The sequence below is a fragment of the Lampetra planeri genome, chromosome 6, assembly GCF_965212315.1.
Source record: "Lampetra planeri chromosome 6, kcLamPlan1.2.h2, whole genome shotgun sequence".
Taxonomy (NCBI): Eukaryota; Metazoa; Chordata; class Hyperoartia; order Petromyzontiformes; family Petromyzontidae; genus Lampetra; species Lampetra planeri.
This window is the reverse complement of record NC_136112.1, coordinates 11389778-11461866: the sequence shown is the minus strand read 5'-3', so window position 1 is coordinate 11461866 and position 72089 is coordinate 11389778.

Genomic DNA, 72089 nt, shown 5'->3' with positions numbered 1-72089 from the left:
GACTGTGGAGATATATTTTTGCCAGCTAGAACACAGGCTTAATTTCTCAGATGGATCAATTACCTAAAGATGAGTAAACCAAGGAATATTCCTATCATTTATTGTCTGTTTGTATGGGTGCATGTATATGAACAATTACAGGTGTAAGGATGCATGCATTTATCGACTGGAATAGATTTTTATACTCACAACACATGCATCAAATCATGTGTGTAAGAATCAATAGTTTTTCCTTATATGTAATGGGGTCATGTAACCCCTGTTGCCACAAGAGGTCACTACATTCACCACAATAAACAAGGAATCGTTTCTTTAATAAATCGCGACATCAAATCGTGATAATTCATCGAATCACTGAGAGGGGTGAATCACTGCAGGCCAATTAATAACGCTTACTAATGAGCTATTACAAAGAGACCAGACAAGATCCATATCTAGACTCTCTCAAACCTTTGGCCAAATTGTGCTTTCAATAAACTTTACTTGATCATACTTTCAAGGACATTGTTATGAGGGAGGTTAAAGGCATTTGGAGGATATAATGAAAGCCACCATGTAACGATTATTCACGTTGTTTCATAAAATACCCACGTATGATATTTTAAGTGGACAGGAAATAAGTAGTGTGTCAAATTATATTAGGAAGTTTATTCACATTTAGGCAGGTTGGTTTGGCTATCAGTTGGGTTCGTGGTAACATAGGTATTTGGCAATGGAACCCGTTTTTTATGTCCAATGAAATATGTTGTTTAACCTACAAAAATGGTTAACTTTCACTTAGATACTGTGAAATAAAAAAAATATAAACGCATGAATATCTTCAGTCAATGTTTGACTTTTTTTAATACCCGATGCACAATTGCAAAAATAAATGCTAGTTGTGCAATGATTGCAATACCTAAAATGAAATAAAATACTAACCGTAAAAAAAAATCTGTGCATATCTGCCCAGTGAATTGTAAGTGAAATGGCTAACCATGCTGATGTAATATTCTTGAGAGTTGCTGATGCGTTCATCCGCACTGTACATAGCTGATGCAGCTGCTGGGCTGGACTTTTTAAACTCTCCACAACACATGCAAGCAACTTTGGATGAAGCAATCCGTGACTTGGGGGCAATCACTCGCACATGCAAGCATCTAAAAATTATGCCTGTCATCACCAGACATGCTAAACGTTGTGTATGCTTATCAGTGTTAAACATTCCATCATGCAGCATGCGCTTTTTCTCTTCCCCCCCCCCCCCCAATACATCTGCAGTCATGTGTTTTCTTGGAAATACACTTTGAATACAGTGCTCAACTTACATTCTGGAGGTTGTGTTTTCAAATCCTATTGGAGATTAACTCAGCACATCATCCTTACAGAGATAAATAAAGTGAGTAGCACGTAATTTATGAATGCGTAATTTTTATCCAAAGGATGGACGAGCACGTACCATGGGAATGTCAAATTTCTGCCAATGACTCATAGCCAAAATTATAGTAAACACCACTCCAGTGGTAAGTTGAAGAGACACTTTGATTTGATGTTATCCAAAGAGATAGACTTCTTTGCACACAAAAATAACGTAACTATTATTTTTTATAGGAAGCTGGTTTTATAGATAACCACTTAACACACAATATGTGTGTAATTTTCCCAACCTCCTCTCAGCCCTATAGACCAAATCTGAGAAATCACAGCATCCCTATGAAAAGGTTCCATTTTATAAACCAAATAAATAATGGAAGCAAGTAATCAGTGGTGACGCCAGCCTATTTGGGGTTCTAAGCAGACATTATTTTTGCACCCTGACTGCACATTAATCTATAAAATCCTCGTCAGATGAGAACAGAGATATAGACCAGAGATAGTGATGTAGTGTGATAAGAGCAATGTGGACAACGATAATAGAGATGTAGTGGGGTGAGAGACGATAGATGCAGGTAAGATAGAGATAAGATTAAATATATATATACTTTAGGATTATTTAGTTTATTAGGAATTGAGCTTGAGCTGATATTTGATGTGCTTGTGTTGTTTTATGAAGCTTATGCCCCTAAAGCTACATGGGGCCCGCTGCTTGTGCTTGTTTTGCTTCTGTCTCGCACCCCGATCAGCAGTAATGATTGTGAATACATTTACAAAAAGAACAATATGATAGAGTTTTTTTTGGGTTAGATCGCGTTAATATATCAATGGGTCGTTACAACCCGCCACCACCCGACACAGCCAGAGTATGCCATTATAGAGGTTTTTTTGGGTTAGATCGCACCTGATGAAGCTAGTTGTAATTACTGGCGACACGTCGTAATGGTGTGGCTTGGCTCTACAGCACCGGTGCGCTGTAATAGTGACGAATTGGGATTATATTGGTCGCGAAAGCCTACGTGTTAAACAGAACAATATGATGTTTAAACTTAAAATGGTCTATCGGGTGCACAAGTCTTGGAGTTGGCCATATCTGCTATGCATTCCGTGCACATACTGAATATAATTACGCTTATTTCTAACACATACATCTTAACACTCGGAAAAGATTCATTATGATGGTAAGAATGCTAATGTGATTTTCTAAAATAGTGTTCCAAATTATAGAGTGCAATAAATAGTCCAGTTGTGAGCAACCCATACAAGAAATCCAATTATACCAAAGGCGAGCAGAACACACTAATGCATTACATAGCATCGTCATGAAGGGCCATCTACAAATAAATTTGGATAAATAATAAAACATAATAACGTTTGCCACAAAATATATATCGACACGAGAAAAAAATATATCTTCCCTTTGCAAGAGAACGTACAGAGGTTTCTGGGAAGGAGGTACTGAAAGCAATGCAAATGCAGCAAATGAAACACAATTCGCATTCTCCCCACCAAACTGATGAATTATAATAAAGGCGACGTATAAGCCCTATTTCCCAAGCCATGCCCACTAGATGAACACAATGTAATTCACTGACTAGGTTATAGTTGACATCCAAACATTTTGAGAATAGGAGACTGTTTTTTTTATGAATTGCATTATTGAATAATGTATTATAGTGCATTCACATCAGAGGTTATCACATAGAAAATAATGTTATGTTGGCAAATATCTGCATATCCTGCTTTCCCTGCTTTTTTCAATGCTGTTTCCACCTCTCAGATGTACATAACGATACGCATATAAGACCCAATTGTAATACTTAATTATTTGTTCTTCATTTTCATATTTTGACTTATTTAAAGCTCAAATGCTTACTTACCGACTTGTATTGCATCTACAAATAATCCAACCAAACAATCTGCAGCCCTTTTTCAATCCCCTGCTGGAAAAAAAGCCATTCCGTACGATGTTGGTCATGGGGCTTTTTGACCATACTTTACTGATCTGGTGAGTCTTCTTCTTATTCATACGGCTGATGTTGATGTCGAGCAACAATTATAATTTTAAATTGAGGTAGTTGAGCAGGATAATTACATCAGGAGTAGCGGATTGGTGTTTCACTGTGATGATGCCTCCTTCATATTTGAGAATCAGGCATTGAGTCGTTATATGTTCCATGGTCTGTTGTGGGTGACCACAGTTGCACAATGGAGATGTTTTTAATACTCCATTTGTGCTTCAAGTGTCTGCATGGTTTGTGCGGATGTAGTTTAGGGTTGTACCCATAAGCTTCGTGGAAGATCGACGCCAAGGATCTTCTGCTTATTGTGGCGTTTGTTTGTGATTTCTTGTGAACTTCTATTCGACTTTCCAGTGCAGGTTAGTGATGGAAATGGGAGGTATGGTGGCAGAACCTTTTCAAATATCACTTACCACTGATGAAGTCAGGTCACCGGGGGTTCGTGGTGGAGCACACTAGCTACTGCATCATTGCTCTCTCATCTGCCTCTTTAGCAAAGCAACATTCTGTAGCAAACTGGATGCACTTGTGCATCTTTAATCAATTATGAATTTACAGGACATCTCATTGTAACTGATACCACATATGCCTGACAATCTTGATTTGAAGTTTTGTTGCTTGAGCTCGATATTCCCAGCCCCGCCCATTCCCCCCCCCCCCAACATTTTGTCTGCTCGTCCTGCAAACGTTTTCGCAGCAAATTTAGAGTCACGTGTGCATGATTGATATGTGATCCACCAACCCCATCATCAACCCACTGGATTGCAGGGCATGTGTCACCATGTCCTGTAAATTTTAATTAGAAAAATATCCGTTGTTTTAGTTGCACACTTTGATTTACTTTCACACTGTAAGCCCACAGCTTGGGGTTTTCATTTATTCCCTTAAATAACGTAAGATTGTATTCATAAATCAAGCCATGCCACCTGACGCGGTTGTGTTTGACATGTACATGCAGCACACGTGCTATAAGCATCCACCTGTCAAACGTCTTTGTGGGTTCGTCCATACGTGTCATTATTTTCTAAAGCTGTGTCGATAAACTATAATATATAGCTACTGATGTACAGAACCCAGCACCTCATGTCTGTTAATTAATTTTATTGCATTACTCCCAGGGTCTGAAAGGTTAGCACACTGGACTTGCAATCCAGAGGTTGCCGGTTCAATCACCGAGCGTGGATGTTGAAAGGTTCTTAAATTCTCCTCCGCCTGTGTCCACCCAGCAGTATAAATGGGCACACCACAGTGAGTTTATCGGTAGGTCATGTGTGCTGGTAAAGTCTGGGTACTCCCAACTCTTCCAAGATGTATTATTCCAGTGTGGAAGAGTAGACCCAAAGACTGTTTTAGATAGGCTCTCTAAAGCTTCTTTGACGGAAGGGTATTCTGCCAGAAATGGCTTGAGCAATAGAATAGCAGGGCCGCACCTTTATCTTTTACTCACAGGTCTCCCTTGCAAGGAGGACGTTCTGTTTGTGGAGCGCTGTAAGTCGTTTTAAAGCCCTTTCTGCCAATGCCGCTTGTCTACAGCATCTTCAATATACAGTTGCATTTTAACGCTAAATGCATTTAAATGATTCCTCTTTAAGTGTTAGTGTATAGTAATAATGTGTAAATAAATGCTAGCATTCATTTGTACAAACAGGGTTCAATATTAGCTCACCATCACTGAATGCAACCTCAACACAAATTCTGGGATCACATACCTTAAACCTGTTAACAATTCCTCATGCATAATAAATATACACATGCATACATGCAGTGGGAAAGTTATATTTGTTGAAAGGATATAAAAAAAAAACCTGTTATTATCTTAGATATACACTTAAGCAAACTAACACAAAAATCAAACATAGAAAATATGCATTAGCATATTTACAATCATGAAAATAGTTTTCTTTACCTATTATATGCAAATACATTGGGTCATAAATCAGGATATGAAAAGGGTCATGGCATTTTTTACCATGACCCTTCTCATGCCCTGACTGGTCCAATGCTGCGATTCAGCTTTGATGAGAATGTCGTTGAGACAACTGCATGGATATACACCCTCTCTTCTCTTTGCAACGCCACCAGCATGGACAAATTCTTTGCAAAGACCCTAGGGACCGAAGCCAATCCAAACGTAAGGGACGTGTACTGATAGTGCCTTCCCAGCACCATGAATCTCAGGAACTTCTGGTGCTGCTTAGAAATTAGAAGTATTCATCCTGTAGGTTTCATGGATGGTCACCTGGCTACAGGGTGCTCTTAAAATATCACAGAAACTGCATTTTTAATTCCTTGATCCCTGAGAATCTGTTCAGCTTCTGTAGGTCCATGACCGATTTGACACCACTGGCACCATCACGTGTGTTGTTTAAATTACCCTTTCCCTGCTCTATTAGTGGAACGTTCAAATAGCTTGAAGGTCGCCGCAGGCACCACAACTCCTTGCGGAGAGTCTCAAATGAGCCCAAGTTTGGTCAACGTTGGGCAGCAAGGGCGCATATTGGTGAAGTCCAACAATGTACCCTTACAGTAAACACACATATTTTCATATAGCTGGAAACAGACGGCGATTAGTCTATTAGCTGTAATGCCTTCCGCTGGCGAACCAGGGTATGGCACCTCGACACCCGATTATCACGGTTGGCTATGTATGGTGCAAAATAAGTTTAGCATTCATACATATGAATACAAAAACAGAGTATCACAACATATGTATAATCCACCAACCCTGGCCTTCACAGTGCTGGATTACAGGCGTGCATAGCCAGCACCACCCGGTAAGTGACCTCCACCACCACTGCATGGGCCTTCTTAAACTCCTCACCAATTACCTCGCCAAACTAGGCCAGTAATGATTGTAAATGACAACTGCAGAGCTGAATTTCTGAGTAACATCTTTTAAACTCAAACCACATCCACCCACGGGAATATGGCAACGAGCTTGGCACCCGACTCATGAAGCACATGACTTCTCCATTGGGGACTTCGCTGGTTGCAACTGTTTATCGTGCACTTGCAACTTCTTCTTTTAATCTGTTTCCAGTTTGTCCCTCACAGTCAAGTAAATTTTATGTTTTCTTCAACCTGCCACTCATAGTGCCATTAGATTAATGTTCATGAATATTAAAACGTCAATATAAAAATGAAATATAGTTGTGGTTGTAAGACCTCACCATTACTCTCTTTTTCTCAGACAGGGACAGCCTTTTTTGCAGTATATTTCCGGGTGAATTCATATCCTCCTGAGGAAACTCACATTTCTTTGAAGCAGCCTCCTAAGAATACATAGCTGTGTCTCAATATTCTGTCCCAAGATTGAAATTCAAATTTGCTTAATTCTACATTGGTGCTGCGGCCTTGTGCCTATGCCACTGGGTTGTCAGCTCTGTGCACAAATCTTGTTGCACCTCCTGACTGATGAGGGACCACAAATGCCCCTCCTCTGTCTGTCATCATTATGGTGTGAGCTATCCCCTATCTTCTATTGCATATTATCATCCGAGTCCTCATCTGGTCTCCCAACAGCCATTTTAAATAAGCGTTGAGGCCCAGCTAGTGCTGTATTTTCACCTGACCTGACACCTGGAGTGGCAGTGTCCTTCGCCTTCAGTAGATGGGGGGCAGGCGTTGAGTGGAAAGTCAGGCTCTGGACCCCACTAAAGCTCACTTTTGCTGCTTGGATAGCCTCACTGGCTGGGCTGACTCCACTATCACTGGCAACAGGGGCCTTCATTATGCCGACCCACAATATAACATTTTGAATTTGCACCCTATCAGCGCCAACCCATCATGCGTGAGCACCAATGACATAGGCCGGGGTCACGGCATCACGCAATCCACAAGCGGGTCCCATGTCTCAAGATTGGCTGAGAGTGGATGACAAGGGTCATGATATCCATGTGGATTCCACTTCCGGTTATCAATTGGCGTAAAAAAAACTCCTCTGATGCCATTACCTCATGGGTATTTGTGGCAGACAGTGATGTAGTGTGAGGCGTCCATCTAATGGGCGACGTTGGCTTTGGTTTCCGTAGCTTTTGTCGGGCTCCTGGACTGAGCATCCATGGCAACAGTGGTAACATCGCAGGGTGGCAGGGCATTTGTCGGTGGTTGCAGAGGTTATGTGGCACATTAGGAATGGATCACTCTTTTAATTATATCCTTGTGCAGCAAGGGAGTAAAGTGTGGTTCTGTGAAAGTCCTGATGTGCTGTGTAGTGCATCAATGCATGTGTGTACAGCAGCATGTGATGACTGAGTTGGGCCTGTAGGTGGCTGGCAGGGTTAATGAGTAACCGCACGTGTAAACCAGCCACATGGTTAATGGCGACTCGGAAGAATTTCTGCGTGTGACACGTGCTGTTGCATTTTACAGGTAAAGGACCCAAAGGTTGTTTTTTATCGTTATATAAATGTTCTAGACTTCTTCTAGACTTGTTCTAGACGTTAAGCTTGGCTTTGAATTGTTCGTTTGTGATATATGCAATTAAAGGGGTTTTAGCACGGTGCATGGTAAAGGGATGACGCACTGTAATTACCTACTGTCATTGTAATTCTCTAACCCTAATACTGTTTAGTCTATAACAATGCCCATGTACCCAGAGTATGACTACTTGCAATGCTATTGAGAATAGAACACATGTAAAGTAGTAAGCTGTACAATGGTGACATACAGTACATATACTGTACACATACAGTACATATAATGGGTGTAAGATACCGATATAAGTGGATGGTATAGATAGACATACAGCTTAGGATTAAAGGAATATTCGAATAGTGATGTGCAAATGTGATTGTCAAAGACAAAGATGGTTTATCAGTAGTAGAATTGGGTTTAAGAGAAAACTGTTAATGAATGACCGGACGTGTAAACCAGCCAGATGGTTAATGGCAACTCGGAAGAATTGCTGTGTGTGACACGTGCTGTTGCATTTTACAGAGTGAAGGTGCTATTCTTCACAATATTAATATTAACCACAATAAATGTGCTTGCCCCCGATTTGGAGCACCTGCCCACGTCCTTCATTTCGAGTGTGCAACAGTTACTCTGGTTAACACTGCAGGGGTATTAAACAAAAACGTGCACCATACGCTTCACAGTGTATGTTGCATATTTCATGACATGTATCAAAGAATAGGCCATGTGTATCGGTGTCGTGGTCCAAACTTTCGAAATGAGAAAATTACTTGCAATTTACCTAAATGGTTATAACCACAAAATAATATCACTCCCAACCTTTGAAGCTGATGCAGACTGTAATTGTTTGAAGCATATCACATTCATGAAAGCCATGTGCTCTATGGATGGTGGGTATACCAAATGTACTCGTGGTTTGATGAGGTGAGCTCCCCGGGCTTGCACGGCACTGATTGGCAATTATATGCGGCGGGCCCTTTTGTCCACTGTAATTTGAGAGTTGCTACCTCCTGCACTAGCCATCTGTATATGCTGGAGAGTTTAGTGCATGTCTAGCAGGCTGGAGTAATATCCGCTGCCCCACAGGCACACAGGACACCAGGTTTGTTCTTTGCGAGTTCCACGCTGCAGTTAGTATTCTGAGGCGTAAATCAAGGTGACATTCCATACGTAACGTGCTAATTTAATAACACTGTCAAGCCTTATGGTGGGGGAAAGCAAACAAACCAATACAACTTTTGGCTCTGCCTATATATGAAACGACTGGTCCGATTAATAATGTGACCATATTTACACTATTTTACTCCAGTTCATCTTCTGAACCCAACAGTATCCCATGCAGATCAGCTGCAAATAAATAAAGTCGGGTGGAAGGGACAGGGGGGGGAAGTACACTAAGTACTCTCTCTCTCCAGGAGAGGACTTAGAGTACTTAGAAGACTTTGCTGTTTTTTCCTGGATTTTTTCTGTTTGCGCGTAGTCACTTTAAGATGTTTCTTGTTCATGTTTTTGTTTGTTGCGTTTGCACCCGATTCAAGAGCCGAATGGCTCACAGGGCTATACCAAATAAAAGAAACTGAAATTAAATGAAAACTGAAGGAGCTCAGGAAAACTGCTTACAGTGGAGGAATGTAAGGCTGTGTAGGCACCCACATTTACAGGGGAAAAAAAACATTTCGCAGTAAAATAATTTTGTATACAGCTTTAGCAAATGCAACCCTACAAAGTTATGCAATATAAGTTAGATGTTTTCCCATATCATCTACTATTAAATATTTTCCTAACACCCTCGGGCATGTTAAGTAGATTTAAAAACAACAATTCTGCATTTGTTTTTACATTACCCTCTCCATAAAAACAAACGATATATGCGTGCCATTTAAATGCTCAGTTTAGAATACTGATTGCTTTACGAAGCCAACTCTAAATAGTAATTTCAAGGATATAAACAATACAAATTGCACTTACACTTCCAAATTACATTTAATCTATTTGTCTATCATCTCTATTAAATGTCAAAATACGAAAACCAATTTTTGGTTGGTTTCATATTTGTGTGAACAGTCTATAATGGAGGTACATTTGCTGCTGAAGTACTTCTTTCAGTCAAGCTAATTTGACAGGTAAGCTCCAGATTTAATCAACCAAGAGAGATATCAAATATCACTTATTCACAAAATGCATTTGGTAACATCACACGAGTTGGATAATGTACATGTGTAACCTGCAAGTATCCTAGTATCCTTAAAGTTAGGATTAGTTGCAATTGAAACTGGTTTCATTACAAATTCACACTTTACAGTATGTGGGAACAGCTTTATTACTAATTTTATTATTTGTTTTTATGCAGATAATTTTATGTCATGACCATGTGTGTTAGAGTTAGCGATAATATAGTGAAGTGACGATAACGAGTTCATTCATTCATATGTACACATAATTAGCATGCATGTTCCTGCGCACATAAATAGATGCTAATTTGTTTAATAAGGACCAAGTACACCCTTGGAGCGAACCGCCATCACTCTGATAGAACGAGTTAAAGGCTGCTTTAGCAGTCTGTTAAAATGGAAGAACCAGCACTGAATTAAACAAACCAGCCATACTCATTGGGTGAAACATCAGAAGAGGACATATCTTAATCAAGAGGGAAAGTTTAATTTAGAAGAGATGGACAGCATAGGTGAATGGGGTTTTCTTTAAGCTAAAACGGGGAGGTTGGAATTGTGTAGGCGTGACCTCTGGGCAGACGTTCGAGCAAGCCGCGGTGACAGTCTCTGCTAAGGTCTGTGCCAAGGATAGAGATCCAGGCTCTGAGGACGTGGAGTGGTGGCTGTTGTCACAAGCTGTGCTGTCAAGTTGGGTAAGACTACTGGAACATGGGGGTGGACAAATCTCGACAGAGAATGATGAAAGCCATGGCAAGGGATTCTTCCCATCACAAAGTTGTACAACACAATGTTAATAAAAAAAATCTCCACGGCTACGTTTTCTCCATTATTGTTATTTTGTAAGCTTTGATGAGGCTTCAATTATTACACAAATAACGAAATGACCTCAGAAGTTTACGTAACACTGCAATCCCAGAAACCTGGGTTCAATAGCCGGTCATGCCTACTGCAGAATGAAAGACATTGGAATTATAAACTGGCATGGGTCTTTCAAAGGTGAGCTTGAACTAAAGCGAATACCCAGTGCTTAATGTCAATATCAGCACTGGGGAGATGTGGGTGACTAATCATGATGCGGCTAATACAATTCCCTCTTGTGCCATGGCTCTCAAAATAGGTTCATTCTATGTGCATTGACCCCAGCAGTATGTTAAATAACAACGTATGTTACATATTCGTTAAATCGTATTTGTTTTGTGTTGTGTTGGTATATATTAAATAAAAAAATTAATATATAATGAATGGACAATAATTTTATTTTGCCATGTCATTTTTGTTTTGTCGATCAGCAAATGTTTGGACCAATATTTATCAGAAACCTTTGTTTGAGAAGGCAAACTATAGACCAATTTTGACCCAATGCTGGCACAATGCAGAACTTATTAACATATTTTTTAAAGCCAACATATAGTAATGGCATAATTGTTCAGAAGCAGAATTGATGGCACAGTGGTGAGTATATTTTACTGTGAACCTCGTGGCCTTTGTTTGATAGCTAGCCATGTCTAACATTAATGTCGAGTGAAATCTGAACTCATCCTGGACACTGGCTTCACCAGCCCAGATCGACAAAAAATAGGTGAAGTATGGTTAAATAACCCCCATGACCGACGGAATTTTGCAAGGTATTCGTCCAGCAGTGGAGTTACAAAACACTATAAAATGCAAATAACTGGTTTGTTTGAAATGGCAATGAATAGAACATATCAGATTCGGTCAGTGAGTGCGAATAGTTAACCTTTTTAATAAAAATGTATTTAAAAAAGAAATTGGAATGCATCTGATGTGATGTATACAGAGGATATAGAGCCACGAAACAGTTACAATGCAGGTATGCTTGGTTGATTATTACCCCGCAGGATTATGCAAAGGTGGACAGGCCTTAATCCAGCAGTGGATTGACCTTGGCAGATGATGATTATCAAAATGTTGGCCACTTCCCTTAAGTATATCGGAACCCATGCAAGTACACACATCGCATATATATACAGTGAGGGAAAAAAGTATTTGATCCCCTGCTGATTTTGTACGTTTGCCCACTGACAAAGAAATGATCAGTCTATAATTGTAATGGTAGGTTTATTAGAACAGTGAGAGACAGAATAACAACAACAACAACATCCAGAAAAAACGCATGTCAAAAATGTTATAAATTGATTTGCATTTTATTGAGGGAAATAAGTATTTGACCCCCTCTCAATCAGAAAGATTTCTGGCTCCCAGGTGTCTTTTATACAGGTAACGAGCTGAGATTAGGAGCACACTCTTAAAGGGAGTGCTCTTAATCTCAGCTTGTTACCTGTATAAAAGACACCTGTTCACAGAAGAAATCAATCAATCAGATTTCAAACTCTTCACCATGGCCAAGACCAAAGAGCTCTCCAAGGATGTCAGGGACAAGATTGTAGACCTACACAAGGCTGGAATGGGCTACAAGACCATCGCCAAGCAGCTTGGTGAGAAGGTGACAACAATTGGTGTGATTATTCGCAAATGGAAGAAACACAAAAGAACTGTCAATCTCCCTCGGCCTGGGGCTCCATGCAAGATCTCACCTCGTGGAGTTGCAATAATCATGAGAATGGTGAGGAATCAGCTTAGAACTACACGGGAGGATCTTGTCAATGATCTCAAGGCAGCTGGGACCATAGTCACCAAGAAAACAGTTGGTAACACACTATGCCGTGAAGGACTGAAATCCTGCAGTGTCCGCAAGGTCCCCCTGCTCAAGAAAGCACCTATACATGCCCGTCTGAAGTTTTCCAATGAACATCTGAATGATTCAGAGGACAACTGGTGAAAGTGTTGTGGTCAGATGAGACCAAAATGGAGCTTTTTGGCATCAACTCAAATCGCCGTGTTTGGAGGAGGAGGAATGCTGCCTATGACCCCAAGAACACCTTCCCCACCGTCAAACATGGAGGTGGAAACATTATGCTTTGGGGGTGTTTTTCTGCTAAGGGGGCAGGACAACTTCACCGCATCAAAGGGACGATGGACGTGGCCATGTACCGTCAAATCTTGGGTGAGAACCTCCTTCCCTCAGCCAGGGCATTGAAAATGGGTTGTGGATGGGTATTCCAGCATGACAATGACCCAAAACACAAGGCCAAGGCAACAAAGGAGTGGCTCAAGAAGAAGCACATTAAGGTCCTGGAGTGGCCTGGCCAGTCTCCAGACCTTAATCCCATAGAAAATCTGTGGAGGGAGCTGAAGGTTCGAGTTGCCAAACGTCAGCCTCGAAACCTTAATGACTTGGAGAAGATCTGCAAAGAGGAGTGGGACAAAATCCCTCCTGAGATGTGTGCAAACCTGGTGGCCAACTACAAGAAACGTCTGACTCTGTGATTGCCAACAAGGGTTTTGCCACCAAGTACTAAGTCATGTTTTGCAGAGGGGTCAAATACTTATTTCCCTGATTAAAATGCAAATACATTTATCACATTTTTGACATGCGTTTTTCTGGATTTTGTTGTTGTTATTCTATCTCTCACTGTTCAAATAAACCTACCATTAAAATTATAGACTGATGATTTCTTTGTCAGTGGGCAAACATACAAAATCATCAGGGGATCAAATACTTTTTTCCCTCACTGTATACTTACAGACATGTCTCTGCACTTTAGATATATTGTTAAGAACCATGCATAACATTCTTGAAAACAGTTTGAGGAGCAGGGATAAATATAAAGGTACTGATATGACAGCAAGGTTGATGGATGTAAACTAAGTACCTCTTGCAAGGGCCTGTATTTACCATTCTAAGTCTCATCATAGGCGAACGACTAAATAACAAATCTCAATGCCATTTCATAAATTGGCTATTAAAATATAATTGAATTCCTTGGAAACAAATTCCATTATATTGTACGCTTAGAATATCTATCATGTGAATATCGTTGAAATGAATTGCAGTACTGTGTATGTAGTTTTAAAAATTAAGGTTAAAGCCACCTCTATATAATTAGGTCATATTTACATGAGCGAAGCCATATTTTTATTTATGATTTTGAATGTAACTAATTTCTCTTTGGCGATGCACTTTATTGATTGGATTATATAAATACAATTGTTTATTTTAACCACGCGAAAATTGATAGCGTATTTAATGCATCAAGTAGTGGCATTTCCGCATCCATCTCTACAATACCAACACATTTAATTTAAACATATTACCACCCCATGCATGTTTTGCTAAAACAAGCAGCATACATAGGTATTAGACAGTGTTATTAAATGTACTCTTAATGTACTACAAATATTAGCGACTGATCACATTAACCAGGTACTGCTACTTTTGTTGGTATTTCATAATTCATAGATGGTCGTGTGTTTAAGCCTCTATTCTAAAGAAGAGCAGATAATTATTACGGGAATGCGAGTGTGTGCATATATATAATGTTCAAAAGATATTACGAGAGCACACCACATTTCATATCGAGTGTGAATCAATTGCAAATATTTCAATATGGGTTTTAAACGATGTCAATCAATTCCATGTATTTTTGCAAATACGTAATTAATGAGTATTGGTTTCATTATACATTCATACATTTTAAATAATCTGGTTTTACATTATTTATTTTTTAAATGGAAATCATATGGAATGTATTGTAACAGAAAATAGTTGCTAAGAAAATAAATTAGGTAATTCAAAAGATAGACAAAGAAAACATGTTGCCCCTATTACATTGTCCTTCCCCCGCACCTCCGATTAGCATGGTTGGCTACGCACGGTACGAAAGAAGTTCAACATTGTGATGAAGACATTGTAACAGTTGGTTTAAATAAATTGCAGAAAATGAAAGAGAAAATATTCAACGGTGACTTCCAATTTATGATTGAAGCATAATTTGAATACCTATGGCAATTATTTAAGGAAGACCTTTATTAAATGCATTAAATAGAGAGATGAGCAAGAGCAGGATGGGGCACTTTCCTGACAAGGACCTTGATAATGAATAGAAGACACTCATCTACCTGAGGAAGAGTTTTTTTAATTAATGAGTACTGCAGCACTCGACTATAAGATACAGTTAGTAAATCTGAAACATTTTTAATTAGTGTATATTACCTGCTGTGAAATAGGGATCAGAAATTCTAGATTTGAAGTTTTCGTGACTGCAAGGATTCATACTTTTAGTTTTTTTCGGTAAAGTCACGTAGAAAAAAAGACAACTAGTTGTTTTTTCATTTATTTTATAAAAAAAAGTAGTTGTATTTCTTTTATTTTATTTTGTTTTTCATTTATTTTATTTTAAATAAAATAAAAAAAAGTTGTTTTCATTCATTAAATATTTTTTACCTACGTGACTTTACCGAAAAAAAAGTAGTGATCAGAAACATTGATAAAGCAAATGGGACCAATGCAGACGAGTATGCAAAGAAGCACGACGAGGTGTATGCTTGGAATTACACTGGGAAACAGAGAGCAGCAAATATCAGCATATGGAATAGAGAACAAATGTAACTCATGGACATCATATTTACTTTGATATAAGTGAGATTTGGCAGGATACGTATGCATGTATAATGAACGTATTTCTCATTGTACGTAGCCAACCGTATGGAAGGGATGACAAGTCGATGGACAAGATTCATGAGAAAATGGCAGTGAAAGGAGAGAATTAACTTTAGGGGATGGCCACTGTAGAGACATAGCAGTGAGATCATCATCAGGGCATGTACAGGAATGAGATGTAGTGCAGTCATGTAGCCGGTATGGAGAAGTCTGCATCCAGCAAAGAATGGGAAATGTTTGATGGTGTTGGTGATGCTCAACAGTGAACAGAGCTGTACACATTTAGACAAATGAGAGGTACGTGGTCGAGTTCCAGATGTATTCCATGAAGCAAACTGCTGCTCGAAATGGCTTGCTTTAGTAATTAAGCTTTGCCAAAGGATCACTTACGATGATACCAAGCAAGACAGCTATACAGAATTGGCTATACGGTATTCAGTGCCATTTCTCAACACAGACATTGATATAGAATTCCAGAATGTTTTGTATAGTGCACATTGTGTGCGTGAAATTCGAGCAATAACACCCTGAAAAGAGTGTACGCTATATTTATACTCGAACAACAGCAGCGAGTCAATGACATATATGGCAATATGAAGCAATACTCGCGATATTTGATATAAAACACTTGAGCTTGCGGTTTAAAGAGTTTGGTTATACATTCAGTTTTAGTAAATACATACTTTTCTTGGGTATGCAATATTTAGCATTTCAATTGTTATATTAGGGGAAGAGTACAATTGTACAGTAATGATAAAAGTGGCTTTATATTAACTTCAACATATTTTGTGCTGCTGTTTCATGCGTTTGATAGTAATGTGTATCTCATACAATTCTGGACTGAGATTGACTTTAAAAAGGCATTGCTATTTTTACAACTTTGCACAGAAATACCCTCTAGCCTATGGGGCAATTACAGTGATAGTTAATCATTCCCTACTGCAAAAGCAACATTATATCTCCAACATGTGCTTATTAAACATTCCTGGACATATAATTTGTTTGATATCAGTACTGTATAAACAATGGACATGCTGCAGATACATATCGCCATTCCATACGCAGAAGGCAAAGAGATGATGTCTCGCCATAGAGCACTATTTACGAACGTATATATGTAGAATGACCTAGCACTAGTTACTGTATATATATATGTTTAACTTATTTCGCACCTTACGTAGCCAACTGTGCCAATCGGAGCACAATATGGAACTCCAGTCGAGTAAAAGTTGGTGTCCAAGTGTGGGGAAGTCACGATATGCGATATTATTTAAGACCTGACTGCCGCAAATGTAAATTCCAAAACAATTGTGTCCATTCGTTTTTTTATATTGTCGAAGTCAGCAGTGTAGAATTGAATATCACAAAATAAAAACAAGTAATGTTCCCCGTAACTAAAGAGAGTATGTATTGATCAAATCACCGTGTCATTTAACGTAGCTGTATTTAACAAGCCTGACTTCAGACGAGACTGAAGGTCAAACGCTGTCCAAATTGTATTTGCTTGAACTGATACTGCTTTAAAATATTGGTCTAGAAAACCAATAGACTAATGGGAATAAAACATCGTTTTATTTATATGCGGAGAAACATGATGGAGTTATGCTTATACGTCATTATATCCATGTTACCCACAGCAATACAACATGAGTTTGTATACATATAATTTAATCTAGAATGGTATGCAAATGGTGTTAGGTTTTTTTGTGCATAGTCTATACATTTAGGAACATGAAACCTTGAGTGCGATTTCTGGTGTTGTATTAGTCAAAAATGGGTCCGGTAGTGGTGAGATGTTATCTCCCTAACCTGGTACGCAGTAGGTCATGGGTTTGATCCTGACCCTGACTATCTCTGTATATTTGAAGGTTGCGTGTTCTCTCTCCCCGTGGTAACACGGCTTTTTCTCCGAGTACTCTAGTTTTGCCCTTCACGTTTAGACTCATTTAGATGATATGGCTGCGAATATATATTCCCACATGTAACGATATAAGCCGCTTCGATGAGCAATATTATGTGCCCAGGTCGGCTCTGAAAAAGAGCTAATAACTCAGTGAGCTTTATTTAGTAAAATTAAAGAGTTGGTTGAATAGGGGTCTCAAACACTGGCAGTACAGCAAACATGGTTATTAAAGAGAGGTGCAATCCACACTTAAACTGACAATGTTTGAACCAACATTGCTCATCCTATCATCTGTAAATGTACGCAATTAATGTTTTGTTTCCAGCACGAACCCGCTTGTTTTCACGCTATGACTCCATCATAATCATTGTCTCCGTCTTTGTGCGCTGTGATTTTCTGTGCGCCATTTATTCTAGGACTATTATTATCTTAATTTGCTTAGTGTTGTTTTTTTTTGGCGAAATGTTGTTTTACTTGGTCATGTGTCAACTCACCTGGATCCCCTACCTGTATCTGTAAACGAATGCATTATCAAAATTCGGGGTCAAAATTTCATTCACCAATCCAGTTGTTTACCTCCTGTTTTACCGTGTTGTTTTGTATTGTTTGTTGTTTTATAATTGCATTTGCTCCATGAGTGGAATTGTTAACATTGCGATGTAATTTTCTCTTAATTTTCATACAATAATAGTCCACTGATATACTGGCATGATGCAATTGTTAACACTCTGTAATTGCATTCCAGAGGTCACCAGTTCGACCTTCTGGTACTGCAGTTGAAACAATCATCAAGTTTATTTAATCCCACAGCAGTTAGTAATTCGGCATATTGCATGCGGTGGGGTACAGTTTGGCTACTCCCACCTCTTCAAAGATGCCTCGCAAGGATGGAAGAGTAGATGACATACTCTCTAGAGAGGCTCCCTAAGGCTCCCTCGCGTGGAGGTCCTTCAATCAGCAATGGCGTGAGCAAGCAAATGCAGGGCTGGCCATTCATTCACCTTCGTACACACATATCGTGAACACAACAATCGATTGTATTTGATGACTCATTACATGCCTATTGTTTACATTTATTTTACTTAAGTCTACTACAGTTTTTATGCACTCATTAACAACAACAAAATAATATAATCGCAATTGATTTTAAATCAGAATTTTGTTGGAATGTTTGCTCAATAGTGAATTATAAAATGAGCATAAGCTGTCTTTATGGATATACTCAGTAAAAATAAGATTGACAAATAAGGGGGCTAGCAGTCGCGTGTTGAGAGAAGAAAGTGTGTGAGTCTTTAGCTTCGCAGTCACATTTGAATGGTCTTCAGTGTTGTAATTACAGTATTCATGAAGACAATCCTTCCAGGCTGCCCTGCAGCTGGGGTTTGGAGGGACGATTGTGGAGAGAATGCTGTTCTCTGGATTTTTAAGACGATAGTGAAATTAAGTAGGCGTGCCCCAAACTTGTGCATGGTATAAAGGAAGTTGTATAAAGCTGGTCTCGCACACATAATGCCTACAGGAGTATACAATGCACGCCAAACTTTTGCTTTAAACTTCGGAGGAAGAAAGGCAACTTATAATAAGGATCTTAATGCAATTAAGGAAGTACGGAATATAAATTGGCCCCTGTATGCAAAACTCCTTAGTTGGGGAAGGGGTTGGGGGGAAGCTGCACATTTGTCTGCTATGCTCGCAATCCAACTACGTGGTAGAACACCCACCTCGATTGTAATCTCTGTTTGGGTCAACTCAGCAATCAATCCACCAGGGTTATAACAACGTATACTGCTTTGTTTAGATATTCAATGACAGCATGCATTGAATAGTCCTATCGATATGATTATTGTGACAGGTTGTATTGAATAGTCACACTGAATTGTTGAATTGAAAATGTAGCCATTGCTACTTTACTCAAATGTATAAATTTTTACATTTTGATACTCATTATCTGTCGCAAATAATTTCACTAAAGTTCCTTTTTCCGAATGTGTTGTTAAAATTACTGGAATTGTTCGTATAATAAAACATTGTTTACCGAAAGAAAATGCACACTGACACTTATCTGAATACAGAGTCACACCATCACCGTGCGCAGAAATCCCCTATCATCAAAACGCTCATACATCGGGCTAAGAAAGTGTCAGATGATGATAGTCTTGAGAATTGAAGTTAAACATGTTAAAGCAGTGCTGCAATTGAATGGTTACAATTGTAGTGAGTTCTCAGGGAGACAGACGACGTCGTTGAGGCACACTCGTTTATTTAACCAAAGGCGGTAACAACACTTGAAGGGGTAACGGCCCCTTCACCCGTACTCAATGGGAAACACCCCTAGCACTATTCCCTGACTGTCCTATTCCCAGTCCTCCACCACGAGTGCTAGGGGAGGCTATCTGATCCGGCCCTGGTCAAGCACGGATCCCGACACCCAGCTAACCAGACCGTGCTCTTACAAGAGCAGCGGTCCTAGAGCTCTTGGGGCCGCGCCACTGGCTTGCCCTGCTCGGCCCTGACAAGGACAGCGAGCCAGGGGAGTCCCAGGGCCTATTCTGCCGGTCTTCCGTCTTCACTGGTAAAGCTTCAAGCACTGGCCTCGAGCCCTCTGGCTCCCCGCCTTTTATAGGAATCCTCTCCGAGGGGTGGGGCTATGGGGGATCACAGGGCCACCCATGGCCCCCCAGGGTTAACCGATGTGGACGTGGGTGTAGACACCCGTGTGTGGGTGCAGACACCCTTGTGTTTCTGTCCGCCTTTCTCCCTGTAACAACCCCTACACAATGATGCACAAATCAACAGGGCACTGAATGCCAAAACAAAAAAACTAGAGTTGAAACTGACCAAGTAATTTAAACTATTAAAATAGCATACATTGCGGGAGTAACTGATAAACCGAGCCAGATTTTTGGAAAAACAAAACATCTGAGTCAGATTTGGCACGGTACATGAAATACAGAAACTAATATCTGGTACTAAAGATGTATAACCGAAACGATCAACAGAAGGTGTGTATCGGATTAATTGCATTTGTGGAAAATGCGATGTTGGGGCGACAGGGCGAATGATCAGCACGGGACTAAAAGAACACCAAATAAATATTAAATACTCCCAAATAAAACTGTCGGTAGTGGCAGAACACGTGTGCCAACAAGGACACTCAATTGATTTTGATAATGTTGAAGTTCTGTGCAAAACTAGTTCCTACTGGCTAAGAGTAATTAGATAACCTCTCTAAATTGAGAGAAAAAAAATGTTATTGTAACCGTTCAGATAGCTACAGACTTAGTGCTGCTTGGACGCGAATAATTCATCAAAGAAATACAGATCACCGTACATAATTGGGAAGTACCTGTAAGCAGACAAGAACAGGTACTGCTATTTTATTGTACTTGTAACAAATTGGCAGGTGACAAACCTTACTAATTGGCTGTGTCGGGTGGTGGCGGGTTTAAGGAAACATTTATATTCACACGATCTAACCCAGAAAAAACTATATTATGGATGATATTGGTCTCGAAAGCCTACTGTTAAATCATAATAAGGAGACGTTAACATAATTTACATTCATAGTACATGGATGTATTACCGCCAATCAGGTGAAAAAAGTAATCTGCATAATTAAATGTGCAATGATTTTTTAGGATCAGTGAAGTTGTTAAATCTAGTGACAATCAACACTCGCCAATACAACCTGCAATTTTGCTCATACCAGACAGTCAGTGCCCAATTATCTGACAAATTCCATTATGCAAATGCATCACTCAAGCCTTAAGGCTATGTGCAGACAGCATTTTCCAATCACCACCTCTCACTTTTGTACGACATTTCATAATAAACAAGTGAGTTGCATAGCTGAGGGGCTGATGGTCTCAAAATAATATTATTTAACTTATTTAAAAGCCAGAAATGTTATAATTAAATACAATTTTCGTTTTCAGCACCAAGGGCCTGACTCAGAAGCTCGCTACATTTTTGGTTCCAATTTTAAACGAATTAGTCAAACAAAAAGTGATACTTATTCAATCAATTGCCCTTTAATCTCTGCAAAAGCAATTAATTGGACATACGTTTGTGGTCAATTAGTGTGAACATATAAACCAGTAGCTTATTCAGAAGTATGATTATTATCATTCAGAAATGAAAATACTGTTCATAATTGAGTTTTTACTTAACTTATATATTGGCAGTGCTTAATTTCAGCCAGAAAATCCTGGAATGCTGGAGTGGGAATTATTTGAAACATCACATCCATATCAGCACATGTTCCCTCGTTGTTACCCTATATTCCTATAACCATATTCATAGGATTATAGGCTACAAAAATATCAGATTATGATGGATTGCCATAATTTGTACTTTAGTGGTAGTGCCTTATGTGGATATACCCCACCCCATGCCAGCCGAGTAACGTTTTGTAAAATATCGAGTGAGAAATTAAGCCCCGTATATTGGTATGCTTTGGAGAGGCTTCATGATTGCTGTTCTATACACGTGTTGTAGGTATATGGCAAGCATTTAATACCAGTAAAAATAGAACATAACGTGATACCACTAAGCATTTGGATTTATCAGTGCGAGTACACTGTGTACCTGCTGAATGTTCAGAACTGAGTAATAAATAAACACTGGATAGGATTCAAGTGTCATAATGACATGCACAGCAGAGTGTTGGTTTGCTTACGAATAGGGAAAAAAGTTTAAATAGGAGATGCAATCATGGCAATCTATGCACTGTGGAATTTTAATGACACACACGTGATAGGTGGAAATAGGAGGTATGTACGTGTGAACAACACGCTCAGAGAAATTGCTTTGCAATTTTTCAATGGCATATTGGATACACAGGTAAATTATATATTTAGATTTTTTTGCACCATGCGTAGCCATGTTTTGAGGGAAAATAAACAAGTTGTGGAAGTTGTAAAAATCTTATAACACAAAGTCTGGCGATAAAAAAAAATGTGTTGCTACTACATTACAACACATCACAGATATCCCCTCTGGCAAACTATTTGCACTGCTGTAAAATAGGGAAAAAACCACGTAAACAAGAAACACGTTCATTGGATGGGAAAATTGAAACCTTACAAAAACACACTGTTTAACTAGAATCATTGTTCGTGTTTTTCTGCTGATATCAGGGAAGAGGCAGTATTGTTTGTGTTCGTGGGCTCTAAGAAAATTAGAAGTATTCCACATGGCAGAAGCCAGTCTGCACAGTACCCCTAAAGACCTCCCACAAAGTATTATTATTTAACTATCCCTGGAGAGATATATGGTCTGAGTTAACAACCCAAACCAAGATATGAATTCACAACTTTAAACATGACAAGTCGAGTGTGATATCTCTAATTATTGTGTTTTGATATTTAATGAATATTTTGCCAGGAAATAAGTTACTTCAGTATAATAAAATGAGTAACACATGTTCACGATATGACAATATTCAGAAAATAAAATAATACGATTATCATGGATCTTGTATTGCAAGACACAGTATATTGAAGTATCCCCATAGCATGGCAACCATACTGAAATGAGTCATCATGTGAAATGAGTCATCATATCACGGCGTCAATGATAAGTTCCCTATGACAGTGCTGAAAATGCATAGAAGGATTTTTTTTTCTTCAATATTTTATTTAAATGCATTTCCGATCCGTGGTACATTCCAACAATAAACACAGTCTGACGTTACAGGTCATGCACGTCTGTATTCACAGAGAATATTGATGGGATTTTGCAGGGTTGGCTGAACTTTTGTTAAAATAAACATGCGATGGGTGGGAAAAGAGGAGGGAGGGGTTATAGCTAACATAGGGTGCCGGGTTGGCGAGATGTTAACTCATTCGCCTTGAATACAGAATGTCCTGTGTTCAATCCCAACCCTGATGCCTGCTGTATATTGGGAGTGGGCATGTTCTCTCCTCGGTCGCATGGATTTTTCTCCAGGTCCTGCGGTTTTTCGATCCACATTTAGAAACATGCGTTTAGAATATTTTTCTGCGAAAAATGTACACGTGATAAGCCACTTCGTTGAATAATCGTTTGTGGCCAGGTCACTTCTGAAAAAGAGCTATACAGTATAGCTCAGTGGGACTTACCTGGTAAAATAAAAAAAAGTTTAGTTGCATATGAGAGAGCTAAGAGCTGCAAGGTGTGTCTCATAGTCACACTGGGCACTGAGAGTATTTACTTTGAGCATGTATCCCAGATGGTACAGGCAGGCTAACTGATATAGGGGCATGGCAGAATATTTAAAAATGAATACAGTACATGTTAAACTAGTCCACACTAGTACAAGGCTTCATTATGCTTTCTTAAAAGTAACTTTTATTTATTTTCAGTATCATGGAGATGAGAGGATAAGGAAGGTTTGGCGTGATGGAACAAGAGGGGCCGCATCTATGCAGCCTTGCGACCAGGGGCACAGCAACACTCGGCAAGTTGTGGGTGTCTTCCCCGCAAAGCCTTCCTGTTGATAATTGGTTAGGTTAGTATGTATGTATGTTGAACGTCTTTTGTACCGTACGTAGCCAACCATGCTAATCGGAGGTGCAGGGGAAGGACAACAAACTAAACACTCCCAATTCCATCACGAATAAGTGGAGTCCTACTTATATATAATAATATGAAGTCGATGCAATTACTGGATACAGATTCAGACCTGAGCAAAAATTGTCAGTGTGCTCCTGTGTAATTTAAAGGTTGGGTGATCAGTTGAGGGAAAACAAATCGTGGACTCAAAAATACGACTTATTTAATCTAAAATGATGTGGGTGTCTCTTATCTACATCTAAACATGTTGTAGGTGTTCGGTCACCCATAATACCAGTGTACATGCACGCGCTTTTATAACTCATGGAGTAAGGGAACGGTCAGGCTCCGGGGCTATTGCTGGACTCGCACTGGGCTCGTGGAGGCCAGTTAACAGTGGTCATAGAAGCGTAGGCAATGTTATCACTTTGGTGGGATTTCTGACACGTCTGTACAATGACATAGAAAATGTGGCCGTTTGAACATTTGTATGCATTTGTACATCAGTGCAATCACAATGTTGGTTTCTAAATTGTGCAAAGCAAATTAGGATATTTACATAAGACAATTTACAAGGTAAATTACCTGTTGAGATTTTTCCAGCTTGCTATCTGACCGTTGTCCGAATTGCATTGCTCGTGTAAATGACGGTGAGGAATAAAATAGGACATCTTGTAATGAGGTTGGGAAAATAACCCATCATCATAAAATCACGCGTAATATACAAACAGCATAATTTAACCGGTAATAGAGAAGACAATTGCAAATTTACACACGCGACTTTCGTGTAAGGTAAAAGATGCGGCCATTCAATTGCTGCAGCAATGTTTGGTCTACTCTTCCACGTTGACCAGACGTGTTGTTGATATTCATAAGATATTTTATATTCTTTACGTTTTATGGAAGTGTTCTAATCCTGAAAAAGCATTACACGTTAATTTATCGATGCAATTGTAAAATGACCACATTATTACTAATAAACTAACCGTATTTAGCAGGACGTAATATTACAGTAAGCATTGCCATGTCTTGAGTATGTATAACATCTCAATAAAGTGTCGTGTTGTTTTGTGAAATGAAACCAGATTATTTGATAGATGCAGTGTATGTATGTATGAAATGTTGATTTGATGCACAAGGTAATACACTATACTGTAGTTGTAGCTTCACACCCCATGCTGATATTGAATGAAAATGTGTTTATGTGTAGCAAGCAAGTCCGTTTGATTGCCAGATTTATGAGGGCGTAACTATGGTCAGCATTTCTGTACATCAAAAAATCCCATTTTACAATGGGCTACATGCAAACTGGCTGCTTTATAGGGTAAAATTCACTCACACAGATTGGGTTACCACAAATTTGCTCAGCAGGAAATTAACTCTATAAATTACTCCTCGTGTAAAGTCAGTGTGCATGTGTGCATTTTGCGCTGGTGTGCATGCATGCTGTTTTGTGTGGATTTATACGTCTAAATCATTAGCATTTTCACCCTGGTGACTATGTACCATGTGACGATGTGCCATGTGCGACTGTGTCCATGCCGACGTATAATCGCTTGGGTGAACTTGTATGCCCTTGTTTGCGAGGATTCCGGACATTTACACCATCAACTCATGGAAATTCTTAACACTTAAAAAAATAATCAAGGTACACATGATTAAACGACCATGACTGGTTAGTCATATAAAATGTTGAATTTAATAATACATGCATGCATTGTATGACGTTTCATTATGTTTTTCTTCTATTAAATGTATTACAATGTTTCACTGAATGTGTAGCACATGGAACAGTGTTGTATAACTGTACTCTACAAGTTTAACAATTGCAGAAGGCATATCTTTACTTTCTTAGTAGTGCAAACATGATAATTGCGTGAAATAAACATCACAAAATCTTACCCATATTTTTTCAGAAAATTCATCTATGGTTATTCAAATCATCAACGAAATAAAGCATGCAATTATTGGTGTTCATATGTTAAAACACTAATTCAAATGTTATTAAAAGCACAAAAAGCATGCAATTATTTTCTACTCATAATTACCTCTATTAGCATACTTCGCTTGTATTGATAATACCCAATGTCAAAGCATTCACCACATTTGCTGCGACAAATCTGAAGGCCCAAAACATAAAGTGGCTAGAAACAAAAGCACTTTTAAAGTTGTACCTGGCCCTGGTGGTACATGCTGGTAATCAAGGTATCATACCTTGCCAGGAGAAGGCAGTCCAGAAAAATGTCAACTAACATACATTGTTTCCATCTATGTTAGATAGAGTGTTGCTCCTTTAAATGCATGGGTTTTCTCTGGGTGCTCCAGTTTTTTCCCACGTGTAAAAAAAACTCTGCGATACATTTCCAAATGATAGGCCACTTTGTTGAGCTATCATTTGTGCCAGGTCATTTCTGAAAAAAAGCTATATAGCTCAGTGGGCCTTAAATGGAAAAATAAAATAAAACATACTATGCCGTTTTTTCTTGGTTCTTTCGGTAAGAACCAAGAATATGAATCCGTGCAGTCACGAAAGCTTTAAATCAAAATTTATACCGTTTTTAGTAGTTTAAAGATAAAATATCTCAATATATAGGGGACCTCAGAGCTGTAGCATTTGTTGGTGTAAACTCACCGCCTGGCTGCAGCTTTCCCACTTGCCTGTGGTTCCTCACTTCTCTGAGTCACTCTTTCTTCGAGAGCGAGCAAATACTACGCACTTGGCAAGTGAGATTCATGTTTTTTTTTTATGGAGTAGAGTTATAGCAATGTGAGGGAAGATGCAGTCTGGCGATTGAACAGAGTGGATGTGACGAACAGTCAGTCTGGGTATATCGAATCCTTAACATGAGAGGAGGAATCAACGAGTGGATTTAACAGGAATAGTAACCATGGTAGAAGCGGTAAAAGATCGAAAAGGAGGCGAGTGTCCCCCCAGTTTTGAGTGATTGGAGTGATTATTGTGACTGCTGGATCATCAATCAACCGGGCTGCTTTACTTTGCATTCTATCAGTTACAGTGAGGTAGGGATTGGGTACTCCACCCCAGATAAGAAAACAACATTAAAAACGTAGCCAAATTCGTGCTTAAAGCTCGTCTCATAAGTGTGCTTTCGTCGAAAGTATCTCGTAAACAACGTTAGGAGTACAAGTTTCTCTAATCCACTAAGACATACTGTACATTTTCGGCTGACAGTGTCAAACACAGATTCACATTTCGACTCTGAACAAATAATGCCAAAAAGTTGCTTTGAAACTGCTGAAATATTTGCTGTCATGACTCATAAAAAGTCACAACTAAAATGCACTTCGTGTGCTATGAAACATAATTTCTCAAGATAGTATCAGGGCAGCTTTACTTAATTACCCTGCAGTAGATTTTAGTGCTAAGCTTGATAGCTAAATTGCTATAAATAGACATTTAAATCTGCATCTCAAACACAAATAATTTGCACACACACATGCTCGTCTATTATGCATTACAACTTTTTTTTTATTAAATCTCCCTACCACACAATAACTGATTAGCAAAGTTGTCTGAACAATCTATTACCGATTCAATCCGTAATGCAAGTAATGCTTAACACCCATATCTCACAGCAACTTACAGATATAATCACTAAGAATGCGCTGATTATTTTTCTGCCACTTACTGAGCAATGAGGCATCCAAGTGTTCTACACAGCATGTAATAATTTGTAAAATGCAATTTTCCTTTTTACTCATATGTAAATTCTAAATAATGTCCCGCTCAAATTAGCATTGAGGCTGGTGCTCACCTCTTGTTTGCAGCCCTGAGCCAGTGGAGAAACTTCCACATTCCTATGGTGGGGGATCCATAGGACAACCACTTTTGACTTTCGCAGAGAGCGGTAAAGATACGGAAAATCGTTGACGATTCGATATATTTTTTTTAAATCTTTGGTGGCATTTGACTGCCTACACAACAACAGTGCATAATCATGGCATACATAGAGCACTGTATGCACAACATTTGCAGCAACAACTTACCTACCCAATTAATTCAACACAATTAGCAACAGCATACCCGATGAGGCATAAGCAAACTCGTGCTGCCCACATTTAGTCAATGTAAAACATTCTTTTTTTAAGTTTAGATTAACCACTACATTATTGTCTCTCCATATAATGACATGCATGCACAGACCCACACACACACAGATGCACAAAACAAAAACAGACATTCAGATATACATACGCATGTGAGATCCCACTACAGCCACATCTTTGGCAGGATCTCCTTATTATGTGACAGTTTCTACGTATCACAAAAGGATTTGCAAGGATTTGCATTTATTAAGAGATTACATACAAGTGCATCTCAAAGCACCGATGCATGTGCGTGTGTGTGAATTTGAGCATGCGTGAATATGTGCATAAGCACAGGTTTTATTATTCTGAACTTTCAGGGATGAGATAGATCCTGTCTCTGGTACATTCTCTTTAGTACGCCACAGCCAACCCCCTTTCTGGGAAGATTAGGTTGGCATATTTTTGTTGTGTTTTTTTAACCAAATAGTGTAAAATGTGGCATAAGCAGTGATTCCCGACCTAGGGTATGTGTAGATGGTACGCCTGGGGCTATGCATATCCCCAGGGGGGGGAGACAATTAATGTATTGCAGAGCATGGAGTGTGGTTTATAAGCAGAGTGACTTTGCGCACTACTCCTACATTATTTTGTCTATCACATTTATTTTACTTTAATTTTACAAATAAATGATTTCTTCAGCGTCAGCATTTCACATCCATTGAACATCAGCTTTCATGATGATGGAAAATGAGTTGGTACAATCTGTACAGCAGTGATTATGAAGTACTATCAATCTCTACTTAATTAGTCATTAAGTTAACAAGTGTACCTACATATCGTGTTAACTATGCGCAAATGTAATAAAAATGTAGTGCATTTTCAATTATTGTATTATTTGAAGTATGCAACGAATTACATACTATAATTTCCCAAATTACAAAAATATCTAGAAAGAACGATGCACCACAAACTTGGTCATACACACCCTTTCCAGGGTGTGACATGCACCCCGATCCTTTGATTTGAAACGCAGGGCAAAACGTACAACTTATAATCTGGAAAATATGGAAAATTAAATAAAATCCAACTTGTAAAAAGAGAGGTCATATTCTCTTCAGCACATGTCGATAGGCCTGGTAGGGGTAAACAGATAGGTAATAGGGCTGGTAGGGGTACATACAAAGGTGATCGCTGGTAGGGGTACATAGTCATCTGATAGGCCTGGTAGGGGTACACAGTTTATAGGGCTAGTAGGGGTACACAGACAGTTTATAGGGCTGGTAAGGGTACACAGACAGGTGATAGAGCTGGTAAGGGTACACAGATAGATGATGGGGCTGGTAGGGGTACACACACACACATCTAATAGGGCTAGTAGGGGTACACAGACAGCTGATAGAAATCGTAGGGGTGCACAGATTGTTTATAGGGCTGGTAGGGGTACACATACAGTATATAGGGCTGGTAGGGGTACACAAATAATTGATATGGCTGGTCGGGGTACACAGAGATGTGAAGGAGCTGGTGGGGGTACACAGATAGGTGATAGGGTTAGTAGCGGTACACAGATAGGTGATAGGCTGGTAGGTGATATGGTTAGTCATTTTCCATCATCATGATAGCTGATGTTCAATGGGTATAGAAGTGATAGGGCTGGTAGGGGTACACAGAGAGGTGATAGAGCTGGTTGGTGTACATAGACAGGTGATAGGGCTAGTAGGGGTACATAGATAGGTGATATGTCTAATAGGGGTAGACAGATAGTAGATATGGCTGGTAGGGGTACACGGACAGTTGGTAGGTCTGGTATAGGGTATACGACAGGCAAAAGGTTTGGAACCACAGGCTTAAAGCGTCCACCAACGGGAAGTCACTTTTCCACAAGCACCTGAGGCGAAGCGGAATGCAGTCAGATGGCGGTGGGAATTGGATATGGCAGATTTAGGCCAACGTAGGCAGTGAATCTGCCGCCGAAGGAGCACAAGAGCCCGGTGTAAGCATCTCGTAAAACTGCACCTCTTTTTAAATCCTTTATATTAAGTTCGCTTGCTTGCTTGCATGCTTGCTTGCGTGCTTGCTTGCTTGCTTACGACCGTGCAAATCTTTCGGTCGTTTTTTAACCCACTTCCCGTGATCCAATCGAGCTGACATTTTCCACACAGACTCGTTGTGCGAGACAATTAATGTTCGTGAAAAAAAATTCCCAACATTTTACACTTTTTAGGCAAAATTGTTTTATTTTACATATATTCAAATAGAACGCACAGTGTAAGAGCCCAGAGCGTAACCCCTCCACAGGCCGTGGCGGAGTAGCGCAGTTGGTAGCGCCCTTGCTTCCCATGCCAAAGGTCGCGGGATCGATCCCCGCGTCCTCCACAGGCGAATATATTTTTAAATCCTTTATATTAAGTTCGCTGCCACGCATATAAAGGATTTATAGTGAAAAACTTCGTTTTTACGGGTTATATTTATTAAATCCTTTATATTAAGTTCGCTTGCTTGCGTCCTTGCGTGCTTGTTTGCTTGCTTACGACCGTGCAAATCTTTCGGTCGTTTTTTAACCCACTTCCCGTGATCCAATCGAGCTGACATTTTGTACACAGACTCGTTGTGCGTGACAATTAATTTTCGTGAAATTTTTTTTCCTAAATTTTACACTGTTTAGGGAAAAAAAAAAAATTTAATTACCAATTGCTTAATGGTGGCAGACAATCATCTGACCCATAGGTGGCAGCCATCTCAAGCCAGAGGACGAGAGGACTCTAGCCGCCCCGATGCCACGCATATAAAGGATTTATAGTGAAAAACTTTGTTTTTACGGGTTAATTTTTTCAACTGCACCTAGGGCCGGGCCCCCAGGGGTGCGAGCGACGTGAACGACCGCATGGGGTGCCGCCGCGATCACAGGGTGAGCGCCAAATGCTGACTCTTTTATTTTGCCTCCCTAATCCGAAGGAGGTTCTGTGACCCAACATGACACGTGTAGTTGTATTTATTCGGGATGGGCGTGATCAATTACCTCGATTACCTTAAGCACATTCCCTTAGAATTTCTCACGAGTCAATTGAGGTTGTGGGACCGTGTATGGAGGAGATTTTGGGTGAACCTCCTCTCTCTCTGCCTCTGCCCCCCCTCTGTCTATTTAAGGCCACCACACAGAGACGATCACCCCTCTCTGTTACTTGTGTTGCTCTCGCTATGTATCTTGGTAATATCTGTCTGCTAATATGTCTGTCTATAGTTTTCTGGTTAGATTTTATGTCGCTATTTCATTATACCTGATGATGATTGATTGTGTTGCAATCGAAACGTCGTATTCTATTATTTAATTTAATTTATTATTTTATCTTTAGACGTGACTTAACCGAAAGAACCAAATAATAATTCCTGAAGTCACGAAAGTTTAAAAATTAAGATTGAACCACTTATACGGGGAAGTTTTAAGCTTATCTTTTTTTCTCTCTCTCTGGCGACTTGTTTTCTCTGCCTGTGTCCTCTTTAGAATGTTCACACTCAAATTCTAACTTAGCAATCTTTGAAATACGTAATCAACCAGGCTATGCGTTAATTGTGTGTTGACCGACCCTCTGTGTTGTATTACATTACATTTCGATATTTTACTAGGTTATTTAATTTTAGTGTGTCTTTCTCCTGATTTTCAGGCTTGCTTGCCGTGTAATCGTTCTTGCAGCACCAATTGATATGCTAATTTTTTTTTCTCTAACCCCCCTCCCTCTCTGCCTCCGCCCCCCCTCTGTCTATTTAAGGCCACCACACAGAGACGATCACCCCTCTCTGTTACTTGTGTTGCTTTCGCTATGTATCTTGGTAATATCTGTCTGCTAATATGTCTGTCTATAGTTTTCTGGTTAGATTTTATGTCGCTATTTCATTATACCTGATGATGATTGCTTGTGTTGCAATCGAAACGTCGTATTCTATTATTTAATTTAATTTATTATTTTATCTTTAGACGTGACTTAACCGAAAGAACCAAATAATAACTCCTCCAAAGAGAACGATCCCCCATATAGCCTGAACAGACTTGGGGCACGTGCTGTTAGCGAGCACAATCCCACACCCAAGGGTGAACCTCCTCCATACATGGTCCCACACCCAGCAGTGAACCTCCTCCATACATGGTCCCACACCCAGCGGTGAACCTCCTCCATACATGGCCCCACACCCAGCGGTGAACCTCCTCCATACATGGTCCCACAACCAGTGGTGAACCTTCTCCAACAACAACAACCACCATTCGCCACTAAGTGGCAGTGACGTCACCACGGCGCTTCTGCCAGGCTATTTGCACCTTAAGACCACGTGAAGTGTTGAACGCCCGCTGGCAGGAGGTCACGGGGCAGACCCAGATGCCACAGGTCGACTGACTGAGATGACTGGCTGATGCACCACCTGTGCCCCCTACTGTGCCAACTTGCTGTGCTTTAGCCACCCGGCGCTCCGCTCGTTGTGAGCATCGCTCCTCCGCCCTCCGTTGTTGTTGGAGGGCGACTGCCTCCAACTGCCCAGAAGCGTCCTTCACGAGCCTCCTCCACAGAGGCCAATCTTAACACCGCTGGTACCATTCATCGGAAAGTCCACACAGCTCCACATTATTCTGTACCACATCACTCCATCTCTTCTCTAGCCCGTGCCATGAAGCCTTTGTTATCATTACAATACTCTTTGGTTCTTTCTGTAAAGTCACGTAGGTATAAAATAACATAAATCACGACGTTTCGGGCACAACACAAGCGTCCGTCATCAGATGGGAAAGCATGGTCTGCTGCTGAGGCAGACTGTTTTAAAAGGTTTGAAATGGGTGTAGCCCAAGGGTCATAAAGAAGTAGCCGGGGCTAGTGATGTTAATGTGAGAAATTAGCATGTAACTGTAAGATAGGAGAGCGGCCTCCTCGACGAGGGCACGGAAGTGGCTATGTTAATGTGAGAGATTAGCATGTTAATGTAAAATCGAAGAGTGGTGCAATCCAAAGGCATGAGTGCAACCCAACAGGTGCAATCCAAAGGAAATATGGATGAGAGTGCAATCCAAAGGCATGAGAGTGCAATGCAAAGGACATGTGAGCATGAGATATCTAAGAGAGATGCATTGAGAGAGACACCGAGAGTCAGAAATAACAGCTGACATAGGCAGGTAGGATGGAAACATCACAATCAGTTAAGACTTTACCTGGTTAATAACGTCCTTCCAATGATTGCTCAGTATGTACCCATCCTCTCGGTTGAAGTTGTGTTTGTGTTTATATATCTGTGTGGCTTCATGAACAAATCTCTGAAGGTAGCTGGTAGGTTTGCAGAGTACCTCCGTCTTGGAAAAATCAATTTTGTGTGAGCCCACAGCATTAAAATAATTATCGGCAACGGCAGAGGTATTGGTCCTACCGTATTTCAGATCTGCCTTGTGATCAGGAACGCGGTCCGAGACATGTCGTTTCATTTCCCCAATGTAACTGCTGCTGCAACCACAACTGATCTTGTAGACACCGGTGTATTGCATGTCAGGAATCACATCCTTTACAGATACTCACATGCACTTTGGATTGCACCCGTTGGTTGCACTCATGCCTTTGGATTGCACCACTCTTCGATTTCACATTAACATGCTAATCTCTCACACTAATATAGCCACTTCTGTGCCCTCGTCGAGGAGGCCGCTCTCCTATCTTACAGTTACATGCTAATTTATCACATTAACATCACTAGCCCCGACCACTTCTTTATGACCCTTGGGCTACACCCATTTAAAACCTTTTAAAACAGTCTGCCTCAGCAGCAGACCATGCTTTCCCACCTGATGACGGAGGCTTGTATTGCGCCCAAAACGTCGTGATTTATTTTATTTTATACTTACGTGACTTTACCGAAAGAATCAAAGAGTATGGATTCCTGCAGTCACGAAAGCTTCAAATCAAGATATCATTACAATGTTCATCATCATCATAAATAATCAATCTATTGCTGGATTAAGGCTCTCTCAACCCACCACGCACACCTCTCAAGATCTTGCAATACAATCTCCCCAGCAAATGCGCACGACCATATTTAATCGCTGACGTCTTCTCAAATACAATTACAATATCAGTATTTGAAATGAAAAAGTAAGAAAAAAGTAGCATCTTTGAAAATATTCTAACATAAAAGGACAGCTGTGAGACCTCTAAATAATTAAATTGCAGATTTTCGAATTAACATATTTTAAGTCACATTTCTAGTCAGCTTTAAAGCTCACAAAAAGTCAGGGTGATAGAACCTAGCGTGCTTAAAAAAATATGACTGGAAAAGGGGCTCGCTCAATAAGTGGCTCGCGAGTAAAACTCACTCGGCAGGGGCGGTGATAATTTAATCTCGACAGCAGTGCCGACCTGGCACTGGAAAAATGTGTCGAGCGAGACAGCAGACCTGCCAAGCGAAACGACGGGACGCGTGCTGTGCATGCTCCCAGTCTCCTCCCTCCTCTGCTGCATAATGCTCCCACCTGTAACCCCAACAGCCGTCCCCATCGTTACGCCCCACCTCCTATGCTTTCCCACTCGCTTCTACGACCTCCTTACCCCATTATTCCCTCTCCTTGATTTCCCTACCACCCCTACGCACTGCTGGTGTATATTGAGTAATGCATGTTATAGAGTATATATATGTAACATGGGTACAGACTATTGATATTTTTATGTTATTAAACGTAAATGTCGTTTGGCCTCTCCACTGATCTCAAGGTGATTGCTCCTATGTGTGTACCGTGTTGTTTGGATAAATATTCAAATCACTCTTTAGTATAATACTTGACTTCCTGCATGGGATAAATTCCAATTTTGCTCTTGCTTTTTTCGTTTCTTCCACAGGGAAATACAACTAAATCTGCTCACCGGCATAAGCTGTGATGGTTTCCGCAATAAAAGGGCCTACTACTGTAATGTTGCTCTCAAATGAAAGCTATGCATTTTTAATCAACTATTAATCTCAAGTAATCTGCTCATGTTGGAGTGGTTCAAAAAGAACAGTCTCAGCGGAGCAGGTAAATAATCAATTCTCGTGTGCTCACATGCTTGACATTCACTGTTCTGGGCAGCACAGACAATGGTGCTAATGCGTTAGGTGATTTTTACCTGTCGTGTTTAAGATATGGCTGGGTATTGTAATATTCATCCTGCGAGCACATGAGCAGTTGCGCATTTGCCACTTGTTCCAGAGATCATGATTCGAGCTCAGTGGCCGTTCTAGTAAATAATGTGGTTGTATCAAACAACAAGTATGCATCTTCATCGTCACAATCACAACACCATCATTCAAACAAGAGTCGGCTATGTGTTCTATTGTCAAGGTCCCAATTTGCACAGTTCCAATTTGTAGATCTGCAAGTCAAGTACATTTTTATTTTTAATTAATCTGTGGTGCCTTTGGCAGAGATTTGTCATTCGAATACTTAATTAGGTAAACCCGCATACCAACATCGCTACTACTGGCACACTATATCCGCCTGTGAGACAAAGCACCTTCATGATAGCATTATGCAAAAAAAAGGGTCAAAATCACATGTCATTTTTGTTTTATTATTTGAATTAAAATGTTTGTTGTTGTTCATAAAATTCATAAAAAATTACAGGAGAAATGTGCCGTGCTGGACAGCACACCTGTCTTCTGTTAATATGTACATTACATCAATGTGTAAACAAGACGTGTTAATAAATAAAGTGTGAAAAATAAAATGTTCACCTGATATTTAAAATAAGTTGTAGAATGTAATAATCAACATCTCTGCATAGAACTACTAAAAGCACTGTCAACACCTCACAAGGCAATTGTGTCAGTTCTAGGATTAATAAAATGCATGCTTTAAAAAAAAAAAACTTAACAAAAAATATCATAACACTATACAGCAAAACATTACACAAGTTCAGATCAAGGAGATGGTTTGTGGTGATCACAATTTAATTAAAATGTATGTTCATGACAAGATAAAAAAGAAGTTAAGTCAAAGAGTGCAAGGCCAACTTATTCAGGTTTTAGAATTTAGGACACTTTCACATTTGCACAAAGGAAATGCAACAGCGAATGTTCCCAAATCACAGAGTTTGTATAAAATTAATATCACCGCACTATCCCCCACATAATTCACTTGAAGAACGTGTTGTTATTCATGAGTGGACTTAAATGAATGAGTGAATTTTCATTTGGATTAGTTAATCACTTAAATGAAACGAAAACAGTAGCCGATACAATTGATATGTTCGAATTCTGGCTGCAATCTGTAACATTCTTAGAGCATTACCATTTTAATAGGATGGCTTTTTGGCACATAAAAGCTGGCCAGCATTGGAGTTAACGTAGTCTTCTTGGCCCAGGCAAAAATAAGCCACAAGAGAATAGCTTTTTGGAAAAAGAACTCGTTCATAATTAATACTAATATTCTCCAATTCGTTGATCCATGCATGGTGCCAAATTAATTTGACATTTTTTTTTAATATAACTTATTTTTGCACCAGACGTAGCCAATCGTGCTACTTGGAGGTGTGGGGGGATGACAAGAAACTAAACACACAAAGCAGTTCTAAAGAAATGCGTTTTCAATTTAGATTAAAACATGCATAGCTCCAGTGGCTTGCTAATATTGTAAGGAAGAGCGTTCCAGATGGCCACAGAAGCACATATGAAAGTGTGCGATGCAGTGATCGTCTTTGTTCAGTGGTTATCCAAAAGCCGATGTGAGGTTGTGATGGTTTATGCTCAGGATTTTTTCGTGAAATTTAACACACAAATGTTGTGAAACTCTCTTTCCGTGGGCATCGAAGTGCCTTAGAAGACAGATAGTGGACGAAAAGACAGAGAGTGGATAAGAAGGCAGAAAGTGGATGAATCAAGATCTTTTTTCCATCTGTATGGATAGTGTTGTCCAATAGCATGAGTTGGTTTTCTCCGGGTGCTCTGGTTTTATCCCACATGTATAAACACTCATCATTAAATGGCTACAAACATCTTAAAATAAAAACCCAATGTAGCTGGACACTGCTGCAAAAAGAGAAAAACGACTGAGTGTAGTTTTCCTGGATACATAAGTTATTATATATATTATAAATATAATAATATTTTTAACAGTTTTTAAATTCGAAACATTCTCAAATGACATAAAAAAAACAAAGCCCTAACATGTTTAAAAGTAAGACATATAATTAAACTGAACATTAGGTTGTTATGTAATATCCATATGAATATTGACTTAAAGCTTTCGTGACTGCAGGAATTCATATTCTTTAGTTTCGGTAAAGTCACGTAGATAGGTTCAAACAAAATAACAAAACACTACGACGTTTCGATCACAACACAAACGGTGTAGTTTTTTGTTATTTCCTTTGAACCTATCTACGTGACTTACCGAAAGACCCAAAGAATATTAATATGCATATATTAATAATATATAATAAATGAATATATATAGAATACATACTAGCTTTACTACCCGGCTTCGCCTGCGACTTGGATTCTTGTCTTGGATTAATACACGGCCTTTGTGGAGGGTTGGGGGGGGGGTGCGTGACGTCAGCAGGCACACTGCGTGACGTCACCACTCACTTTTTATACTTTTTGCATTGTGTACAGTCTGGAAGCATGTCGGGAAGTATGCTAAACATTTCGAACAGACACACATATTCATCAATTTCCCTCATATATATAGATTAAGGGTTAATGATGAGTTGAGACAAGTAAGTGGGCTTGAGTAAGACATGTCACTCTCAGGATGGATGATGGTCAAGCATAATATTGGTGTTGCAGCCAAGGAATGGGTCACATCTGAGAGGAAGTCCTCTGGGAAGGTGGCACTATGAAATAAGCTCTTGTGTGGGGGCTTGGTGGAATTTACGTTTCAAGATCAGGAGAAATGGAGTCATCTTGGGAAGACCTTCCTCCAGCAGTGTATGGACCATGGCTGATGATGATGTATATTAACAGGGGTGACATTTCTAAATGTATAACAATGATTGCTTGAAGTGTGCTGTTAATAACCTTGTCTCAAAATAACTTGGCATATATAACCTGTACAAGAAAATGCCATCGTTGAATGTGAAACTATCCCAGTGAATATCCATTCTTATCAATCATGTTAAAGGCAAATAGAGGAAAAGCATGTTCATTTGAGGAGACAGGCAATACTTCAAATGAATGTCTACTGCCACTAGTGTTGACTGTTGAGCTTTATTCCCTCACACTTTTAAACTGTTGAACTCTCTTTATTAATTTGACGCTGGCATGAATGTTGTCACACGACTGAGCATTATTTTAAGGATAATTTTCATTAACTTCTAACGCTATTTCCTCTGCAGGAAAATACACGTGCAGCCATTATTGTGGTTTTGAAAAACATTGCTGGATTTTGTTGCCTCCCAATAATTCTATAGCAGTGAATTTATATTAAAATTTAGCTTAATTTGTTGCAATTCATGATTTCCATATATATTAATTTTGATCTTCATATTTACCTGCCAACTTACCTGAATTCTTTTTTGAAAAACCATTTCACGTTTCACAATTCATCAATTCTTTATTTGTCAAATGCACCAACTTATTTAACTGTAGGATATTTACAATGATAAATGCGAAAAGGTGAAATGTTTTATTAACAATGCATGATTGTAAGTTGCAGCACCTCATATGTTTAGGCTTTTCAGCCACCTTAAAGGCGAGGCTATAACCGAGGGTACAAATACATGTACTCATATAAGAGTTCCTTTTATATGCCTCAAGTGTCCTTTTTCATACATCATGCCCTGTCGAGATTGATCACTCTGCAGAGAACACAATTTATTTTGCACAACACTGACATGATTCACTACAAAAAATAATAATGGATAGTGCTTTAGAACAACACTATGAAGACTTGCATAATTTGTGTAATAGAGACACACAACGTCACAGCTTTAATGCTCTCCCCTACTGCTAACCATGATGAGCCCAACGCTAGAGCGAGGCTGTAGTGAACCCTACCCTGTCAGAGCCTAAGTTGCAGCCAAAGCAGGCAGCTGTGTAGGCTAACAGGGCGCAGAAGGTGGTGGGTGATAGCGGACCCAAACACATGGAATGACACCAACATTTTTGTTTTGGCTTTGGGTTAATAATTGCTTTAATCCAGGTATTTTCATAGCACATATGTGAACACTGGCTGCTTACAACCTATGTGTCGGCAAGACAGCTGCAACATACCTTTTAGCTGCCAGCATTAATTTATAATTTCATTTTTGGCTCAATACCTCGGCCCAAATGATTTCTTGCATTTTTATTTTCAACACTGAGCATTTTTGCTCGTCTCTCTAGAGCGGCACAGATTACAATGTGTAAAAAAAAATTGTTCCTGGGTAGTAAGTTATTTACAAATTGCTTATGCCCCAAAAGTACAGAAAATGGCTATTATGCCCCACAAACTTTGCTTTTGTTACCAGGACAGTGGTATTTTGAAATTCACCTATTTTCCAGAACATTCCAGATAGATTCAGTACTGAGTAAACTTGGAGTAACTTCTATAACTTTCCAGTGATATAAATAGTCGTATAAATACTGGGGCCTTAAGCCCACCAGTTCAGTTTAGTTCTAGCTGCCTAAGTGGATACATCTCTGCATTTTTCTGAGATGGAATCAAGAGGCTGCGGTCAATTTATCAAGACAAGAGCGAAAAAGTACTCTGTGGAAGCATCTGCTAAGATGTGCATTTTCCATAAATATGCAAAATTTCTCTTGATATGCAAATTCTTTTGTCAATGCGCTCTTTCCCCCCCTTCCAAACCAGCTTATATATATGCTCCAAGCACGTGTGCTGTTTCATTCAGACGCTGTCGCCTCGACAGACCTGGTTTTCACCTGAGGACGGCTGCTTGCATTGTGGCCGAAACGTCGTGAGAATTATTTTATTATGTTTTATTTTTATTATTTTATTACTTTCCTTCTACGTGACTTTACCGAAAGAACCAAGAAGATGAATCCCTGCAGTCACGAAAGCTTTAAATCGAAATGTGTGAGGCCTACAAGGCATATTTCATCATGCCTGTTTGAGATCAAGACAAACCTTGGGCACCTCATTTCACCTGCGAGCAATGCAAAAACACCCCAGAAGGTAAGATGTATAATTGTTGTTCGGAATTTTATGTTATAAAATTAGTTTTAAAAAATGTTTGTAAAAGTGTATAATTTTAAAATTTGTACAATTTTCAATGTTATTGAAAAAATATATCATATATGCTAAATGTTGCGAGAATCTCTTACACTTTAGTCATGGGTGAAATAAATGTATTTTTGTAAGATGGCACAGAGGGGAAAGAGAGCGATGAAGTTCGCTATCCCATGAATTTGCCGGGAACCCACTGACCACTCAAGCAACTGCTACATCTGCATGGGGGATCGTTCCAAACGACGGACTGGCAAGAATGCACCTGCTATCACGTATCCGGACCTTCCTTCATCCATCGCCCCGGTGCCACACTGCCATGAGCTCCCTGTACCCACTCCTCTGGAGAGAGAACAGCTGTCTTTAGAAGAGAACAGCAAGTCAGAGAGCGAGGAAGACGTTGCAGATCCAGATGACAATTTCAGAGGTGGGGCTGAGGAGAACAACCCATACTACCCCAACCAAAAAGACCTCAACGACTTGATCAGACATCTTAGTCTCACCAAGTCCAATGCCGAGCTTTTGACGTCTAGGCTCAATCAGTGGAACTTGTTGGATAAAAGTGCAAGTCGCAGATCAGAGGAAGCGTCACCAACCTTTTTACAGCTTCTTCACCCGTCAAGATGGGCTCTGCTTTTGCCACAAGGTAACCAGTCTGTTCGAGGCAATCAAAATCGCCTGTAACTAGAATGAGTGGTGCCTCTTCATTGACATCTCATCCAGGAGCCTCAAAGCCGTGCTGATCCATAATGGTAACAAGTACCCGTCTCTTCCCCTGGCTCACTCGGTGCACCTCAAAGAGGATTACAACAGCATCAAGACCTTGCTGGACGTCTTGAAGTATGATATGTACGGCTGGGAGGTCATCGGAGACTTCAAAATGGTGGCATTCTTGATGGGTCTCCAAGGCGGTTTTACCAAGTTTCTCTGCTATCTTTGCCTTTGGGACAGCAGGGACACCAAGACAAACTACCACAGGCGGGACTGGCCACAGCGGACCGAGTTCTCTGTGGGGAGGAACAACGTCAAGTGGGAGCAACTGGTGGATGGTGCTGATTCCACCACTGCACATCAAATGGTGCCTTATGAAACAATTTATCAGAGCTGTAGATAAGGAGTCGGCAGCCTTCAAGTACCTTCAAGACTTCTTCCCTAAGGTGTCTGAGGCAAAGGTCAAAGCTGGTGTCTGAGGCAAAGGTCAAAGCTGGTGTCTTCGTCGGACCACAGATAAAGAAGATCCTGGAGTGCAATGAATTTCCCAAGAAGCTCACTTGTAAGGAGAACAGCTTTGTCGCAGTGGTTCGTGGCTTCCTGGGCAATCACAAGGTCAATCACTACGTGGAGCTGGTTTGAGACTGGTGAAGAACTACAGCACAATGGGCTGTAGGATGTCCTCAAAGTCCATATCCTTGATGCTCATCTTGATAAATTCAAGGAGAACATGGGAGCGTACTCGGAGGAGCGAGGCGAGTGCTTCCACCAGGAAATATTGGACTTTGAACGCCGCTACCAAGGGCAATATAACGAGAACATGATAGGAGACTACATTTGGGGGCTGATTCGTGAAAGTACTTTACAGTACAATCGTAAATCTCGAAAAACTACTCACTTCTAAATCTTTTGTAGTCATTTTTATATTACTTTAGTATAAATACATGTGAATTTTTATTCATTTGTTGTTTTTTCTGACTTTATGTGAACGAAAAGACACAAATTTGCCCGTTTTCTCATTGAAAATAGGTACATTTTAAAATATCACTGTCCTGGTCACAAAAGCAAAGTTTGTGGGGAATAATAGCCATTTTAAAACTTTTTAGGCATAAGCAATTAAAAAATAACACTTATTACCCAGGAACAAAATTAGTGTTACATAGTGTTATTTCGTTCCCCTTACAGACAGATATAAAATTTTGACTTAAAACTGATATTAATTATCGTAGCTATATACCCATGTGCAACAGCTATGGGTATTGGGGCACGCACATTTCCAGGCTTGCTGACCTATTTGTAATGGCCTGTTTCACAAAAAAAGTTTTACCCGGACAAGCATTGCTCATGCCACAGTCGCCCTCGGTTTTTTTTATTCTGCAGGCAGTTGCTACAGCAGCTGCTGTGACAATTAATTTCTTCTGTCTCATCCCCTCTCAGTTAATGTGCTGTGCTCAATGGCATTTTGTACATGTTTTTTTATGCTGTCAATAATCACGCAATACATATATGTGGGGCCACATCTGTTTGTTAATTCCCTCTACACTTAAACGTAATTAAACATCCATGGCTGTTTTAGCATTACTTCAATATGACGCCTTAATTATGTGCTATTCACTGGGAGATAATTAGGTAGCCCATGGTATCAAAATGTGTTTAATAAATGTGTTTAATAAAATTCCACACGAAGGCCAATGCTGAAATTTTGCCATCTTCATGGCCTTCAAAAAGGATGCTATGATAAGGAGAAATATTAATATAAGATTATGTTATCCAGGTGGATACATCAACTAATATTTGTACATTTGTATGTATAACAATGTTATATATTTATTCAGGAAAGTCTCACTAAATCTCAATTCCCTTTCTCAGAAGAGTGCTGCATTGGAAATGATGTTTGACCTTTTTTGTTCTTTTCATATTGCTGTATTTTTAATTGGAAGAAAGCTATAATACAGAGAGAGCATACACAAATTGGATAACTCAAAATTCCCGTCCAGTCGAGGAGACAAAACCATGCTATGCATTGCCATTCTCCTGGCCACATCATAGGGAAATTAATTAACAATCCAGGCACCTTTGCCTCAGAAGTGCTAGGTTGTAAGTATTTTCCCACCATGCCTGGCATGATGTAAAACTTATATGAGACGAGTCGACTCTGAAACGTAAGAATTTTGCTGGACCTCAACTTCAATAACATCATTGTGCAGAACACTACCCATGTAGTTCTTTCTGTTGTCTGGATGCACTACCCATGGTTTAGAGGTCTTGACCTTGAGTAGTCTGGTATAGTAAACCAAAGGGGAAAAAATAACTGTCATTCACCTTTAAGTAACAGTGACATCACAGTGCAGCATGTGTGGTGCACACTCTGAGGATGTGCAGAGTATTGATAGCTTGTTCTTTGGGTCTTTCGGTAAAGTCACGTAGATAGGGTAAAAGAAAATAACAAAAACTAATAACCAGAAACTACGACGTTTCGAAAGCAACACAAGCGTTCGTCTTGTGTTGCTTTCGACCACTTGTGTTGCGATTTTTATTTTTTGTTATTTCCTGCAGTCACGAAAGCTTTAAGTCAGGATTTAGTGATAGCTTCCGTACAGGAGCTCACGGGCCAGACAGGGTAGAGTGGTTGGCAATTGTTCCAACTTCACTTCCACAGTACTGTGCATTGGCTATTATTAAATGCAAGGCATGACGTTGTTCGCATCACATTATGTTGTAACTACTAGGCGCTGCAGTGCTGAGATGTTATCTCCCTCACCTGGTATGCAGGAGGTCGTGTGTTCGATCAAGACCCTGATTATCCCTGTATATGTTGAGTTTGTTTTCCCCGTGGACGCATGGATTTTTCTCTGGATGCTCCGATTTTTCCCTCCACATTTAGAAACATGCGTTTTTAGCATTGGGATACTATACATTTTCACATTATAAGCTATTTCGTTTAGCTATCATTTGTGGCCAGGTTGCTTCTGAAAAAGAGTTATATCCCTCAGTGGGCCTTACATGATAAAATAAAGTAAGTTGAGAATGATGGCCACCAGTTACCCAATACCATTTTTACAACCCTATTGTGCAAAAGGCCAGTCCTGACACTGCTAGAACCAGCTTTTAATAAGTATAGGTCTAACTACACTCAGACCATACTAACCTTAATGAATGCAAGTTGGTTTGGCATGTGATTGGTTGGCATAAACATTACATGACTTATTCTACTGTGGGAGCACGGTCATGGAATGTTGCCAATATCTGTCTAGTATCTGTGAGCTCTTGGTGAAGTTAAATCTGCATAAAATACATAATCGAGTGTAGGCAGGGTCAGATTGCATGCTTTAAGCCACTTTGGGTAGATGTGTAAGGCAGATCCATATCTCAACATATAAGTGTAACCAAAAATAAAAATGTATGGAGATTTGTATAAAAAAACACGTAAAACTGTCTTCCAAATGAAGATACGACGCAATGAGTTTGGATTTTTTGTTGTTTTTAAACATGGTGATATGTGATGAGTGATAGGCCAGGCAGCCTCCACCTTCGTGTTATGGATATAATGAAATCGTGTCACTGCTCATCTGATTCAGAGGGAGATCTTTGGCGACAACCTAGACTTGGCCGTGAGCATTCTGTCGAGGGAGGAACTATTTCACCCTCTAAGTAGCTTATGCATACAAGCACATATTTTCTATCTAAGAGACACCAGTGGATGCATACGTTGAACATCATGTCCAGTTACAAAGGTGATGTCTTGCTGAATGAACATTAGGGAGGTACTTGGTGTCCTGTTTTTTTTATATTGTACATTCCTATTGTGTTGGTGAGTCTATCAATAGAACAACCACTGTTCCGTTTCTGTAAATCGTATACATTTACTGAGTGTGTTGATTTTATGCATGGATTTATATTTTGTGACGTAAAATGTTTACATGTTATTTATATGACAGCATTACATTTTAATCTGCAATCCTTATCCTGTCTCATTGTGATAATGTATCATGTTTAATGCTATCAACATCCATTCGACATTTTTGTGAAATGTCACAGGTAATTCCATCTATGGCCAATACCTTCCTCAGCCTCATGGCACCAAACATCATCATCATCTCCCCTCATGCCTCCATGAGCCCCAAACCTCAATACCCCACATATTCGACCTTGTCAGCTTTCCGTTGTATTCACTAGAATATCCTGCAATAGAACATTTAGCCTTGGGAACATATGCAGATATTTGCTCAAAATGTTCTTAAATAAGTTTTGTGACTCAATGCGAAGTGTAAATTTGGCTGTTGAAAATAGTATCCATTCAATTATTTTCAGCATAATGATCATTCGTCATAATTATCAATCATTGTCTATTGACTGCAAGATGGTTCGATAATGGCCTGATAAATGTTACTTCTGAAAATTAACTGAGTTCATCAATCCATTTCCACAGTGTTTGGGCATGTTTAATCCTTTAGCTGCCATTCTGTCACCAGTATCAACCATTGACAATCATTCAATCTAGCAAGGTGTCCAGCCAAAACCCAGTTACTTGTCTTAATTTTCAATATGATGACTCCAAATCCATTTACATCTCTTATTCACATGTTCCATATTTCTGTCCCACAGTCAAATTTCAAGCATACATCTCCCTATGGTTCTTTGTACACTTGAAAGATTGTGTCACATTTTCTTCTCGATTTAAAGCTTTCGTGACTGCAGGGATTCATCTTCTTGGTTCTTTCGGTAAAGTCACGTAGAATGGAAATAATAAAATAATAAAAATTTAACATAATAAACTAATTATATTAATACAAATAAAACATAATAAAATAATTATTTTATTAAGGTATATTCTTATTATTTTATTATTTCCATTCTACGTGACTTTACCGAAAGAACCAAGAAGATACATTTTCTTCGTTTGTGTCCAGGTTTCTAAACCTAGATTTTAGGTTAGGGCACCATGAATTGTCACTTGTACAAGTGTTTAATGCACATAGTGTGATTACTGTTCTTTATTCACGAATATATTTACTGATTTCAATCAATATAAATAGTCGAGAACCTGTTGCTCTGTAATGGACAATAAGAGACAGTTCTTATTTTCATACTATTCTCACAAGCCTACTGAAATGTCAAGATAAAACCATGTTGAGGGTATTTCATTTTCTTCAGAATTTTAAGATTATTACAGTGAAAATATTACGTAAATAGGTGCACACACTGAAAAGTAAGATAAATTATAAATTTTCCATGTCAGTCTTCTGTTTTCATTACTCCCAACTCGTCAGTGTCACTATTATATGTCTTCCTAACTTCTTCTGCCATTTCAAATCAATATTTATTTGTTCCATGGATGATCTCATTTAGCCGATTACCCAGCCTTTTTGGTGGCAATGGCCTCCAGTCACTTAACAACAGACATGTTAATTTTAATTGTTGTTTGACAATCAACAAATCCAAAATATTTATAAAACTTACGTTTAAGCTTCAGTCAGCGTAATAATGCCATTCTGCTACAGGCTCGAATATTCATGAGTAATTATAAGGAATAATGTATAAAATGTTACTCATTGGTACAGATACATTTTTATAAAATTAGAATACATTAGTTTGCAATGGTTAAAATCTAGTTTAAATCTGATTGGTTGCTATCTGAATCAGGTAGCACAGTTATTCTGACCTCCTGCATTGGTATTCTGCCACCCTGGATCTCGTCCTGATGATTTGCAACGTATTTTAAAACAAAACATCGTAACTCAGAGCGAAGGTTGTTTGTGAAAATTGTTCTTCAACTTCATGGTGAGCTGAACGATAACAGTTTAACACGTAGGCTTTCGCGACCAATATCATCTATAATACATATTCTATGGTTATTTCGATAAAGTCGCGTAGATGGAAAAAATAATAACAATAAAATAATAAAAATGAAAAGAAAGTGAATAAAAAATAACATAAGTGGCCATCATCATGATGACGACATCAGGATGACGACCGCTTGTGTTGCGATCGAAAAGTCGTGATGTATTTTATTAACTTTATTTTCATTTTTATTATTTTATTCTTACTATTTTTTCTATCTACGTGACTTTAACAAAATAATCATAGAATATGAATTCCTGCAGTCACGAAAGTTGTAGGTCAAAATCCATAATACAGTTTTTTTTGGGTTATATCGCGTAAATTGCGTAAAAATTAATTTGATTGCGTAAATATAAATGTGTCAATCTTGATTTGAAGCTTTTGTGACTGCAGGAATCCATACTCTTTGGTTTTTCGGTAAAGTCACGTTGGTAGAAAAAATAATAGACGACTGCTTGTTGTTGTGATCGAAAGTCGTGATCTATTATTTTTTCTACCTACGTGACTTTACCGAAAGAACCAAAGAGTATAAATGCATCGTTAAACCCGCCACCACCCGATATGATTGTAAATGTTGTGGGTTTACTCTCCAACACACCGGTGTGCTGAGCTAGTAACTAATTGGCATGTTTTGTTTCCGTGACAAATCTTACTAATTGGTTGTGTCGGGTGGTGGTGGGTTTAACGACACGTTTATATTTAAACGATCTAACCCCAAAAACCTCTACCATGGTTTGCAGCCTTTTTTACACTTTTTTTTTAATCATGTCTAGCAATCCGTTTTCAAAGGTTATTACAATGACTATGACATCAGAAAATCTGAAATGGTTATTACATTCTCAATTTATATTCATGTATTTATTGCTCCAATTTAATTTCTGAAAATATTTTCTCACATTGCTGTCAACACATTTCGTGTGTATCTCGTTGTATCTCGTTGTCTTAGTCCTCTTGTAGTTTTGCATTTTTCTGATCTCTTTTTGTAATATTAATGGGAGCAGTTCTTTATTTTTATTGTTTTGATGATTTCTATATATTGTTTGATTATGGCTTTGGCATTTGAGAGATTGGATGACTGCATCGGTGTCTCCCCCCCCTCCCCCCGGGATGAAATCATTAGAAAGACAATTTATTGGTATATAGTTTGCACTTTGTGAACATGACTTGAATATGGCCTGGAGTGCTGAAGAGTGTTTTATATTTAATGCTATAATAATTTATGAGCCTAAGCCAATTTCAGAATATCATTCGTAAACTAGTGAGAATAGCCTTTCCTTTGGACACATAATCATATTGGCTCTTAATTTACTTTAAAAAATATATATATACGAATAGTGAGTTTCAACAGAAATATTTTGACCTCATAAAAAAACTGGTATTGGACTACAATGTGACATTTTTTGCACGTTTTTGTCAACATCATCTTCATATATTCATGTTTTACCCACAAATCTAGACTGGTTTAAATCATTTCTATCGTGTAAAATATTGTGCGTTTATTTCAAGAATTGCTCTTATTTTAGAAAATATTTACATTCAGACCTGAGAGGCATGTGCATACACACGATTTGTTTTTGGTTCCGTGGCTTAAAACAAGTAAAAGTTGACATATGTATTCCTTATTAAAGTCGCTTATTCGCAGCAATACATTAGCACCAAATGATGTACACTTTGCTGATAGGTAAGCTTGCCAGTGAAATGGAATCCAACTTTCTTGTCAAACAAGGCTGAATGGCACGATTTTTAAGGCAGGTTTTGTTTCTACTCGTCACTGAGTTGCTCCAGGTTAAATTCAACAAGTTTTTGTTTGTTTGTGTGTGTATGCTAGCTGGTCTCATTTTATTCAAGCTCAGTGGACGAATTAGTTATATAAGTTATATTATTTATATAAATAATAATGGAGAGTGGTGGCACAGTGGTTCGCACACCGTGCTATAAACTTGGTGGTAACATCAGTTCGATTCCCTACCACAGGTAACATCAGTGGTAAGTGATATGTGAACTGGTTCTGGAAATTGTTTTTACCAGCCTGCACTGACCAGGTTGGTGAAGTATGCCCAAACAACCCCCATACCTGACCTGATGTGGGGAAGGCTTCAGACGGCAGTGTAGTGATAAAGGGCTTCAAATTATTATATTATAATAATATGTAGTCAACAGAGGTTACTGACAGTAGTTCACTTGTGAGTCTTAGGAATGTTTTTTCATGGAAGGTCCTACATTTGGCTCTTTAACTAGTTACTATTAAATAAGTGAAATGCATGTAGGGGGAAACCAGAGTACCCAGGGAAACCCCATTCTTATAAAGAGAGAGCACTGCAGAGATAGGTTCCTGAACCCACTGGCTTTACTGCCATCTCCTAGCTACCTTTTATCCTAGAGGACTTATGAGTTTCACAAATCTATGTGATCCACTAACTCTTGCTTCCAAAATCGTGGATTTCAAGCATGTTTCACTGGAAACCACACTGTTGTCTTAGGACCACAGAGTTAACACAAACAATTAGCATTGTATTTGGCCATTTAATTAAGTGGCCGATTCCTTATATTCAGAAATTGTGTATTAGTTGCACTGCTTGTGTCTACACTAAACATACTCCCTTTTATCTCAGTAATATTACCATGAAGTTAAATTAAAGACATTGTCACCAAGTGTTAATGAACACCTGGAGGTACTTTACTAAAATGGTTCAATATTAGATGTGGTATAGCACATTCCTCTTGCAAGGACCAGTTTTTCTGTAGCACAACCACCATTGACTTCATATCCAGGGAACTATACCATCCAATGCTCATATACCATACTCAAATCAATGGTAGACTTAGTCAGCCCCGAGCTGGTTTTTAATTTTTGACCATGCAATAATGAGTCCCTATACATCAACAATGCAATAATAACAGTAATGCATTGGGTATATTCCACGAAATAACAGCGGATTGTTTAGAATACATTACTTGCTATTTTGCCTCTGCCAATTATCATCATAAGCCATGATTACTCTCGATGTCCTGCAATATAAGGATCCATCTAGTACCTGCACACGAGCTCACTTCATTGCTCCATCTCTCCAGTGGACGTGTTGGGCAGGCTCTCTCCTTTGGCTGCAACCACCGTTATTACTGTTATCCTTTCTAGCAAAGTGTCCTGCCCAGTCCCACTTAATGTTCTTAACAATCAATATGATGTATATAACTTACACATGTCCCATAATCCACGTGTGCTCCGTCTGTCTCTCAATTAAATTCGAAGCGAGCATTTATCCACGTGTCCTTGTGCACTTGTGAAAATATGTCATTCAAATTAGTACTGAGTGTTGATAGCCATCTCAATGGGTTTACGTATTTTTAGGTAAATAAAGAAGTCAAACAAAGCTGGTAAGGAATGCTATTTTAAGCCTTTTAGCTAATGCGAGCAGTTTCAATAGTTTTTTTCTGTTCCAAAAGAAAGAATAATTGTGGAATGTACCCAAATGCTGAATTAGTATCCATCCACCGTAATGAAAAGGATTGCTTTATGATTATGCATAATGCTCTTAGATGTATTGATTTACCTCAACACACTTATACACGTACATGTCATCGAGAGATACATTCCGTGTTAATGCAACATTCATGCTGAAGATGAAAAATGCTATGAATTCCAGGTTGGCATGACTAAAACGGGAATAGACTTCTTTAGCAATAATCTAGCATTGGCATCATAAGGATGAGCATGCTGAATATAAAATGTAATCAAGTTTAAAGGTGCTACAGATGCTTGAACAGATGGTGCTGAAGGCACAGCCACAATAAGTGATCTTCACAAGCCATGAGCTAAACTTTTTAAAGTGGTGTGCATATATCTCATTGTATCTACAATGTGGTTGGGTTCATATGGCTTATGTTTAGTATACATTGACAGTTGACAATTCCATCTAAAAACTAGATTATCATGACGTGACAGAAGAGATATTCATCATTGGACGATATCATTAGTAGTAGACTGGTATCAGTCATTTTATTATTATTATTTGATCACTTGCATTACATTTCCTAAATGTATATATTTGTAATGTGAAAATAATTATATAAACACCTTTTTATATTTTACATATTATCTATTGAGTGGGGAAGGGGTGGGGGCATGGTGTCAGTGGTTTAGTGCACTGCGTTATGAACTTGGCAAATTCAGTCCGATTCTCGCTAACATCAGTGGCGAGTGATATCTGATCTGATTGTGCGACCTCCCACTTCACGAATGCCCACTGACCAATATGGTGACATATGTTCAAACAACCCCGATGATCCACATGGCATGGGGAGGCCTTCATTGAGCGGTGGATTAACAATACCAATAATATTTAATACATATAGAGTCGTTAATGCGAGACTGCATCTCGCAAAACTATACAAGATAACAGCAATAAATAAACGAGTACAAAATATTGCACCTCGTAAGATATAGCACACCCACACCAAGGTCAACTCAATTAAAGGCTGAAGTAAACAATAAGGTTTTTACACGGGACTTAAATAGTGGAAGGGACTTAATTTGGCAACTTTAGGAGCTGCAGATATGGAGGCACGCCCACCCACTGTCTTGCATTTAATTGTAGTCTGAATGAGCAGCTCAATACTGGATTCACAAGAAACAGATTTTAATTATTTTAATATTTGCCCAGTCATATCTGAAAACCGTGTTGAATAAAAAAAAATGTGTGATACTGCATTGGCAGTGATACACCAGTACAAATAACAAAAAAACAACACATTTTTCAATACCACTGCCATAAAAAAAAATATATAATATGCATATTTTCAGACCATGGCTCTTTTTAATAGCAAGGCCATTCGCCCGAATGTGACTTATTACAGTAGATATATTTTCCTCTTTAGCGAAGAGTTATTGATGAATGTGCTGAATTTTATATATTTGTAATCGTGTTTGAAACATGTATAAACAGTATAAACTGTATCTTGAACACAGATGATCTATGGGGGAAAATCAACAATATATCCACTGGAATGCTTTTGAAATGTTCTTCAATATCTGCACATCGCAATCATCACAAGTGCCACACGCTAGGCATACTGTGTACTCCACACACAACGTTATGCATCTGCTCCAGCAGCAACAAGGTCATGGAAGTATCTATCTGGAAATGTGTTACAAGTCCTGTCATACGGTTACAAAAATAATGCAGTTTAGAAATGGGCAGCGATGTGAGGTTAATCCATCATTTTCCCCATGAAGCTTTAGTAAAATTGCACTGATTTTTTTCCCGGAGAGTAGGAAAATGTTCACATATGAATACGACTTGTATGATACTAAGTCACAAGGTACAAATTCAAACAAAAGCACACTTTGAGTTTCAATCTGTTTCACCCTGCGCAGTCTGAGCATGGCTATTTGTTTAAAGGCAGAAGGGTAAACTTAACTAGACACCCTTTTGTATATCATGTGTGTGTGTGGGTGATATGGGCAAGTGACAGTTAATTGTGTATTCCACCTTTAGGTTATGCCTCATACTATACTTAACAATAATAATACTAAATAATAATTATGCATTTTCAAGGCAATGTCATTTTACTTTATATGTGTGGATGCATGTGCTGAATTATACTTGTAAAAGCAGAGCTATTTACCTATACATTTCTTATGATAATAATAAAACACTACGGATATATTGCATAATTTGCAATGTTCTGTACCAATAATGTAAAATATGCATTTTTAATTTTAGTTCCACCTTACACAATTGCATTATTATAATCTACTGAATACGATAACATCCCCATTTATTTCTGAGGGACAATGTTGTTGCTTTTAAAAGTTATACAATGAAACATTTCAACAATAGAACATTTACCGTTTCAAATTATGGCATCTTCTAAATGTGTTTATAATGTTTATTTGTAAGTGAATGTTTCCAAAATTTCATTAAACAAGTATGCTTGGAGTGTTGGAAGTACCACAAACACATTTTTAGATGAATGCAAATCCCCTGAATATAATTGACATTTATATTGTTGGCACTCGAAATGTATTGCTACAGAAGGACACTGCATCTAAGCTGGACCCAAAGAGTAGTAGTAAGAAGAAGGTCGCACTTAGAAGAAGACCTGATGCAGGCAGTGATGAGAAGAAAACTGACAATCTTTGGACACATGTAGGATGGACTACAACATAAAAACAAAATTAAGTGTGTTGTTCAGAAAAATGAAGGAACCGGAAAGAGAAGAAGACCTAACAGACAATGGCTTGATGACGACATAAGAAATTGGTGCCAGAAAGATGTGCTCTACTTGAGCATATTGGCACAAGACAGAGGAAAGTGAAAACAAATGACGAAATGTACAGTGGACACCTACGGCCTATCTGCCATAGATCGTGATGATGATGAATTTGGCACAAGACAGAGGAAAGTGAAAACAAATGACGAAATGTACAGTGGACACCTACGGCCTATCTGCCATAGATCGTGATGATGATGAATTGTAAACATTGAATAAAAGTCTTTATCATCATCGTTCGGTTCAAAATTATTCTTTACAAACACTGATCCATGTGATTTATCCCAATACATACATATTTTAAAAAACATTGATAGAAAAGCATAATTTCCATATTTAGCAGTTGCAGTTGTGACCAACCTTTAAAGTATATGAGAATCCACTTTTTTTACTGCTTTTTAACAAAGCAGTTAAAGTTTAAGGTAATCTTATGGAACACATTATTTTCTTCTCTTCTCATTCTCTAAAGCAGCTAGACATCAAACATGCAAGTGTACATTATACTATACGAGTGTGGTAGCTAATATGGCAAGACTATTTAAAATACACATTTGAATAAAGAAACTATTATTCTCACACCGAATAATGGTACTATCCAGAAATTGTTCCTTTAGGCTGGGGCACAGTATCAGAAACCACAGCTTTTACGTTGTGAATCTGAAACCCGATAAAGAGAATGCGATAGTTGTAAGGAAAATACAATTAGTATGGAGTGCAGTACTCTTGCTACAAAGGTGTCCCAAAATAATATGCATATTTAAACAGCGTAATTTTATTGTATTAGTCAATGGCGGTCTCGAAACTAACAGAACTGCTGTTACACACAAACATAAAAAGCAGCATTGCTACATCTTCTTGGTTCTTTCGGTAAAGTTACGTAGAAGGGAAGTAATAAAATAATAAAAATAAAACATAATAAAATAAAATAATTCTCACGACGTTTCGGCTACAATGCAAGCAGCCGTCTTCAGGTGAAGAATGAGACACTACCAAGCTAGGAGCTTATATATAACCTGGGTTGGAGGTGCTACATTTTAATGGTACTGTCAGATGGAAAACATATTTTTTAATATAGAGTATGTTAAGAATACCACGAGAGTGGCCAACATAACACAATATAGCAAGCCTTGTTATGGGCACATACGTATAAAAGGGATTGGATAGGAGAGCTATTCCCAACAGACATCCAGCCACAGTCCTATAGACCATCAGATTTATTGTCATTTGGCCATCCCAGTCGATTTCACCGTAGCACAGTCTCTCGCATGGGCAATAAATCCTACCCTCATTGGGAGAATGCGCAAAAGCGGCTAACAGTCGGTTTCATGCAGTATTGTGTGTGTGCATATATATTGCATTCCAGAAACGGGGTCTTTATGATTGCCAATGCCATGGTGCATTAATTAAGAATAATAATACAAAAATAAGCGCATCAAACCGAGTGCACCCTGAAAAACTCAAAAGCTTATCATGTGAACATTATACCTGAAGACATCAGCAGCTTTAAATACACCTTTAAAAATATCCACTTTCAAACAAGCAGTATTGATTGCTGGTAACTGCCATGATTAGCATATGATGGCTATTTCAACGTCCCACTTTTATGAAATAAATAGTAATTTTAAATCACTTCAACAGTACAGTGAAGCACTGTTCATCCAGTTGTGCACGAAAAGTATCATTAAACGGTGGCAGGTCTAAACTCAGTAAATTCGTATTTCTATTCCAGATATATGATCTCCCATATTGTGAAGAGTTGTTTGTTCATGCGAGCTGCAGTGCTTGGTGAGATGCAGCGATATCACCAATAACTCTGTTCGATTTCAGTGACCACTACCCATTGGAGCTACAGCCATTCTGTGGCCTATATACTCTATATGTTCACTACACATGTGTTGCTGCATGAAACTTGAGTGGTGTGAGCTGTATACAGCAGTTGGCAATAAGTCGCGAGCTGTCTTGTGAGCTGTAGTCAACGGTGAATTTCATGCTGTCACACGTTAGCTGTTTTGTGCCAGCCACCATTCCTGTTCTCTGCATTTGTCATTGTACGCAAGCTATAGAGCTGCGGTCGTGTGACACTCTGCTGCGTGATCTTCACACCAGCAGCATTGACCACGTGCATACTAAACCATGTTTTTAATAACCCGGGTTACCCGCAAACATCCCCACAAGGCATGCATTTGAGTGACAACCTGGCAAGTGGATACTGAAAGAGAATAGCGCATGGGCAAAAGCCCAAGCAGGAAAGGAGAGCCTTATGAATGTACATTACAGTAAACATTGTACCGATTTCATTAAGCAACTGTCAAGTTGTATCAAAAGTTTATGAAGAAAAAAAAGTCTTAAAATGAAACCTTATTTTACAATATCGCTTGTTGGGTCATTTAAAACATATTTTGGCAGAAATTAACGGCAATATTTTAGCACGGTCCATTTCTTCAAACTTCATGGTACACAGCCCACATAACTGCAGTTAAAGTAGCTTTTGAAAACCTTACATTATAAACTGGCAACCTTGTATTTGTGTTATGTACATTGCATTCAGTAGGAAAAATAGTTTATATCATTGGTAAAAATTATAAAATATAGTAACTTTTCAGGAATGATTATCAAATGCCCTTCTTATAACGACATGTTTACTGATACAACAAAAACAAATAAGATTGTTTTGTATCACATTCTTAAAACTGTGCTACTTACATTAGAAACATGAATAATGAATTCCAGATTATATTTACAATGTATGAGAATTTACAACATGCAATAATTAAATCAACATGCAGCAATGCTAGAATGAACTAACAGCTATTATTTTCTATTTGTGATGTAGCTTGTTTCCAAATGCAACTATCTGCAATTGTATGAAATTCATCACGCGTAACTCGTTTCAAATTAAATGGAAGTGCTGGATCAAAAATGCATATAATCAACAAAATACAGAGTTTGTATACATTTTCTTACTCTTCCCAAGTTGGAGACGTGTTCCGAAAAACATACACATTTTAACAGATTATATCAATTTCCCCCCCCCCAAAAGATTTGTTTGAATGAATGGCACTTATTAAAAAAAACAAATTAGACAGCCATTACTTATCATTTTAGCTTACTGAGAAGAAAAGATGCAGAAGCTGCCTAACAGTCAGTCATTCGAGAATTTTGCATTTTCTCAAATGTTAAAATAACCCCTCCATAGAATGCATACTCCGAGAGCCTTTGTTGATATATTTACAGCTTGTGGTTATCTCCTCTTACAAGTGTAGTAAGTATTTAGGAGGCTTTGACGACGGGGTCGGAGGCACACTTATTTATTAATACCAACTCGTGTACAGTAACGGGTACACACAACACTTGAAGGGGTATCGTCCCCTTCACTCGTCTAACAGGGAGACACAACGTCTAACCCCGCTAACCTACACCCGAGTCCTCCACTACGGAGCTAGGGGAGGCTACCTATCCTAGCCCTGGTCAAGCTGGGATCCCGGCACCCTGAGTCTCCAGACCGGCTCTTATAAGAACGTCAGTCTGGGCTCTCGGGGCCACGCCACCGGCTTGCCCTGGTCGGTCCTGACAAGGACAGCGAGCCAGGGGAGCTCCGGGGCCTATTCTAGCTGGTCTTCACTCTTCGTTGGTTAAAGCTAACACTCGACCTCGAGCCCTCCGGCTCACCAACTTATATAGCACTCGGCCCCCGGGAGGGGCCCGTGGGGGATGCAGGTGCGGACGTCGGTGTGAGCACCTCCTCTGTGTACGGCCCTAGCCACGCCCCTTGTGTTTTTTACCCATCCGTGCCCATACATTTACACAATTACACCTCTACACAAGTAATGATGTGTGGCGAAAGAGGTAGGGCATCACTCGCTGGACTGATGCCCTCTGCTTGCAGTGTGTAGAGCAGTACAGCTTAATGTGACAAATATGTGGCAAACCTGTCAGTATGTCACACGCCTTGTATAAACAACACTCAATTCCATTTATTGTTTTTTTAAACGATAGCAGTATTCTACGAATGCAATCTCAACTCCATGACAGTCGGCAAATAAACGGTAAGGCTCAATGTATTTTGTTCAAATATTGTCTATGTAGAAAATCTGTTATTTTTAAACAATACGAAATCAGCCAAACTCATTGTATTGATATCCCAAATGAATATCAAAGCCATACCATCATATTTTAATTCGAAACTATAAGATGAAACTTCAACATTGTAGTATTTTGAGGTGACCAGGTGGCCCAGAGATCAGATGGCATTGAAGTGGCTCCATACGGTCCTGGGTTCAAATCAGGACAGTCGCCCCATGATTAAACTGGGTGCTCAAGTGAAGCAAGTTGACGGTATCAGCTCATTGAACAATGACTGAATAAAATAAAACGTAACTTAATTCCATCTCTCAGAATGATTATAAAAGGTTGGCTGCCGTGAGCTGAATATCTTCAGAGCAGGTCATGTGGGACAGTGTTGTACCCCCTCACGTGACTAAGCGACAATTAGAGACATCATTGGAACCTGCTTTGCCAGTAGCAAAATATGATAATTGTTTTTTTACCCTCTTATCTGGCAACAAAACTGACACCTTTTTTACAAGGAGTCATGTTTGCATTGACCACAATACCTGCAGCCGGAATGCAAAAGGCGTGCGCCAAAAGGCACATGCCTTTTGGCGTCATCTGGTCCAACACCATGTGAGACTAGGCTCTAAGAAAAGCTGTCTCGGGTGTGGACCAATCAATTTCAAGGACAGTGCATACATTATCAGAGTTGTTTTTTGTTTGCATTCCGACTGCAGGTATCAATGTAAACATGACTCCTTGTAAAAAAGGTGTCAGTTTTGTTTCCAGATAAAAGGGTAAAAAAAACAATGATCAATTAGAGACATCTCAGAAGTACCTCTGTGATATCACCTTCCCAGAGCTGGTGGGCCGCATGCGGCCCGTGGATCCCCTCGCGGTTGGCCTGTTTGAAGTGTACCGAGGATTATTGCTTGAGGGTGTGAATAGTGCACAGGCACGACGTCAAGCTTACGGCCCACTGTGGTGAAGCAGGGGCCACTAATGTGGCACACCAAACTCGTCGAGGCTGTCCATCACCGTGTCAGAGGCTGATCTATATAATACGAGATGTTACCTAACTGGGGCAATTTTTAATATACTGTACATTCCTCGGTTTCATTGCATGATGTCAATAACAAAATGTTTTTATGACGAAATACAAATATATAGTGTTCTCTGTTCTCCAAAATATAGGTTTTTGGGGTTAGATGGCGTAAACATATGTCATTTTAGCAGGATAGTATCTTATGTAAACTTTGTTATTTGTAAACTTTTTCCTTCATATTACATCAACGTTATTTACAATTCATGGAGGTCTCCGACATCGCTAGGAGACCACATTGTACCACGTCTGCATTTAGTTCCTAAAAAAGCTCCCCATACGTGGAGTGAAACGTCGGACATCATGCAGAACAAAATGCGATACAATCCAAAAACACATCAGAGAGCAATGCAGCACAACCGGTAGTGCAGCAAAGTACATCAGAGAGCAACCTATGGCAGCGTTGAGGCTTAATCATGTTATTGGCTAGACCACTCCAGTGAATATACAAGACCCAGTTCTAAACACAAAAAAATACATTCCACTCCCATACTCACAGTAGATTAGGGTGGGAAAAAAGTCACAGTTGGGGGCATGGCCCCGAGTGCCTGTGCCGTGGGCGTGCCAGCACATATGAGTGCTATTCACAAGGCACATACAAGCATGTCCACTGCACCATAATGTGATGGGAATTCCACCACACAAATATGCATGCCTGACCATGCTGAAAAGGGGGCACGCTGCAGAAGATTAAGTTCCGTCCCTGGTGTGTTTGTCTCATTACAGGCAGATTTGTCCTCCCAATGGCAGGTGTATCACACGTCATAGAAGAATCTATCACAGATCCGCACACATACACTTTCGTGGTGTGTGTATGTTTACACACGTAGGGAGCGGTGGAATAGTGGTTAGCGCACTGCACTATCAACTCGAAAACACGAGTTCCATTCCCGCTCACGGCCAACAATTAAAATCAAAATCAAATTTCATTCGTCAAATGCTCAGAGTACAGCTAAGTGTACACAGTACAATGGTATGCTTACTTTGCAAGTTCTCCTCTCAAACAGTGCGGCAGCTATTAAATACAATTCAATAAAGGCAATAAGTAGTCCAAAAAAAATGTCAATAAAAATAAGTAATAAAAGCATTGGTTACATAATCACCGATGGCGATGATATGAACCCCTTCTGCCCCCCCCCCCAAGGTCGACCTTCATAGGTGCTCGCTAATGCTACTTTGGGGATCTATGTCTTTATATACACACACACACCAATACAGGCCCAAATAAACAGAGCAATACGTAGAACTACATACACGTTTCAATTTCTACACAACGTATCCACACAAAACATACAGTTGCAGATACATGAAAACAGACACACGTTATAATATATATGAACAAAGGTCCCATATATTGCCTTCACAGGTTGTTGGGGCAAATACTGTTCGCGAAAACCCATTAAATGAAGGCTGGAACCATGCACGAGGGGGTGGGGTGGCCGAGACTATGCTCGGACGCCTTTTGTCTCCCAAAATGCGGACGTTTTCACACCACACCAAGGCACTTGACCTCAGCAGCACACTCGACACTGATGTTAGCCATGGTCTGGAATCGAACTCAGGTTGCCGGGTTATTCGTGCAGCACACCAACCACTGCATCGCCGCTACCCACATAAACGAGAGACACACAACATTACAAAACAATATTCATCCACAAATGAATGCAGTTAACGTGCGCATTTAGAGGCTGACATAGGACGTTTTTTAGGATGGTGGTGGAGCTTAACGAACGAGTTCAGGGATTGGGACAGGGTGGGGGGAGGTTAAATACAACACACGGTGAAGGTGTGAGACCAGCTGCGACACATGCCAGAGGTGCGTGGCCAGTTGCTCAGCTACCCAACCGGGCGATGCTGTGGTTACGGCGATCAATTCACGTGTAGTTTTGAGTGCAATTCCCAACTGGGGGGTTGACTCGGCCCAATCATCAATCATCATCATGCTCTTCCTTAGGGGGTCAATAATATAAGCAGTACTATTTAGTGGAAAGCTAAGAGTGGCTGTTATATGCAGAGACTGGCTGCTACCAGAGAAATGTGGAATGTGCACCACTAGCTTAGAGGCCACCGATGGAATTGAGTGCTAAAAAATCACTCTGACTTTTATAGGGGTCTTATGTTCTCAGCAGTTCCCATCCTTTTGCTGTTAAAGACATAAAAAAAACCCTTACAGCTTTGAATAGACTGTTGGATCAAGTGCTAGAAGGAAACACCTATTAAGGCTGGCACAGCGCATAAAGGGGTGGTGTGGTCAAAACCATGGCCAGCAGACTCCATTCTCTCCCCGTTGCTGATGTTTCCACACCAGGTACTCTCATTTGAAGGTTGCGTCGACCTAGGATAGGCCCGAGAGCGGTTAAAATATCACTAGCCACTGATTTTAACTATGTCTAGGAATCTATCTTGGACCTATGATTCATAGCAAATGGCTAATCACTGTGTCACCACTGCCCACCCACCCCGCGAAGCAGACACTAAAAACAAAGATCCCTCGTCCAGCCTTTTTTGACTGTTATGGAAAGTGATCAGCACTCATGAAGAGTTGCACAATTTATTAAGGTGTCGTGTGGCCAGGGCCATACAGGGCGAAGGGGGAGGCAGAATGTGGAATTTGCCTGCACCTCACACAAAAATAGGGTGCCAAATGGGCCAGTTTTCTTTGTCGCTAAAGATTAAGATGATACGATTCATAATAAAGGTTTTTGCATTAGAGTGCGTAAATATAAATGTGTATTCGTCACGAAAGCGTGCGTTTTAAGATGATAAGACTTCCACATGTATAATTTTCCTACACCTCCAGCCTTAGGCCTCCAGGAACCTTTGTGATGCCCTTGATGTGGTCAGCGTTGCTCATGTATATAACAAGAACACTAAAACCAGCTACTTAACTAAGGTAGCTTAGTTAAGTAGCTGATGTTTACAGTGGCCAGGAATCGAACTTGTTATTCGGGTACATAACACAGTGTGGTAACAATTGTGCTACTACTCCCAGTAGCACGATCACACCCAACTGGTAATGGTCAAATCTCCTCACGGCATCCATAATTTAAGATAGGTTAGCTTTTTTGGAGTCTCGAAAAGCACTCCACTCATTCCGTGGTCGAGTACTCCAGTAGGCTCATGAAAAGCAAAACAAACCTGAGTGGTATTTCCAGAAAATGAACTTTCTGACACAGAAAATATTCTAGATTTGAAGTTTTCGTAACTGCAAGGATTCATACTCTTTGGTTTTTTCGGTAAAGTCACGTAGGTAAAAAATTAAAATAAATTAAATCACGATGTTTTGGGCGCACTTAAGCGGTTGTGCTTTCGCTAAGTTGTCCCTACCTGAAGAAGGACGCTTGTGTTGCACCCGAAATGTCGTGATTTAATTTATTTTAATAGAAAATATTACCATGTACATGGAAATCGCTTATTGATGATGTTTGTCATTGTCTTTAAAAGTAAGTGAATGTTGAAACAAACACCTGATGACGGTTGCTTGTGTTGCGATCGAAACGTCGTGATCTATTGGTTTTCTATCTACATGACTTTACCAAAAAAACCAAAGAGTATGGATTCCGGCAGTCATGCAAGCTTCAAATCAAGATTAAGTGAATGTCTTCAAGATTAGCAACGCATTATTGAATATGAAAAGGGTTGGATTAGTGAACATCTTTCGATAATAACAGCAGATAAACAAAGAACTGATGAAATACCACGACATTTAGTTGATGTAAATTATTTCCAAATTGTTTTCCAATAAACAGTCTCTGACAGATATTAAGGAATTCCTCTATACCTGCATATTTTTTTCCACTGTCATATGTAACTGAAAGAATCAAAACACTAAGCAGAATTACTTGGAAATAGAATGCAGCATTGAATACTGATGCAAACAGCAGAGAATACTGAAGCTTTGGAGGCAGAAATAACTCAAAAAGGGGACCTGCAACATTATTAACACAACTGAAACCTGGTAATGCAGCAGGAGCGTGTGGAATTCCATCTGAGATGTTGTAACGAAGATGGTCAAGAGATATTGGAGGAACTGCAGAAGATAATCAGACCTGCGTAGAGTAAGGAATAATTGCCACAGGATTGAAAAAGGTCACCCTATCGTTATATAAGGGGGGGGGGGATACGAAACCATGGTAACTCTCAAGGGATAGGGTCTATTGCCTGAATTTTGCCGAATATGCCAAACAAGCCGACAGAAATGGTCTTCAGGGAAACATCTTGTGAGTTTAGTGCAAGGAGCAGTTGTAGCAATAAACATTTACGAGGTAAGCGCTCGGGATATGTATTGGATCTTTGTATTTGTTTTAATGACTTTAGGAACACATGCCAATCTGTTTTATAAAGAAAAGAAGCTGCTTAAAAAAGAAAAACTTGTACAATGGGACTCGTGGTTGTATACATCAGAATGTTTGTTTACACTACACTACATTTTCACGAAAACCATATGTTCACAACAACTGCAAGAACGAAGAAGGGATAAACATAATGCATATGCATTCTGCTTTGATTTGCAACGTGTTTGTTGTAGGAATTATTTACAGTAATTAGCAATAGCATTCAGTGTGACATCTCGTGATGATGCTACATGCAATGATGTCTTTGGTAGGGGAGGGAAAGTATGCAATGTCCTTTAGCACTGGTTCTGTAAATATTTTTAGTGTTGGTTTTCACCGCCAATTTCAGGCTACCTTTTGATCAACTATCTCGTTGTCTATGCAGTATGCTCAACAGAGCAATACAACTTTAAAGTAAAGTTTTGTTCTTATTGGATCATCTTTATGATATTCAGATACACAAATATGGATGCACTTAATATAGCAATGTTTTCTACATTAATGTAGTTAGAAACCATAAACAATGGGTGAAGCAAAAGCAATTCCTATTCCTGCATTGTTTAGAAAGCTGAACAAATCAACTGGAAAATTTGCTTTTTGCATTTGAATACAAGTTCCTAAAAGTATGCGACAATTTCAAGGAAAGATAGAGAAAGCACCTTGGAAGTTCAGAATAAAACTACACAAGAAGGCAATGGAGATGTCATATAGAAGTTTAAATGGGTGGGGTATGTGTGCAGGATGTAAAATGGCAGATTGCCGAGATGGGAATTTGGTGTGGGCACCCAATGGATGACAATCAAATGAAGGCCTAAGTCAGATGGTGGGCTCCTTTAAGTGCAGGCTTTGGAGGACAACTGACAACTTTGCAACAGCTGTGGGATCTTGCAAACATAATAAAGTGACAGCGAGGTGTGGTGGCATTGATGGTAATGCCCATGATGCCATCTTGACTTTGACCTATTTTCTTAACAAAAAATCATTGCTGGCACTCCTACACTGTTACTCTAGTTTATATGTTGGGGTGTTCTCAACATCAGTAACATTTTTTCCCAATGTGTTGTAGCAACACATTAGGCTTAATAAGCATACAAGTCATGTTCTGTATACTGCCAGTAGAATTATCAATGCCCCACTACAATTCTCAAGCATTTACAGGAGGGAAATGTAAATTATTTTCCAAGTCACCTAAGAAGTAATATCAGTGAATATAATGTAAACACCACTGTTTTAAATAACATCCTCTATCTTCTGAGTCCATGTACTATTTTAGTTAGCCTTTTTTTATATATGAAAATAAAAATTGACAATCAACATTCAGCTGAAGAGTATGATAATCCAGTTTTGCATTTCATGTCTCTTAAAGAGGTTTTAAAATATATATGAAAACGCATTATACCAATGCCAGTCACCTCTGTGGCTCTCTGCAGCTCCACGATTTGAGTGTCATGCAATTTTCGCATTTTTCTCTTCTCCTTTCAGTTACCTTGAGATAATGGAGCTTATTGTTTGACCATGGAATCATGAGAGACATACATATATATCTAAGTAACCTTAGATTGTACACAGCATATCAAATAAAAAAAAATAAAAAACAATCTAAATCCTGCCATGATGTTTAAGTGATTTTGTTTATTGTGTAAGTAGTGATTTCAATATATGTATCAAATTGGATTTCAAATGTTTGTCCTTCACAAACGTACATAATGTATTGTCCTCAGTACTCCAAGAAAGAATCACACATTTTATGCGAGCATCATTCTGAATACTTACTTCTGTTTTACTAAAGCTTCAATGATATGTCCATACCTTAAAATATGGATATACACTATATGTTAACACACTGGACTTGCAATCCAGAGGGCACTGATTAGATCTCCCAGCGTGGCAGTATAAACAATGGGCAAGTGCTTTTTAAATCCCACCCTCACCTCTCTCCACCCATCAGCATAAACGCGTACACCACAGTTAGTCGATTGATGAGTGGTGTTTGGTGGCGCAAGGTGTGGGTACTCCGACCTCCTCGAAGATGGCTTCCAGAGTGGAAGAGGAGGCAAAACACCTCTCTAAAGCTCCCTGTAGTGGAGGCCCTTCTTCCAGCAGTGGCATGAACAAGACATGGCAGGGATGCACCTTGCTTTACTTGAATGTTTATATAAATATATAATGTTTAATATTTTTATATATTTACCTTTTTCCCCTCATAATGTATTTTAGCATCCTATGACTGCCACATCTTTACATTTCAAAGTAGAACTCTCCCAGCAAGAATTATTTAATTCAGTCTTGTGTCAGAGAATGACTTCCATAATATGAAATAATAGCACGACTTCTGAAGTCCCTTCAGTTGCTTCTTAATCACACCAGGGTTTCATCTTATCCATACTACATGTCACATATTTTAATACTCTGCAAATGATGTTCACTGTAGAGCAGTTAAACTCAAAAGTTTAATCCTCCGTTCTGGGGTTTGCCAAACCAAGTAACTTCTGCATAGGTTTGTATAGCTCTCAGGAGTGTTTTTGGGATGTACCACCAAACAACACATGGTACATCCAAGAGTACATTGCAGAGCTAAAGTGAGTTATCTAAATTTAACAAGCTATTTTCTCGTACAGTCATTGGTGTACAAGCTGAGACCAATGACTCACTCCCCTTGAGAACCCAGTTTCATCATGGGTGGCTATCTGGTCTCAAACACAGTATTCCCAGTGGTACCAACACAATACATGCCAATACATGCCATTCGCCACTTTGAATATATGTTGGTGGCCCTAAGTCAGCAGTATACATGTCATATTTATATGGCAGGGTCCAATCAATACATTGAATAACCACAGTCGAACTTCTCCGGAGGATGATGCGCAAAGTCAACCCTTGACCGGGATTTGAACTCACAACTATTCCATCACAAGTCAAGTGTGTTAATGATGTAACATGTTATAGCAATCAATAACAAATTGGCTGTCCTTTTGTCAATTATTACCTTCAGGCAGTTTGGCAGATGGGAACATTCCCAGTTTAGGAAAAAGTTATTTTATTTTTTTCAGAATATATAATTTTTACTATCTGTTTTTTTTACTTATCAATGACAGTTTTGCCAAAGTAATATACAATAATGGTAATAGTATAATGTAATATTGTCTTGTAAATGTTGTGGATTCACTCTTCAACACACCGGTGGGCTAAAGTAGTGAACTATTTGTGTTTTGTCAACGTGACACTATTTTTTTACTGATTGGCCATGTCGGGTGGTGCAGGGTTACGACACATTTATAAATAACGCGATCTAACCCAAAAACGTTTATTATGAATGTCTATGCTGTTGGATTTGCTCACAATATCCATGTAAGAGCATTCTATTTAATAAATTTCAGCTCGATAAAAAAAAACTTTCATACCATCATATCTCATTAAACCTGTGCATCTATTTCCGCACTACAAAATACGATTATAGGGGCAATTGAGACAAACGTAACATGTTTAAATACATAGAAGTATATGTTTGAAGCACCCACGTTGTCAAGCAATAGTTATTACAATTAGCTCCATTAAATAATGCTATAAGAATTGTCAGAATTAAACTTTACTCAAGCCTACATCTTAGTTTAGTGCCATCGGAGTAATATTTGATGGTTTAATTACTCTTGGTTTACATTACTCGTAAGGTATTAAAACATCTAAGAGCAAGAAAATATATGTTTTAGTTTGGTTTATTAATTTGACTGCATTAGCCTGTAACAGTTAATTGCATGAACTGTATATTGCAAAAAAAAGGTCTTAACTTTTGCAAGCATTCACGTTCATTTTTTTTTTCAGTTCACCACCCCGTCACTGTTACAATTGTGCTAGCGGTGTCATTCATGTTATGAAAACATCAATTTAACAATTCTGCAGCTAGCAGTGCACTACCCTGTGTTGGAGAACAACCTCAGCGGACAATTTCACAGGGAAACTGCTGAAATCACTTCAAGGAGGTCTCCTCATCAACACTAGAGGCATGCCATTTCGTTTAATACCCTGCAAATATTGTTTGTCAAATGTCAACCAAACCGAGATTTTTTATTATTAATTACCAGCGCTGCAATAAGCCAAATGAATTGAAAAACGAAATGTTTTTTTTGTTCTGTTCAGTTATTGGTATCTTGAGCCAAACATTCAGCTCACTACACCTCCAATCAGCATGGTTGGCTACGTACACCACAAAAGGAGTTCAACATACATACATACTGCACTTGCGAACCCAGTTAAATCGCAGGTGACTCCTTTGAAATTGAACCCAGGATCTCTGCGATGCTGGCTCAATTTTCTGACCCCTGAGCCAACCGGCCACCTCTGTTGCAACCATTTGAGTGTGCAATATGTTATGCTAATCACTTTCCCTTGAGTTGAATACAAAAACACTAGAAAATAATGTACAGTGAATTAATTATATAGAAGGGGGAAATTATAATTGAAATTGACATGTTAAATGATTGTTGTGATGGCTAATATTGGATATGTCTAATTATTTGGTAATTATTTTTTTTACGACATGAGCTACAAATGTTGGATCATTCTGAGCACTGAAAAATAAATGCTAATTGCACATTGCAGTCAAAATCTTGCATTAAATGTAGGTGAGATACATTGTATCACATCCTTATATTTTCACTTATGTTTGGTGCTTTGGCCAAGAACACAGCAAACAATGGTTCACTTGCAATATTTAATTCCCACATGACAGCAAGCAGTGACACTTTGATAAGCACAGCAATGACCTGATGCAAGTTGACTTAATGAACCTGTACAAACTGATCCAAAGCTGGCTGAGAGAGTGGATGGCCACTGCATTTAAGCAGAAGTGTACTGAGATTGTAAATGTTGTGGATTTGCTCTCCAACACACCGGTGTGCTGTACTAGTAACGAATTGGCATGTTCTGTTTACGTGACAAACCTTACTAAATTGGCTGTGTCGGGTGGTGGCGGGTTTAACGACATTCATATTTACGCGATCTAACCCAAAAAAAACCTATATTATTATGGTTCGCGAAAGCCTACGTGTTAAACAGAAGTGTACTGAGGCAGCATTCAAAAGGGGGGGGGGGGCAGATGAAAAAAGAGAGGGGGTGATCGTCACATTAAATAATAATGGTCACATTGGTGATGGAGATGATGGATAGTAATGAATTGTGGTGATAATAATTTTTTTGGTGGATACGATGGATTGGTGATTGTCGACTCGCGTAACAATGGCAATGATAGTGATGGATTAATTATGGTGGATTATGGTTACAATTAATTGTAATGAATGATGGTGATGTTGGTCATGCTATTGGTGATGGATATGATGGATAGATGATGATGAATTATGGTAAAGACGATGATGATAATGACAATGATGATTGAGTACTGTGGCTGATGGTGATTTGATGGTGGATGTGTTTTATGATGATGATGGGTGGTGATGGATCATGATGATTGTTACAAATACTTTATTAACAGTGGCAGTCACAGAAAGACACAGGGAGACACAGAGAGATGGTGATGCTGGATCAGAGCGAGGACAGAGACGGTGACATACACAGGGACACACATACACATGGAGAAACATAAAGACTGGGAGAGACAGGGAGACGACACTGTGATCGTGGCCCTACCATCGAGCTTCAACACAGCAGGGGACATAGGAAGCAGGCGCAGCCATGATGCAGAAATCACTTTGTGTGGGTTTATATTATAATTATGTTGGTGACCAAATGGCCAAAACGATGTTTGGCAGCTCAAGTTTTCAAAGGGGGAGGATGACCTGCTTTACGGTGGAGGGGTCCCTTGGTTCTCACTGGCTATGAACCTGCACGCACACGAGCTCAAAGACAGCATTGTAAGCACTGTAGCAGGCCATCAAGCTACCGAATACAACATTTTTATTACAGTAGCAGTGCTGCAAATTCACGAGAGAATGTACAAAGGGCAGTTTCAAAACTCTTTTTTACTTTACGATATAAACTATGAATGAGATGGATTATTGTGGCACTCCATTTCCCATCTGATTGTCTTTATTCTGCAATCACTGTCACAAATTATTGCTGCAATATATGCAATTTATTAGTCAATGTGACAGAAATATAGAAAGGCGTCTTATTAAAGTGGGTGGTTTTTCTAAGCATACGTTTAAATGAGTAAGCAGTAACTGTTGCTGCACATATTCAAATGCATTCACTGTTGCTGATGGGTGAAGCCGCTATGAACTGCTTGACTGGATATCAGCATGCGATATTTTGCGATTGGCATGAAAAGTATATCTGAAGTTCAAACTTCAGCGTTCACATATAGTATATCAACAGTTTGAGTGTGATTAATGCAATGTCGTATGTGCAAAGATAAAGCTTTTATTTGTATTTTACCAACTAAGGCCCACTAAGCTATATAGCTATTTTTCAGAAGCGACCTGACCACAAATTATAGCTCACCGAAGTGGCTTATCATGTGGAAATGTATAGTAACCAAATACTGTAAACGCATGTTTCTTAATTTACTATTGGTATGCATGTGTATATCATATGTTTATACATGCCTCTTGCCAGTAACTGGGTCTAGATGCCACTGACGAGCTAATATGAACCCATTTAGGTCATGCTGCTATAATTATGGAAAATTATGATGCCATGCCAAAGCAATACACCACATAGACATACGATTATAAAAATAACTTCCGGAAATGTTTTTCCACTTAGACGTGTGTTTCGGATATTGACAGGTATAACCTCGTTTGATGTGCAACAGCAGTTGTTTAATTCGGAAAATCCATTAACTCAAATTCTCACCTGCCGACTGACCTATTACACGAGAACGATTGTATAGTTTTGCGATGATTTAGTTCATCTTTGTAAATTAAGTGGATTATATATAGACGCTGTTAAATTTCAACAGACAAAATGGAAACCGCCATCATTTAACATTTTCTTTACTCATGTTTTATTACTGATGTGACAGATTATAGAAAAATTTGTGATTTAATATAAATAATATATAAAATTATGCTTCCACGAATGAAAATAACTTTCTGAAAGCATACTATTACCGTTTTTCTTCTTCTCCAAAATGCTGTCTGTGTGCATCTAGGTGTTAATTGGGGTAGTTTCACCCATCAGCAAATCCAAGAGCTTTATATGCCTCCCTGTGGCTGTGGGCGCCCATTCAGCATTTGCATGGATGGCATAAAAGTAATTTCCTGCCCAAATGAGCATTGAGACAGGACTCATCTCCTTTATACAGGCCTGATCCAGTGGTGGAAATGCCACAAGTCTATAGGACACACCTTGTGGACCTTTCCGCAGAGCGCTTCTTATATTTATTGATTCAATAGGGGGGGTATGATGGGCTGAGCCAACCCCTCACCAGGATCTGAACTCGCAACCTTTTGATTCGGTGCTACTCGCTCTGCCGCTGAACCACATGGCTGAAGCTATGCGATTTCTATGACTATGATATTCTTGGTGACTTGTATTCTCAGCAGTTGCTATTCCTGAGGTATCAAACAATCTGAAACCACAAATACGGGATATTTTTCCAATTGATGATTTAAACACAATCGATACCTTTCTCAACCACAATCGTGTACGGTATTTAAAACATTACTATTTAGTGGTAAAGCCTTGGTCTAGTGCATGTGCGAGACACCCACAAAGTGTGAATTCTAGCAACCGTACACCCACCAGCAGGTGAGTTGGCGTGGCGCTCTTATAACCAAGGATTTTTATTTGAACAGCGTGCGCATGCTGTGCCTACATAACAAGCACAATCTCTACAGACTCATGCTCTCTCCACCTCTTACTCCCTCTGCTGCCTGGCACTGCTTTCCCCATCCACCTAGGAACTGTTTGCTCCCATCCATTCAAAAGCGGTAAAGTGCTTGCATGACATAAGCAGTATACACTCAAACACACAACATAAACATATCACAATATTAATAGTAACCAGACGACATACTGTGACTACAGCGTGTTTGTAAATGCTATTTAGGGAACAATAAATTAACAGTAGTGGTGAAATGCTAAAGATGTGGTTATGAATGTATTAACGACAGCACTTCCACTTCAATGTGCACGAATCCAGAGCCTTCATAATGATATACAGTATCCACAAACTCTGCGCGATAATGTGCAACTATTTGAGCCTTTAATAAATTCCCCAAGCCATTAATGCCTAAGTGACCTGCTGTCAGCTGCAAAAAGGATTACAATAGTTTAACGACCTAATTTTAGTGGATTAGCTAAAACATGCGACAATACAGCAAAGACTCGGTTCTCCGAAGGATTCTTTGGATTTAGTGAAAGAGTCCAAAAGGTGAAGGCAAAAACTATTTTGACAATATAGCCGCTTTATGAGACAACATGACTGAAACATAAACAACATGAATCTCGGGATAATTGTTTAAACATTATAGAGATATACAATGGTTATGTTCAAATACAGAAACAAGATTATTGTCCATTAGTAATTTCATACTTGTTTCAATGACACGAATTTTTTTTACCAAATACAACAATTAAACTTAACGGAAAAAAATGTGTTGGATGATGCAAGATTTACAACTATCCATATGATTTTATCAATTAAAACACGGGATCTATTGAAATACTTTGAAATTAAACAGGAAGCAAAACAGCTTTTTCTGGATTTATTTCTCATAATTATTTACAGTAATTACCATTTAACGTGACAGCCTCTACTTATTCGTACGTAAGAGTCTAATGAATAATTGAAGAAAATAAAAATAAGACAGCACGCTGTTCTTTGTAATGACACAGACAGAGCTGATGCTTAAAACTGATTTTCTGGTATATTACTGGTATAGCTCAACGCCGCTTCAGGAATGTGGGTGTAATATTGATGCCTGTGCTCAGTCGCATTCAAAAACACATTTCCGCATCTTTAGTACTCACTATTACAAAGGTAGACGCAGTTTAAGTTGTCAGCACTGTATACACTCAAATGTAGTGGATGCACACTTACCTTTCATAAGTAAGATAACAAGGGTCAGCGACTGGTGAAGGGCACCTAATATCCGACACGAAGCCTGAGTCTTCTTGTTGATTGCCATGGTAAAGTTTTCTGGATGCCCAGTCACATTCATCTGGTGGATTAGTACGACGACGTCAAGAGGCACAGAGTCTCTGTCCGACCCAGAATGTGTGGCCGATTTTACTCTGCACTGCTGACCGGTGATTGAAGAAGACACATGCGCGACAGTTAGCCGGCCGCTCTTGGCACGTCTTGTTCGATGACCGTGTAATTAACGTCGACACATTGAATATAAGGACGGGAAAGATGTCACGAGAACAATCCCCCCTCCCAAAAAAAATCCACTTTTCGAAGAAAGCTCAACAAGCTTCGCGTTGACTGTCCGACGCTTCGTCCATTTACTTATCGAGACTGTGGGACAGCCCCGAGTGTTGAGCTCGCCGCGACTGCTTGCTTGCCCTCTCTCTCTCCCCCACGTTCTGGTTGCCTGGACGTCCAGCCAGCGGAAGAATCTTCTTCTGCTTAAGTCCAATGACCGAGTTGGAGAAAATAAGACGTGGAATGCGCGCACACGAGCTTAAAAGGGCACCTTCATTAATTCACCGGCTGTTTTTTTGTGTGTTGCCTCCCAGTGGC